Below are 72,089 nucleotides of genomic sequence, written 5' to 3'. Positions count from 1 at the left end.
ATATATTTAGATAATGCTAGGTAATTCCTGGGAAAAGAACTGCTACATTTAATCTGTACTTTTATTAAATAAAAATAGCAGTTTATTTTCTTTACCTTTCCCTATTCCAATAAAGTCATAATTTAAACAGACTTGCCCACCAATTCCAAGTGTTAAAATGTACTAAATTTTGTTAGTAATACTTGAATGAGTAAAAGGATTATATAATTTTAGGTTGTTGAAAATAGAAAGCATTTAGATTATTAAAGGATAAATGAATACAGGCTCAGTCCAATTCTGAATTAAGTGTCCTCAGGTCTGTCAATTTTTGTAAGAACCAGGACACAGGTAGCATTGCCCAGTAGCCAAAATCATACACTGACACTAAATTGAACATACAGTAATAAGACATGTTTGGAACAAATAAGTTAGAAATGTTACTAATAGTAGCCATGGTACACTGAATATTTAACTAGTGTAAGACAGTAATGGCAAGGGGATTTAATTGTATGGTAATAATGGCCATTGTATGATTACTTTGATTTCCATTCTGGCTGCCTTTTAACCGGATCCATTACCAGATAAATCATCCCTCATTTATAGCTTCCAGAACCTGCTAATAATGAAGTGTCCCTAAGTTGTTTAGTGGGAGAAAAGAAGGGCCAAGTAAGATTCCTGATACCATAGTGATGACATGCAGTTTCTTTGTGTCCTCTTGAGGGAATTCAGTATTCTAATCCAGGAAAACTCATTTAAACTTTACACAACTTGTTACGACATGGAGCCTTGAATCTAGGATATATGCAGCCAGTCACAACATAGGGAAAAAAAAAAACCAAATAGACTATACTAAGTGACTTTGGTCCATGAGACTGCCAAGCAACCCCACAGTATTACTAGCTTCATATCCCACTTCCATTAAAGCATCCAAAGTAAATTTTTCGCTTTTTTTTCCTGGAAATGTAGACTAGTAATTTCCATTAGCTAAAACATACCTGCTGAGTCTAGCCTGTTACTGTCTTGCTGAGATTATAATTAGGAGTGAATTTGACAAGAAAAGGCTCATTACTTCTTACAAGAATTAATTTGATTTCAGTATTTCACTCGGAAATTTTAGTGCCTTATTTTGCCTTAGTGAGACAACAGGCTGTTATAACACACACAGTATCTTAACCCTGAATAATACGTTAAGATCAATGTATACTTACCTCTATATCAATCACTTAAATTTAGATACAGAAGGTGCACATCTTCTAAAAACCTTTGGCTTTTGAACAAAGAGAAGTCCATTTTCCTGCCATTAGTAGAACAGTGTATTTGTCTCATTGTAGTCCTCATTTAGAGAATATCTACTGTGGGTCTGCTTCCAGTCTAGTTATAATAAATAACCCTGGATGAGGAGACACTTTTACTAGCTATGGCTATTCGGAAAAGTGTTATAGCGATTATAAAATATCAATGTGTCCAAGTATATGTGTACAAACGAGCAAAGCCTGTGCAGAAGGCTGATCATTTTACACGTGGCATTTTGAACAACCAACCTAATCTCAAGCACCTTCTTCACAGATGCACTTGTACAAATTTACAGACAGATAACTGCAGTAATCAGTAACTTAGGCAGCAACCTTTAAGTTTTGTTTGAGTTGATGTATTAGTACAATACATAGTACAACCCTAGAAAGGTTATTTCCTTTGCTACAAGAAAGTCAGTATTTACATAAAATGAAACCAAACTGTGAGCACTCAATATACTTCCCACAGGGTACACAGGTAGCAGTTACTACTACTGTCATAAGGCAAATAAGTGATCTGGAGGAGCAGCAGGTAAGTCAGAAACTAGAAAAAAGGCCTGTAAAATCATGCAGCCCCTCTCAGTCTCAGAACACAATAAAGAGGACAGGATTGCGTAAATGCTTTGCCCATCTTAATTTAGAATGTCAAACTGCAAAGCTTCGTCTGTTTCCATCAAGAAGTTATTCCAGCCATTTAAAAACTGGCAGAAAAACTTAGACCTTAAAAGTCAGGACTAGCTGACATGTTCACTTTTTTTGACTACATACTTGATGAAGTAGGCAATTTTTGATGACACCTTTACCGCTGGTAAATGTTTTAAATTCTTCTTTTATGCTGGCTGGTATTTATAACAAAATATGGACTTTGCTTTACAGTTTAAGTGAAGCTTGACATTGTCTCCAATTATAAATCAAAACCCAAAGCAATTGTTGGTCATTTCCCCTATAGCCTTTAGGGATTTTGTTTTTCTATTATTTTTTTAAAAAACTAAATTTAAATTGTGCCTCCTGTCATCACCTAGTTGAGTTTTGAATGACATGATAAACAGTATTTCAAGTTCTTAAGTGGAATAACAGAGCATAAGTACACTGAGCAAGGGACCAAGGCCTACTAATAATTTCTGGGTTTAGATCCAGTTTAAGTGTTAGCAGTATATTGTGTCTAATCTTTACTATTAGAGACATTCGATTTTAGCCTAGAAAAAATTTGGCGCATCACAATATTTATGAATAACTAAAGATGAAGTGAGTATAAATTTGTATAACTTCTCAATGTGTGACAAGCTACAGGGTTCACATTTCAGAAATATTTAGCAACTGTTCACAGTTTGCTTCCACCATTCTGAATGTCTTCATTAAAATGATTATGTTACAAATTGTTCCATAGCTTTTACTGGCTTCATAAGAGACATACCATAATGATTGACAAGAACACTGAATGGTGACATAACTAAGCATTTTCAGTGTTTGAAGCCTAAAGTGTTTTTTTTTGTTTGTTTTGGGATTTTTTTTTAAACTAACACAGGATAAGGACTTTCCTGCTGCAGACGCTAAGCACTCTGTAATTGCATGCTTAACATGGATCATACTTTCCGAGACAGATTTTCAGTCTGAAGTCCGCAATGTAGTGTTACTTGTAAGACTTTAACCCAGCAAATAGCAAGCTACATAAAGGAGTTTTACATATTTAAGTACATTTTAGGTGTGCATTCATGTTCTATTATTTGAGATCTTTGGATTCCCACCTCTACTACAAAGGTCAGAAATTATTTTTTATTAAAATCTAAGAATTCTAAATATTAGATACTTAAAGGAGAAAAGTTAGTATTGTGAGCTTCATAGTAAAATGTCAAAAAACCCTGACCGCACAGTTTTCACTGCTTCAGGATACAAACCTGTATATTGGGAGAGTTTAAACATGATTTACAATATTAAGAGGGGAGAATGGGAAATAGGTCCCTTGCATAGGACTTATGAAAGTTTCCAAGTTAGGAGCACAAATCCTGCTGATTTACACTTGAAATCACAGTAGGTTCTTTCTACATGCAAAAATTGAAATCCTTCCGTAAGAGGAGACATTGGTAGAACCATTTCACAGATGGTTGATCAAAGGCAAAACATTTATCTGATTTCATCCATTTTTAGTCTCCTGCTCTTCTAACTAGATTACCCAGCTTCTGCTATAAGTTGTCTATACTATTTTTGGAAGAGGCCTATGGCAGGTTTGAATGACAGGTACTGAGGTGAGAAAGTACAGTGTGTTCACTGCAAACTGGAGATCACCACCTTAAAGTACTTGCTTTTTAAAGAAACTAAAATGTTTGTATAAAGAAAGCAGACAGGAAATCAAGCTTAGACTCACAGTTTGTGTTTTTGCTGTGCATAAACAAATCTTTATAGAACTATGTTTGTTTTTAGTAGCTGTAAAAAATAGTGGTCACTAGTGCAGGAGGGAGTAAGGAGAGAGTAGAGGTAGGCAGAAGTTTTGTATGAAAAAAGCAGTAAGTGTGCTGCTCGTAACAGTGAGTGTGAGAACAGGTAAAAGCAAACACTGGTCCAAGTACAAAGCATGGACTGCAACAACTTACTGCCTGTAGTTATTGTATGAAATTCTTTTAAAAGTCCTAAAGGTAATAGTCCTGGATCATAGAGTGGGCAAAAAATATCCTTAGAACAAACTTCACTGCAACAGATATTTTTGAGGGTGGTTTCATCTGGGGCCCACATATCAGCTACTATATATTACCAATCTTAAGTGATTTTCAGCCTCCAGTAATTACAGCTGCAGCACTCACCAGTTCCTTGTTGAACTTGCTATTTAACAGTATTTTAAATCTATGATTAAGACCATCCATTATGCAGACCACGGTAAGCCTGTAAAGTCATTCCTCTTTTCTCACAAATGAAGGTATCACAACTGAAAGAGCACAGAAAGGGAAAAGGCTTCCAAAGGTTACCATCCTTCTGAACTAATGGGAGAATCAAGTAATGACCAACTTTCAACAATCTGACTTCCAGTGCAATTCATGGTCTATAACCAGAGCTATGCACCTCAACTTACTGCTGAAGTTATAAACAACCAACCCTGTCTAACCTCAGCAATCACTGAGGCTCAAAAATATTCAAAATAGAGACTCAGCTTCTAGGCGTTTTTAATAAAACAGCGCCAACCACCACTGACCTCTTCAGAACATAAGAATTCCTTCCTTCTTGTACCCAGCTTTGAAATTTTGGAACCAAATCACTCTCCACACTTTCCATGTAGAATAAGAATCCCATTTATCTCAGAAGGGACAAATTAAGATGAGCACATACAAACATTTCATAAGGAAGTCTGATCTCCAAAGGTGGCTAATGCAAGGCATTAGCACTACTCTTTCTTTCAAGTATTAAAAACAAAAAAAGTATAGTTTCCACTGGCATTGAAGTAATGCCTAGAACTCACATATGTGCTCATCAGAGGGAGAACTGCATTCCAAAGTGGATAGTAAACTAGTTTATTTGACTATACTTCCAAGGAGACTTAACCTTTACACAGAACAAGTGGATGATGAACAACTTTATTATGCTTGTTGCAAAAGTGACCATTTGCTATGCTAATAAGAAAAATGTTCAGCTGCATGAAAATAACCTTCCCCCTGAGATTATTCCATTAAAGTTTAATGTTTGCTGTATACTTTCTTTTGAATACAGATCATTTGTTCGAAACACTGTGGTCCCATAGAATCATCTGTTTTTTTCTCTTTAATGTCAAGGCCTTGCTAACACTGCACTCCATCCTCATTATCAGGCTTACTGATCAGCCGCTGTTCATAAGCTTTCAACAGTGGGAAATCTAATTCAATTTCTTACTATATTTTCCTTTGCAGAATTGTTCTTTTGTGAAGGGTGAAGTTAAATTTAGATGAATAATGTGTTACTTGCATCTCCTTTTGAACACAGCTCATCAGAAGCTACCTATAAACAGGTTCAAAATACTTCTGAAGTGGGCCTTTCTTGGCTGCCTTGAGCCTAACAGAGGCTGTTGGTTCCAAGTCATCTGACTTGACATTGAATACATGTCCACTCAAAGCAAACTCTCCTTCACAGATCATAACAGAGGGTGAAAATGGGAGAATAGAACTTGAATGGGGGAAGAGAATGGTTCTTTCTCAAACCAAAGATAACCATGGCTATACAAAGCTGGCTCTAGTCATCTTTACACTCTCCCCCTCTACTAGATGCTCTGGGCATATCAGTATCTTCACAGAACTCAAAACAGCCACAGTGTTACCCGTGCTCTCATAAGTCTATTGCCAGGCACTATAATGGTAAAAGTGTTCTCAACACCACCTTGCCCACACAAAAGAGCTGGTCTTACAAAGGATAAGTAATAGCAAAATGGCTTTGTGACTAAATATGCATTTGATACCACCACGGTGCAGGAAATACCTGGTTGAGTAACTTAACACCAACTGTGTACCATAAAATTGCAGATTTGCAAAATTGTTGAGATTTATGCCAAGTGATGACTAATTCTGCAAGACAGTTGATGCACTGAACTGGAACTCAAACTACACTGATTAAAGCTGTTGCTCTGCTATATGCTTTCTGCGTGACCTCAGTGATATTCTGTGCCGTACAGGCTTTTATGCCATGCTCATCCCTCCAACACCCAAGCACCTTCCAGCTCATGCACACCTGCACATTTGCATTAGCAAAAGGGAAAGGTTAAAGGAACAGATCTTGTACCCACACAGGAAGATGTTTGTGATGACAGTCAGTCATTCCTAGAAAATTAAATTGCTCTGGAGAAGTTTTCAATCCCTCATTTGTAAGGTGTAAATTAGCTTCCTGTCTCTTCTCAACTTACCTAGTCATACATATTACAAGGTCTATAAAAGGATCTAGCATTGTGCACTTAGTCTTACAACACTGCACTAGGCATCTGTGAGGAACGCAAATTTATGACACCCCGGCCAGCACACGAACAGCCGTGCTTCGTATACGTGCAAGGTACTTCAGTAAAGCACAACATGTCTAAGCAGGCTGAAATACCTATGCATTACATAGTGGGATTTGTGAGTCTTTGGATCTCAAGAAATTTCTATAACTGTTGAAAGATCTTTCCATAAGTTATCTGGGCTGAGAACTGTACCTTTATGAAGAGCTGCTAAGATAAGGTCCATTTCTCAGCTGCAGCAAATCAGTACTGTAAGAGAAAGCTGTAAATGAAATTATTTAAAGTATCATTGTGGTGTAGGTGGAAACAGACACTGTTTTCATTCTTGCTACACTTTAGATGTGTATCCTGTTTACATACAAAGCTTGCAGGGGAAAAATGTCAGTTGTGCAGACACATTCCCCATGCAAGATTCCCCATCACCTGGTCTTTGACTTACAGCTTATTCAGCAAATTAGCTTTCTCTGTGACTTAACTGTTTTTCAGAACACTACCACCACCCCATCTTTAGAAATAATTAAATTACTAAATGTTATATGCCCAACAGTTTGCTTTGGAAAATGGCGATATGCCTGGTTGGGAGAGGAAAGCTAGAATTTTCCCGTCAAAGATCAGTGTTCAGACCTGATTTAAATTCATGAATAATTCTGGTATAATAAACATTGGGAAATGGAAACACTGTGACTCAAGACATGAGTATAACTAACTCTGCCTTAAAGCACTATGCCTAAAACACAATTTGAATTCTTCCCCAGCCCTACCCACAGTTTTAGCTTGCTTACTACTTTTTCATGAATAAAAATATTTCCCTTAAAACACATTGTAGGCATGGTAAAACTGCTCCCATAAGTTACATTACAGAATTAACAGCTGCCTATTGGGTTTCCTCTCCAGAAAAATAGCAACTATCATCTCATTGTAAGCAATGCAGTCACCCAAAATCTGTGTTCATTTAAAATACAACAATATTATTCTGCACCTCTTCCAGCAAATGCTGTAGTGAAATGAATCCCTATGATTCTATAATCAACCTTTTTCCCCTTCTCACCCAGCCTGCTCTTATATATTCCCCAACTGAGACCGATTCTCTTCCTGTTTGAGAAGTCTCAGATGATTTTTCTTCCTTTTATCAAGCCTTTCAAATTATAAATACCTAAATCCACATGTGAAGTGGATCATGGCCAGCTTGTACCTCAGTGCCTTTTTTACCCTGCTCCTCCCAACAATTTCTTACTACAGTCCTTTACCCTGTGAATTTGGCAGGAGGAATTCAGGATGTGTGTAATATTAACTGCTGGAACCAAAGTATTTTCAAAGTCTACACGGTGTCATTATTTGCTATTTTGCTATTAGCAAAGCAAGTATGCTCCAGCTAAGGCACATAGCTTTGGATCAGGCCATCTGTCTCCTGTCAGTGATCCATAAGCAAAAGACTCAGACCAACATACAGTACTTACAGCAAAGAAGTATTTAAATAGAACTCAAAAAAGATCATGTCCAGCTGAAGATCTGAACCCTCAATGATTGCAGTTAATGCTCTCATCTTTCTTACTGTTTATGATTCTGCAAACATTTGCCTCAGAAGTGCTCTATTTTCCTATCACGGCAACCAGAGACTCTGGACACTGTTCAATAATTTCCTATTACTCCTAAGATGGGGTATAAATTTTCTCATGTTTTCTGAAGAAAATATTTCTTATGTCATTAAGACACATTTCCAACAAATTGCATTTTTCCGAACCTTATGCAGCTTTCTGCTTTGCACGTGGCTTCGGGCTGGAACATCTCATCCCACAGTGGAGCCTATGGGGAGACAAGACAAGCCTGTCATCCCCCTTTTCTGCACCAGTCAGGGGCTGGGGCTTGTCCCTCTTCTCACAGAAGAATCACTGAGTGTCTTCAAAACCAGTAAATATCAGCAGATCATCGGACACATACCTCCATAACAGATCTGGCCCTGAGTTTACCACCTCCAGATCCACCCCTCATAATCCAGTTTCACTTCCGTGTGTACAAACTGCTCCCGGGAACATTTTCCTCAGTAACCCTACATACAGCTGCTGGAGCAGCCAGGGTGTCTTGCTGCCCCCACCCCCTCAAGGCCTATCCTCAGCACACACCTGTCTTCCCCACCAACAGCTCCATGTTGCTTCTGACCACACACACCAGCTCCTCCTCGATATAGACTTAAATGACATTCACCTGACCTCTGACAACAGAGCTTGATTTGGTTCACACCCACAGAAGCACACTATCACTTATATTTATTGAAAATAAACTTCTGCACTTATCAAAAATTTTCTCAATAAATGTTGAGATTTAAGAAACTGGACCTGAAGCCAAGAGTACCTAGAGAGAACTGATCTTTATTAATATAGAAGATTAATATGGAATTAATACATGCTCTCCTGCAAAACAAATGTTATTATATGTGCAGTTGCAGTAAGACAGATGTATTAACAGAGCTCTGCTTAGTCTTTGCACAGAGATGGGAACCTGAGCTCACTTTGTAGAAATGGCTTCTCTTGTTAACCTGTCCCCCCCACTAACAGAGGCAGCCAAAGCATGTTCTGGAATTCTGCTGCCCAACAATTCTCAACATTAGCCAAAAGCATTCTGCAACTGGCAGCTGTTTATTTGACTGAGCAGCACAAGCACTTAGCTGAGCAAGTTGTTTACATGGGATATGTACCATGAAAGATACCCTCTCTTTGCTACTATTTATAGATATTTATCTCCATGAAAACAGTAACAGTTTTACTTTACAAATAGTATCTGAGAAAAGGCCAAGTAAATTCAAGATTCGTACATAGATCCATTTCCAGGAGCCTTAGCACAATATTAGTCTCTTTGGAGAACTTCATGCTGATCAATAATGATTCTGTCCTAGTTGGATTAAGACAAAAAACCCAATCGATTCACCCGACAACCTTTGGAGGGCTGCATCCATTACTGCAGAACACATTAAAGCACAAAGGTAAGTGTTCCTGCAGAAGTACACAAAGTTGAGATGAGGTAGTTTCTGTGTATTGCCGAGATAGAGAGGGGGAAAAATGGTCCTAAAACTGCTCCAAATTATACTTACAGGGCATTTGCTTTGGGGCAGAGGAATAAAGGATGTTTCTGCATCTACGAAATTATATCCCCAAGTTTTAGGAAGGGTTTTACATTTACTCCTTTCACTAGAGGTATCAGTGTCTCATTTTGCAAGAATCATTTAACTTCCTTCTGACCTATAAGCACTCAAATTAGTAAGCAAGAATAAGCCTACCTAGGTAAAGGAGTACCTGGGTCTACGAGGTCATGGTGGGTATCTTGATCACATCTGCTCTTACATGAACTGGTGTTAAGAACAGAAGCAACCACAACAGCATGAAAAGTTCAGTTCCTTATGAAGTTCATCTGTTAATCAAGGGACTGCAGAAAACTTCCATAGCTGATGTACTACATGTAAACTTACATAGCCAGCCTTTAACAGGACATTGCAAACCCTTTGAGTGGTCTGATTAATCAGGCTGGAAAACGCATAAGAAATGCAGTAAAAGTGGTCTTGAAGGTGCAACTGTAGGCATGTCTACAGTCTACAGAAGGGAAGAAGCACCGCCCTTCTCATGGCCACACCACTCAGAAGAAGGAAAACGACAAGCAGAACTAGCTATTACAACTGCACAGCTGTGGCACAGGGGACATGGAGTCCATGCTGGACTGCCAGATAAAATAGCTATAGAGCTGAAGCTGCACCACAAGCATGCAGCTTGTATGCAGCCAGCTGCATAGGATGCATGCTGGATCTCTGTCATCTTGCTCCTGTATGCTGCTTACACATCTTACACAGCAAGGAACAAGATTCATATACCTCCTTACTTACCTTCCCTCTTATCTGCATCACCTCTTGTCTTAACACCATTAAATCAGAGCTAATGTTGGTTAACAGAGAATATCCAACAGTCCTACATGCACTTCAGAACTGCATCAGGGAACATATCCTCAGGTTCGTACTCCAAACTACTAACATTAGGAAGTCATTCATTTCAAGACCATCCTATAAGTAACAGGGCCAACCTAAGAAGAATACTGAGCAGCCCGTGTCTTTAAATGACTATAAATAGAGCAATCCAGATTCATCATCCCCACTATATGTGCTGTATCAAGGCTCTGACCAATGCAGTGAAGACTGGAAAGCAGAAACCTTCACTTGAAAGCAAAAGTTTTACTGGAAAGCAAATATTACTTTATCTGAGGAGACCTGTCTCTACCCATCGACATCTCAATAACAAACATTTTAGCAGGGTCCCGAGCTGAGCTTAAATAGAGTCTCAGACATGGGCAGGGGCTGAGTGGAGGCCCCAGGTGAAGCTGCTCAGGGCTGTTAGTAAGAAGCACATGAAAGAATGCTCAACTTTCTCTAGAAAATAGGATTTTAATTCTGTAAGTTGAAATCCCAAACAAGTAGTGCCCTATCAGCCAGAATAAGATGGTGAAATGGGATGAAACTACAGTAAAAATTAAATGGGTTCCTATTTTTTTCTGGACCACTTTACCTACATTAGAATTTAATGTGCAGTTGAACTAGCAGTGCTGCCAAAGAAACAGGCCCGACTTCCCGGCAGAGCAGAGCCAAAAATTTTTCTTGCTATGCTAACACCTCCTACTCTGCCAGCATAACCACTGCATAGTCATATAGCAAAGGCATTGCAGGGAAGAGCTACAGTCTGAAACTTCACCGTTTCGTCATTATTTTTTTAGATTAGAATAGCTAACAGCCAAATCCCTGATCCTGTTTCCCCCTGTGGTCATGGAAATGCTTATGCTGGCGCAAGCAGGAGCAGCACAAGCACAGACCCAGCGGCTGGAAGGGACCATGCCTTGCAGTTGCAGAATCAGCTAATGCTGTCTTTAATTGTGTGTGAAACTTCAGCACTCACAACTCTTCCTTCTGAGGTTTTGAGTTTTATACCACTGTAGCCGACGAAGGAAGCCCAGATCACATCCCTGCGCTGCTCTGGGCAATGGACGCTCCAGCCCCTAGTTGACAGAATGTGCCCTGTCACCCATCAAGTAGAAAGTTGAGCTCCTACTCGGACACTGCTGTTGCTGTAATCTACATCTTGGATGAGAGACCTGACTAATTAGGACTGGCCCAACTGAATAATTACTTTTGATCTGTGCTGACCTCCTTCATAATGAGCCAGAGGATTAAAAAGATTTGTTTCTGCATCCACTCCTAGTGCTACCCATGTGTACAGATTAAAATGTATGTGAAATGCCTGTTTATGAGGAAAAAAAATCTCTTTTTCTGTACATACTTATTTGAATATAAGGTGACACTGAAAATTTAAAAGCACGGGGTGTGTCAAGAATTCAGCTCCCTGGAAACTCTGAGCTAGTCATAGAGAGGAATATAAATAATGAAACAAACTAACACTAAACCCGAAACTATACCTGAGACTACGCTGGTTAGCAGCAGCTCTATTTTCTTGCTTGACATCTGTGCCTGCAGACCACGCTGGTCTAGATGCATCTAAACTTCTAAATTCAGAAGCCCTCGGGAAACCTGTAGAGGAGGAAATGTTCCACCATTTATAGGATAGTGTCTTCTCTGCCTGCAAGAAAAAACCCTGTGCCACAAACACAAGAATGCTGAGCTTTCTTCCGAGTCCCAGCTTTTTGCTCGGTCTGCTAGGAACACTACAGGGATGAAGTGCCAACAGAACCACTGGGTTGTAACCAAGGAGCTGAGATATCATTATTTTCATCAAAATGGCTCACAAGTAAGATATTTTCTCATCTGGCAAGAAATCATTCTCAAAAACTTTCAGGATTGACAAAACATTTCCCATGAAAGTCTGAAATGAACACATATGTTGTACAAGCTGTTGAAGCTTTTTCTTTTTCTCAGCATTGCAAAATCACTAGTGGTTTTCTTATTGCTCAGCAAGCTGTTTAATATTTAGACAATTTGAAACATACTAGGACCAGAATCCAGTTCTGGGTTTGTGTATGAACAGGATGTTCTGCAACTGCAACATTCACTCCAGATTTTGACTTTGAAATTAAGAGCAATTGTTTTCTTCTTTATTAAGTTGTCAAGCCTTCCTTGTGATGGGTACGGTTATTAAAATGCCGTGCTGTTAACCAGTACAGATCTGAGCTGAGTGCAGTGTAAACGCTGCAAGTTCTGTAGTTAGGTGTGTTTAGGTTAAGATAACTGCTTGTCTAAGCAGAAGGAGGTCACTTACAATCTGAATGTCAGAGCCAAGAAGCTGTCTATTGGTGTAAATAGTTCATTTGATAAAAATTTAAAAATGTCCTGAGTTAAATTAATCTTAATGTATTTAGCTGTCAGAATAGTTGGATAAAATTAAATATTGCTTTTTATAAAACTTTCGTGAGATAAAAATCACATTTTTGTTACTGTTTAGTCGTCTCTGCTGAAAGAGAACAGTTTTACTTTTTTTTTTTAATGTGTACAAAAAAAAAAGGCAAAGCACACAGAAAGCTGTTGCAGCAGTAGTGAGCAGGAGCACCCCAGGGTTCCTGCACCATCTAGGCGTAACAGCTGATTTCCAGCACCCAAGGCGAGCCCTGCAGAGCCACCCTTGTCACAGCTTGCACAAATGCCTTCTTTTGCATTTGCACTCCTGGAAGCTCCTTTCAAAGCCATGGTCTCAACCAAAAAAACCCCAAACCCAATACCAAAAAACCAAAACCAAACCAAACCCACAAAACTCAAAAGCAACTCTGTCTTACATGTATTTTACCCAACTGCAGTGAAAGCATCTCCTCCTTGCAGCTTCAGCTCACTCCAGAAGCACTCTTTGTTATCCGGAGCGTCCTGCAGCTGGTTCCCAGGCCCCCCCTGGCAGTCCCAGCATTGCACCTCCTCACGGCACGAGAGGGTCCATCCTGCATGGAGGCCACTGCGCCGTCAGCATCCAGGTAACAAGCTGTGTGCAACTCTGGACACACTGCATAATTCCAGAGCCATACGTAACCATCAGCAGCTGCTGTTTTGTAGTAAAGAACTTAAATAATCTTAAACACGCCGCAGTAGTTACCTTCAGCACTGTGCAAGAGGCAGTATTAGCCCCCTCACAGACAGCGACTCAAAAGGGCTGAAATAATGGATTTTCCCAGGGAAAGGAGAAACCACACCAAAAAAAAAGCAATCTGGTAAATACTTTAGGGCATACTTCAGCAATAGTCCTGTACCCAGCTTTATTTTCCACCCTTCTGAGTAGTGGCAGGGGTGGGCCATTGTCATCACCTCGCCACTGAGAGCCACTGCTGGGTACTGCCACCTGCACACCACCAGCCATGTCACAGCGCCGGCCATGTCACAGCACCGGCCATGTCACAGCACCAGCCATGTCACAGCACCAGCCATGTTACCACACTGTCGGCCATGTCACAGCACTGGCCATGTCACAGCACCGGCAATGTCACAGCACCGGCCAGGTCACACCGCTGGACATGTACCAGCACTGGCCATTTCACACCGCCGGCCATATCAGAGCGCCGTCCATGTCACAGCACCGTCCATCTCACAGCACCAGCCATGTCACAGCACCGGCCATGTCACAGCACAGGCAGTGTCACAGCGCCAGCAGTGTCATACTGCCGGCCGTGTCACACTGCCTGCCATGTTACAGCACCGGCCATGTCACAGCACCAGCCATCTCACAGCGCCAGCCGTGTCACATTGCCGGCCGTGTCACACCGCCGGCTATGTCACAACGCCAGCCTTGTGCACAGCACAGGCCATGTCACAGCACAGGCCATGTCACAGCGCTGGCCGTGTCACAGTGCCGGCCATGTCTCAGTGCCAGACATGTCACACTGCTGGCCAGGTTACAGCACTGGCCATGTCACACTGCCGGCTATGTCACAGCGCTGGCCATGTCACAGCACTGGCCATGTCACTACCGCTGGCCATGTCACAGTGCCCGTCACGTCACAGCACAGGCCATGTCACAGTAACGGCCATGTCACACTGCTGGCTATGTCTCACTGCTGGCCATGACACAGCACCAGTCATGTCACAGTACTGTACATGACACAGCGCCAGACATGTCACAACGCTGGCCATGTCACAGCACCAGCCATGTTACACTGCCGGCCTTGTCACAGTGCTAGTCATGTCACCGCAACACCGGCCATGTCACAGTGCTACTCATGTCACAGCACCGGCCATGTAACACTGCCGGCTATTTCACACTGCCGGCTATGGCACGCTGCTGGCTTTGTCACACTGCTGGCCATGTCACAGCACCGTCCATCTCACAGTACCGGCCATTTCACACTGCTGGCCATGTCACAGCGCCGGCTATGTCACAACGCCAGCCTTGTCACAGCACAGGCCATGTCACACTGCCAGCCATGTCTCTGCACCAGCCATGTCACACCACCTCCTATGCCAGCTATGTCACAGCACCGTCCATGTCACAGCACCGTCCATGTCACAGCACAGGCAATGTCACAGTGCCGGCCGTGTCACATTGCCGGCCGTGTCACACTGCCCGCCATGTTTACAGCGCCGGCCATGTCACAGCACCGGCCATGTCACAGCGCTGGCCATGTCACAGCACCGGTTAAGTCACAGTGCTAGTCATGTCACAGAACCGGCCATGTCACTGCACTGGCCATGTCACAGCAAAGGCCATGTCTACAATGACAGCTATTTCACAGTGCCGGACATGTCACAGCACCATCATCTCACAGCACTGGCAATGTCACAGCACCGGCAATGTCACAGCGCCGGCTGTATCACACTGCCAGCTGTGTCAGAATGCCGGCCATGTTACAGCGTTGGCCATGTCACAGTGCCGGCCATGTCACAGTGCCAGCCATGTCTCAGTGCCGGACATGTCACACTGCTGGCTAGGTCACAGCACTGGCCATGTCACACAGCCGGCCATGTCACAGCACCGGCCATCACACTGCTGGCCATGACACACCACTTGCCATGTCACAGCAAAGGCCATGTCACAGCAACGGCCGTGTCACAATGCCAGCTATGTCTCAGTGCCAGACATGTCACAGCACCGTCCATCTCTACCGCACCGGCCATGTCACAGCACAGGCAATGTTCACAGCACCGGCTGTGTCACACTGTCGGCCGTTTTTAGACCGCCAACCATAACACAACACCGGCCATGTCACAGCACCGGACATGTCTCAGTGCCGGAGAAGTCACACTGCTGGCCAGGTCACAGCACTGGCTATGTAACAGCACCGACAATGTCACAGCACCGGCCATGTGTACACTGCCGACTATGTCACAGCACCGGCTATGTCACACAGCCAGCCATCTCACAGCGTGGGCCATGTCACAGCACTGGACACGTCACACCGCCAGCCATGTCAAAGTGCCAGTCATGTCACAGTACCGGCCATGTCACAGCACTGGACATGTCACAGTGCTGGCCATGTCACAGCAACAGCCATGTCACAGCAACGGCTGTGTCACAATGCCAGCTATTTCACAGTGCCGGACATGTCACAGCGCCATCCATCTCACAGCACCGGCAATGTCGCAGCACAGGCAATGTCACACCACAGGTCATGTCACAGCACCGGCCATGTCACAGCAATGGCCATGTTACAGTGCCAGCCATGTCACAACATTGGCCACGTCACAGCGTCGGCCATGTAACAGCACCAGCCAGGTGAAAGCACCGCCGGCCATGTCACAGTGCCGTCCATGTCACACCGCTGGCCTTGTCACAGCACAGGCCATGTCATAGCGCCAGCCATGCCACAGTGCCGCCATGTCACAGCACTGGCCATGTCATACTGCTGGCCATGTCACAGTACCGGCCATGTCACAGCACAGGCCATGTCACAGCACCAGCCATGTCACGGCGCCAGCCATTTCACACCATTGGCCATGTCATCACCGCCGGCCATGTCATAGCGCCAGCCATGTCACAGCACTGTCCAGTCCACCCTGTGCCAGCTCTTCAGGGGTAACCAGGCCAGAAGAGGGCCAGGACACAGAAAGTGGACGTCCCTACTGAATTCACACTGGTCCTTTTTTCTCCCTTTCCCATCTTTTACCACTTTGTTCGGGGACTTTTTTGATCAACCCCTTTTGTTTACAGCACTGATAAAAATAATTTGAGCCTGATCACCTCTCCTCATAGTCAGATCTAAATAATAGGCTTTTACCCACCACGACAGCAAAATCTAGCCTTGATTTAACTCTAATTTTCAAAAACCCCAAAATGCTCACCACAGTTGGCATCGGATGGGGTCTGGCTGCAGAGCTGGCGGTTCCCCCAGCCCAGCACGACACAGCTCAGCTCTGCAGCAGAGAGGGCAGGAGGGCCGGGGGCCACCAGGAGCTGGCGCAGGAGCTGTCGGAGCAAAGGGCAGCTCTGCTGTTGGAACGGGGCCCTGGGGAGCCCTGCAGAGCCAAGGGCTTGGCTCCCACCCCTTGGCAGAGGTCATGTCTGGAGCCGGGGCAGGAAACCGGTGGGTTTTGAAAGCACAGGTGGAAAGGGTCTGAGCAATTCCCTGGCACTAAATGGTGTGTTTGAACTTTCTTCATCTTCACATTAAGTAAGTCCAGTGTCTCTGTCAAACTTGCGTATTCAGTTACAAAACCTGTGTTCACTGGTAGAGTTCTGTACCTGGAAGGCGCTGTACTAAATGGAATATCACATCCAAACCCAACAGCCTCTCCAGTTGCTCTTTTGCCTACTTAGTTTCCTTCTGAGTCACAACACGGTCGACATTGTTTGGCAGTTTATGAACTGAGCTGTTGAATTGCTCTGAACAGTTCAAATACCGGGCAGGAGAGTCCTTCCATTTGCAATGCTACTTTTCAAGGTTGCAGCTACTTTTCTGTTAGCAGAGCCTTTCACAGGTCACAGGAACAACTGATTGCTATCACCCAAAGTCACTAAGTTTGTCTCCTTTCCCTTCCCTGTCTTTCCCTTTCCCAGACCTCCGCAAAACATATTTTTTTTCTAGTCTTTCCTCAGTAGACATCATTTCCAAGTCCTGCTAGGTGTTCTCCTCGCATTTTTGTTCATGTCTCTGGACAACATAGACACTTATGCCACTATGGCCCTAACAGAGTGGAACAAAGGTATGCACCTGAACAAACAGTACTCTGCTAGAATATCTCTAACTACTTGCCTTTTTTTTTACAGCACCTGAATAGATAGTTGATGCTCTGTTTTCTGAATAGACTTCAGCTGCACTCTAGTGGCTGCATTCTAGGATTTCAGGCATTTGGAACTGCCTGAACTCCCCATTTCCACCTACTCAACGTAATACAATTCACTAGTAATGGAAAACATGCTTCTTCAAGTATGCCCTTTTTTTTCCCGCCCAGGAAAATTCACTGCTGAAGGTTGAGATCAGAAAGATGAATACAGAAATTTATTTTTGCTGAAATTGGATTGGAAGCCGGTATCTCAGTTTAATTCAAACCATGTATTTCAGATGCAGGTAGGTTGGTTAGCATCTACCTCAACTGCTAGTCCCATCAAATGTCATATATATTACCCAAGTACCAAATCAGTGCAGTGTCAGCAGTTCAGTGTCCATCCCTGTTCCTCAGCACAGCAGGACTAGTGCTGGGTGCTGGGCTGTGAGGTGGTCGCTAGCTGAGGGACGACGACTTGTAGCTCCATTCCTAGAGAAGCGCTTTTTTAAGTTGGCAAAGACCAGGTTTTGATCTTGTATAATGCGAGATGCGCAAATCAAGGCTAACACTTGACTACAAGAATTAAAGAAATAATGGATAAGGATATTTGAGGAGGAGGAAGAGGGCTCGGTGATTATTAAAGACAGCCAGGAATATATAACAATAATGTGATGATTTTTAAGGGAATAAAGATGAAAACATGTTTTCCATGTGTTATAGATAGATTTACAGCTTGGGAATAAGTCACACAATGTTAAAAGGGGAAACACAGGCTGGCAATGATAAGTGTTCCCAGGATAAAAGGAAGAAAGTGCCCGAGTCTTTTAAAAACAAAATTAGGTGGGGCAAAAGCAAAACGTCATAAAGATCCACTTTGCTTTGGGACTGAGATGAACATGAAGACTAAATTCTTATGAGGTTTCACTTTTTTTGCTTGGCTTTAGGAAAACTGCCATGTAAACTGAGTTATTCTATAAAAATAAGCCATTCTGAAAGCTGTTCAAAGGAAGCCCTTGTCTGCACTTTACAAAAGGGTGCTGCAGGACAGAACACCACCAGAAAGAGGTGAGAGAAAATGGAAAATATCGATGCTCTTTGAAGACAGTGGAATGTGGGCAGTGTGAATTTCCTTCCTGCAGTGCCTGAAATGGTTAGACTCTCACATTTCCAAATACCAGTCACCGGACCATTGCCACATCTGAAAGAACTGTACCATTGGCAGCTGTTATTTGAAGACACACATTTCTTATGTGAAGGTTGTGTCACTGCAGGCATCAACTACAAAAGACCTGAATCTTTAAAAAGAGGAAAAAAGGTCTTAATGGAAAAGGTACGCACCTGATAAGAGTTGTAATGTCAGTGTTCCTCAGCATTTGAAAATCTAAGAGCTTAAAATCCATTTCGTGGAAGATTGCCAACTGAATTAGATGAAAAATTATATTACGGATCAGATGTATCTTGTGCTGCCTACTTATTGTGTCTTCATTTCTTGCAATATAAGATTGAACTACTACAATTCAAAGGATGTGATCATTCCCAGCAGACAGTTAGGATTGTCACCTCTTAAATGTATTCAGGTATCAACCAAGTTTCTGCATGTAGCCTGTCAACCTGACGTTCTTCCCCAGGAAGTCTCTGTGGCCCTGCCTGTTGGCTGCACTTCATTTAACCACCCTAATGCTATCCCCGCAGTCATTCTGTCTTCCTCTGTAAAAATCAGATGTGGTTGCTTCCCAGATGTCCTCCTTTTCACTCCTGTCCAAATCTGGCTGGAGATTCTGGCGTGTAGGCTTGTTTGTGCAAGTGTGAACATTCAACTTCTTGTTTCTCCATTTCCTTTCTTTGTGACCATCAGTGTTGAAATTGCCTCTCTGAGCAGAGGACACTGACGGCAACAGGAGCACATGGGAGAAAGTGCTGACTCTGGAGGTAACCACAGTGACTTTGAAGAGAGAAAGAGAAAGAAGAAACAAATGGGAATATATGGGAAAAGTGAACAGAAGAACAATTAAAAGCATGAGGAAATAATGTGGGGTCTTTTTTCCAGGATCAAGATTTTCCTTTTGTGGAATATGGGATTTGCCACATTGCATTTCTGGGCCACAAAGACAGATGATTAAAAACATCTTTCATAACAATTCTCTGCAGTTTAGTTGGGATTGGGGGCCATGACTCATGCGTGGTTATTTGCAAGTTGAACAACATTTTCCATTGACGTGTTCAAATACATGCATAGGTTGGAAATGCAATTTGAAATCATTACACTAATTTAGCAGTATATCTGAAAATACAAATGTAGAAAATACAAAGTGATGTTTCCTCAGCAAGCCTCACTTGGCCACCACATCCTATGTCTTTATCACATCACAGAAGAAATTCTAGTTAAAGACAAAGCTCAAGTATGTGTGCAGCTGGGTTTTGCAAAATGCATGAAATATGCAGGTATCTACAATGTACTCTACAGTGACATAGACAGGATCTAAACAAATAATAATGATTAGATAAATGTGTTAGAATTTCTTAGTTGCTCTCTAGGCTAGGAGATTGAATTCAAAGGTGACTGCTTTTCTCCTATCTCAGCATCAGAATAAATGAATCTATGATTCTTCTGTAACATCATCAGAATAAATTCTGACTAATTAATTTTATATTAGTACAAATAAGGAATAACGCAATTGAAATTAGAGTTGCTACACTGGATTTGGGATAGAAATTACATTAGAAGGTAATGAAACACTATAATAGAATGAACAATTAGAAATTATAGCACAGGCTCTTTCCTGTTTCCGTACTGTAAGAAACTTGTTTCTCTGTTGAAAGACATGGTGTGTGATGGGGTGGCTGAGACGTATGCTGTGTGATCCCCACTCTACCACTGATCATAATGCACCATCAAAACAACTTCTTCTTTGGGGATTCTTTGTCATGAGTTAATTTAGCCCTATTTCATCCCCAAATTTAGATTTGCAATGAAGAGGTGATGGTATTTCTGTGATACTGTCAGTACATGCCTCAGATGATTCATGTAGGCCATTTCAAGTAGGAACCCATCAAACAGCCATATCATGTATTTGATGAATGCTACAGTGTTTAGACCAGCTGTTACAGCAGTTTAGTTTTAAAGAGATTTAATTACTATGCTGCCATCATTTACCAAAATTTCCCCAGAAAAAATAAGGTACTTTAAGCCAGACTGTGAATTCCAAAAGGAAAACTCATATACAATACTACTGAGACTTGTAGATATGATCTCAAATACACACACTTGTATGGAATGCGCTTGCAAATTACAGACCCAAGGTTAGAAGGTCTTCAATGACTAGAAATAGCGCGAGTGATGCATTTAATTAGAAAGATGAGAAACCTTCCAGTGCTTCAGAACTATGCATGCAGTCTTACTAATATAGGAACCTCACAAAATGCCACCCTTTGTGCAGTTAAATGGAGCAGATGTGAACAGTGACCTCAGGCATTCATACCAACACAGCTTTGGAAGGAGATCCACATCAAGAAAAGGGACAATGGACATGGTGGCTTTTTGTAAAAAAATAGGCACATTTGGAATTACTAAATGTAGTCTCACCAAAAGGACCTACTGAGAGGACAGTGCCTGAATTGGCTTTACACGACAGATACAGTCAGTCATGTCCCTGTGGTAATATTATGGCTCTGTGGATTTTTTTTCAGACACAGAAATCCTCATTAGAGGTAGCTGAAAAATGGAGCACGGAAATAATGACAACGTAATAACTTTTCCTCTAAGCTTGTCCGTTTTTTAGTTTCACTGAGAGATTCCTCATTTGAAGGACTGCTGACTGTAATTCCATCCGTAATTCAACCATTACCCCCTTATGCGCAACTCCAGCAACAACCTTTTATTGTTGCACAAATCAAAGAAAGATAATTGACACTCCATGTGTGAGGTAAGTTGAAGAAGTTTCTCTTAAGTGAATGTTTCTTCTTTGGAGGGGGTCTTGCCCAGGCTAGACTTGCACTGAAGCAGTAACCAATGTCCATGCAGATAATATGCCAATATTTTTATAGTGTATGGAGTGTGTAACTATGTAAATGTTTATGTATGCAGTTACAAGCAAATAGGTCCACAGCAGCTCACTTACATGTAGCAGGCAGAATATTTTCAACATTTTACTGTGCTTCCTTGTTTACTTATTTATATTCAGACAAAGGAAGTGGTAAGGCTGACTAGCTGACAACTTTTCTGAGAAGAGACCATTTTGTGTTAGAGGAAGCAGTATCTCTCCTGGAAGTCCTAACAACGTAGTTCTACATTTACAAAAACAGCTCTTAAACAGAAGAAACTGGGCATTAGGCGAGGAATTACTGGATCCAGTGGAGGTGGGCGCGTGCAGGAAATACATGGCTGGTTCATTGACGATACTGCTATGAACGTTCTCTAGCTGCCCGGAGGAGAAAACTTACAATGGATTTGCGAAATGTTCCTTACCGTTCAGACGTGGTTACGTGGAACCCAGATGAATTAGCAGACTATTTTAGGATGGTAAGTTTAACTGTGTTTTGTCAGGAGCAAACTAGTGTAATATTGTTTGTGCTAAATTTACCTATTTTTATATTGGGCAAAGCTTGCTGCAAAACTAAAACCAAAACCTCTGACAATTAAAAAGCTGAGCTAAACTGGCCAGGGAAATCTATAAATGAATCTTGAAAGTGTGTTCTAAATTAGGTACAAGAGAAAGTCATGTCTTTTAGAGAAAGTACTCACTTTACTACAATTGTTGATATAACAAATATTAACAGCTGTAGAGGGCATTAATGTGTGAAGATTACAAGTTTTCTAGGTCTTCTTCAGTGACTTTCAGAAGAGAGCATTTTTTTCAATTGCTCCGTGTTCACAAATGAGTCTCTGAATGTCTTTGCTAATCACATCCATGAGAACGCAGCCAGGAACTTAACAACAGTGGATACATGGACTCCTAAAATTTTTTTAGGCTCAGCTAGAAAGACCTTTCACCTTTTGATTTTACTTCCCTATTCTAAAACTTTGTAGGCAAACCTCATGGGTAAAGATTACTAGCTACCCCTTCTTTCCTGTCACTGTAAACTTTTCTGACTACCTTGTGTGACTAGCTCGGAACTTCTGTTTGTTTTGACATCTTTTCCACTTGTGATGATCTATAAATTTTATTTTACAATGCAAAGGAGTTTCCACACTGAATAAATACTCTGAAGGGCAAAACGGGAATTCACTGCCAAAATATATCCTCTGCACAGCAATGCTGACACCTTTGCAATTGCCCAGGAATGTGTAACTGAGCCAATTTTACTGAGATTTCACTTCTGTGTGTTCTCTGTAAATGGCTCATTTTTCAGTTCACATCAGAGAGAGTGTCTGCTCCATCTCCCTGGCAACTGAACACGTTCCTCCCAAAGTCCAAAACTGTCATCCTGGAATTTAACATTCAGGTCAATCAGAAGATTTGGGAAGATTTGCAAGTAATATCAGCATAGCTGGCTGATTTTCCAGTAAGTTGTCAGACTGGACTTGTAAAACCCGGAACAGTTTGGGCTTCATTTTGAAATCATGCTGTTTGTTGTTTCAATGGCATGTATAACTACAAAAGTTTTATCTGGGTAGTTGATTTTGCAAGTTTGATACGAGGATGAAAAACTAGCTAAAAAAGACAAGCAGATCAAACATGAAGTCTATGTCTACCAGATCTCCAGAGAACTGAAACTACCAACTACCTGCAAACTTCTAATTTTAGGGTGCAGGGGTTAGTGGCACAGCAAAGTGAAACATAGACTCAGAGATGGAACAGATGAGATCTTTATCAACAGGCAACCTCAGACAGATACGAAAAACATTACAACGCTGGGGCACAGTGGTTTGGATCACCGTTTCCAAGAGACTAGGGGAAGCGGCTTCCTGGAAGAGTTGATAATTCTATTAACAGTGACAGAAGGATTAACTGTAGGTTTTATCATAACTGAACGTGCCTGGTTACATTTATTTTTGAGTACTTCCCTTTGACAGATCCAGATACCCCTCCGGATAGAGACAATCCTGGCATTCCACTTTGGGGGAGGTGAATCAAGGCAAAAGCTGCTTAAAGTCATCTAAGAGACCCGTGTAAGACAGTATTGGCAGCCTAAGTCAGCTATCTCTGGGCAACGGCCACAATTGACCAATCTTCTCCCCAGATAAACTCATACAATTTCCCTCACACGTATCATTAAATGGTTGAATATTAGGAATGCTTTATTTGCATCTGCTTAATATATTTTGCCTGTTCGAAGCCATATGTTCGAAGTCAAGATTCAAGTCCAAGAGGGATAAGCAAATTCTTTCCTCCTAAATTGAGCTAATTGTGGGGTAATTTTCAAAGGCCAATCACATTCATATCTCCTTTCACCTGAAGTGATTGGTCATGACCCAGGGCAGTGGTAAGATTTTTGTCAATTCATTGTTAGCTTACACCTTCATATTAGCAAAATTCAGCCAGCATACACATCAGTAATATATGTAACAATGCTATGATATATTACGGAATTAATAAAGTCCTCCATTTCTGTCAAATAAGAATTCTTCATGCTTATCAGTAATAAGATCTAATTTATAATTCTGTGTGTGTTAACATAATTCTGCCTATGTTAATTTAAACCATGTGTTCAAAATAGGGAAGGACCAATAAAGAATCAAACCTTCAAAGAATTTCTAAAGACTTCAATTTTTTTTTTTTTTTTTAGAAAAAGCAAAGATGGTCATATTTCTAATATCCCAAGGTTTATTTTTAATAGCTAAACAGTATTTTTCATTAATTAATTTAAGAAGAGATTAGGCATCAGTCACACTGATACGTTCTACCAAATACAGCAGTTGCTCACCGCCGCATACAGACTTGAGCTGTAATGTCATGATAGGACTCGCTGCATGACAGAGACATCATTTACAGGTTTAAGTCCTTGGTCTGTGCAAGAGTCTTAATCTGTCTCCTAAAATATTTAGCAGAGTTAGGCCTGTTTTTGCATATGAATAAATGAAGGTGGCTCCTAAAAATACTCTCAGTTGTTCAGATGTTTTCAGGATCTGTTCTCATGCAACACCGTTACAAAATTATTCCTTGAGGTGCATAAATAGGATAGAACTAAGAAAGAACATAATGCTCCCTATAAGGTGTTCTCTGCTTTAGGGGAATTATCCCAGCAGCACAGGATCATTTGTCTGCATAACTTTCACTAACTGAAGTTTCAGGCAGACCCACAGCCATTCTGCTCTCTTGAAGGCTCCAAAATGTCACTTTTTCTGCCCACTCTTTGGGTTCCTTCTGATACGGACTTGATCAGCTTGAAACAGAAAGCATGCATTCTAGCCAGATCAAAAATATAAGTTGTGCTCTCATATTATGCTATTACTGTTCAAATTAAAAAACACTTAAGACACCCACTTGAAATATTTAAGAGGCATGTCTTGCTAAATATACCTAACATTTTTTCAATTATTTTTTTTAAGTGCCCCCAACTATCATTGAATTTTTGTCTGGTAGGACTAGGAGCTTTCTTTTCTTATGTATATGATCAACTTTTAAAATGCATATCTTTGTTCTAGATGCTAATGTAAAACATAATATTGTGGAAAAGCTTTTCAAATATTATAGATAATTTCCAGGATTAACAAATGACATTTCCATCCAGAAAAGGAAACTTTTCAATCAGAATAATGAATTCAGCAACCAGGATCAAGGTTCAGTATTCCAAGACAGTAAGGTTTTTGCTGTAATCCCTGTTTTCAGCAACCATTTATCTTCGTCAGTACCAAAACTATCCATTTCCCAAATATTTTTTTGGCCCAGGCAACTGTGAGGTGGTTTTTTAATGTGAGAAATTACATGTTCCCAGATGGATGAAAATCCTCAAGTCCACACAAGAACCTTTGTCTTAAAAATTCATGTTTACAGAACAAAACGAGCCATTTAGACAGGCTCCAGTTTACAAAAGGGTTACTTGAAGCATCTACTGAAAGCTAGCCATGTGTCTAAGTGTCTTAATCCATTCTTGCAATTAAGGGTGCAATAATCATCCTCTTTTCATTGACAGTTAAAGTATAAGGACTGTGAGAAAGTCGTGAGGAAGCACAGCATAAATGGACAAAGGTTTTTGGTAAGTAGAGTTGTACAATTTCTTCCTGTAAAATGCCAATCAAGTGATTGTTTTGACTCCTCCCTACTTTGCATTGGCAGATGCAAAGCACTTAGCTTGCAGATGGTTACTGGGGTACAAATTTAAAAAGCAAATGTCTTTGCTAAAATCAGCCAGAAAGCTTGCTTTAAATATGGAATGCTGGGAACCCAAACATGTTCTTTAATATGCATAATTTTTAGTATTTTTTAAACTGAAGAGGAAGCTATAAAACCACAATTTTGTCTAGAATTCATTTTTTTCTTTATAGGAAGTACTTGTTTTCAAATAGTAACTACAGAAAATTCACATTTATTAAGTGTCCTTTCCTACTAAAGAAGAGAGACCTGGCCAGAATGACTGGCCCTCTATTGTAATCACTATTTCATGCCTCTATAGTTAAAATTGGATTTCTTCTGCAGCAATATATAAAATCAATGACATTTAAGAGAAGCAAAACTAGTAAGCAAGGTCCCTGTGGGTTTAAATCAACATTGCTCCAGGCTTTAGCAACAAATTAACTTTAGAAAAGCTGACAACTTCCATTGACATATCTGCTAGTTCAGGTCTTAAATACATATCCATTAAGATGTGTAATGGCTTTTATTATTATTTCATTTTACTTCTATTTTATTTTATTTCCAAATATTAAGTATTCTATTTTCCCTTAAAGTAACCTTTTTGATCATCTGCATAATCAGCCATCATGGGAAAATCTATGCATACTTCTTCTAAAGCCTTCTTATTTTTTATTTACTTATCCTAATGTATCAATCTTTTTTGACATTTCATTGAAATACAACATAAATTTTTCAAACACCTTTTGTAGGAACAGGATATTACACTTCCCTCATGCTGGGTGGAGTCAGAATCATTCAGATGTGTGTCATAGGATTTATCCTACTAATGCCTGAGGGATTCTCCTTAGCTCAAGCGCTAAGGATCTGTGGCTGGAGTGGGAGTTCTAGCTCTGGAAGCATTATGAAATCCTGAAAGTTAGTGAGGTACAAATAACAAGAGCAATAATTGTGTGATTCCTAAGTGATTTTTGTAATTTTTTATTTCCAGAGTTTTTCTGTAAATGTATAGCTCAGAGTGCAGCATTTATCCAGAAGCATGCCAGTAGATTCAAAGGATGCTTTTCTATTAAGTAAGCAAGCAGTTGCTCATGCCTGTTGAGACAATGTTTTTAAGCTTTTGACCTACTTGTCAATTTTATAATGCAAAAAACGGTTCACCTGTTAAACAGAACAACAAAAAAGACTTTAAGTGGAAAATTCTAGAGTACAGTTGATTCTCTGTATGAATGGCTTTTCTAAGAAATATCTTTTTACATTTTATGTTATTGGAAACTGCCAAATTACATTCGCACAGAAGAAACTGTTAAGACTGAATGTCTGCAGGTTTTATATCTATTGTCAGATCTATATGGTAAACCTGACTGTAAAAGTATTGCTTTCTTATGCATCAGAACGACACCCTAGTTTCAAAGTTACATTTCTGTATCTGCTGGCTACCACAAGGAAACTCCAGTTGAGATGTAGTAGGAATAAAATCAGAGGGATTCCATGTAACTTATCCTAATAAAATTATCTAATATTTAAAATGGCAACATGGCCCTTTTATGAGAGTTTAAACCCATAGTATTTGTCAGGTTTATCACCAGAATAGAATTCCAGAGAGAAGCTTAGAAAGTCTTTAGAAAAAAATATGACGCTTCAGTAAATCCTGCAGGACGTTTCCATAAGGGGAATACATTTTTTCTCTGTTTTACTGCTGTGAGTACTCCCAGAGGCAAAACAGTGCTGGAAAACACAGATAGGATTTGTTCTGTCCTGAGAATCATTGATAGCATTGTGAACCAGTGTGTAATTAGAAACTTATTGTTGGCAGTAAGAAAGAAAGAACCAGACTATCATCCACGTTCCAAAGAGAGTTTGCGAAGCTTGTGATTAGCTAAATGAAACACTTTCTCAAAAGTTTTCATAATGGGTTAATTGGTCCTAAACCTGGAGTTGTGCATGATGGCAGAAGAGAGAGAGCTGAGTTTCTCTGCAGGAGCATCAGTAAGGTTCTCAAGACTCAGGTCAGGTCAGGAGTAATCTGGAATCTAATTGCTATATGCTATGCTATGATTGCAGGGGGGAGAATCACTCTCCCCCCATCCCAGTTTTTAGAAAGATTTTTGTTAGGCTGCCAAGGCTGCTTTTAATTCACGTTTTTCAGCAACATCTTCATTAGAACATGTGATTTGATCTATACTGTGATGTTGCAGATAAGGTCCTTAATGCAAATCTCCAGCAAATGATGCTCTGTTTTAAAATTTATAGTTTCACCCTGAAACTTCACAACCATGCACAACTTTGCCCGACTGGACTATGCAGACATGAAGGAATTCAATACACCTAGCTTCCAAAATAATTTAAATACCATATCTTTTAGCTGTACCAAAAAGATGTGAAGCAAAATAGCATTAAATCAGAATCTATGGGAGGAGATTGCCTTGCCTGCCAGGAACAGCCCTATATAAAGGGTATTTCATTGCACGTTGCCTTAAAAATAGAAGAAAACTTAAAAATCTGGAATTTTTTGGTTTAACGTTTGTTCACCTGCTTTAGCTTAATTATCTCTAACAATCTCAAGGGAGAAAGCTGTTGCAGAAGAGGGTTTTATTTCCAGTTCTTTTGAGAAGCAGAGCAGGGATGGATTTTAAGCTTGCCTGTAAGTCAGTGTGACAATATAACATCAATAAAGAACTGGATTAGCACCCAGATCATAAAAGCAAAAGAGTTGACTTTAACCTTGCACAGAGTCCTATTAATTTGAAATTAATCCTGGAAGAACGGCTCACCTGCTGATTGATGTTGGTTACCCAACTCTCAGCTGGTAAGAGCTGGTTTAAGATTTCCCTTCTCCTTACACATCCTTTTGACAAGATATCATTAAAACATTCTAGCTACAGAAATACTTCTCTTTGAAGTTAGATGCGATTATTTTGTTGAAGTCCTTTGTGTGTAAACAAACATATATGATGCTTATTAACCTCCTAGATAGTTTAATACAATTGGCAGTAATTTGAAGTAAAAACCAACAGCCAGCAAAACAAGAAAAATAGAGAGAGGATTTTTTATGAAAATGAGCCATGGGATGGGCAGGCTCTTATCTTGCATTGCTTCTCTATGCACTCTATATTCCTATCTGTTGAAACTTCATGACACATTTTTGAATGAGTAATCTTCTGTAAGTCACAGGGTATCCATGGACAATTTTGTGATATATGCCATGTGTTTCTTTTTCAGAACATGTCTGAAAATGATATTCAGAAATTTCCCAAACTCAGAGTGCCGTAAGTAAAGCCAAACCAATTTAACATTAAAATTATCTTAGCTGGTCTGCAGTGAAAACTCACAGGAAATACTGGGCAAATGATTTACAAGTGATTAATTAGAGACCTGTTAATTGCAGTGTACTAAGAGAAAAATAAGAACGTTCCAAAATAAAAGGAGTGTTGTCATGACTGCTCAAGCACAATGATGCAATACAAAAAAATTGTCTGGGGGTTGTTCAAAAAACTCATCCATAAATTCTTTGACTGACAGCAGCTACACAAAAGTTAAACTTTTTTGCAAGTATTACCTTCAAAGTATGACTTAATTATTCCCTGCTTAACTGTTATCTTTAACTCAAAGGGAAAAAAAAAAAGTCAGGTATGTACACAACTGTTGAGGAGTTCAAGTTCAAGTGATTTTCATCACGTGCTTTTCCTTTAGGTAGGCGTTAAAGATAAATCAGTCTGGAACATTTGATTCAGTGTTAAATAGCTTTCCTTAGCTACTGTAGATTAGGCCTTGAAAAAGTTTCAAATTTACCAGAATAGCTTTCATAATTTCATAGAAGTTACTAACTGAAGAACAATAATCTCATTAAGTCAATATTGAGTGACAGAGAAATTAGCTTCTAATATTTCATGGTGAAAAATGAAGGATTTTATTTTGCTATGAGTTCTCAGGTACGTATTTAAGCTGGAAGGTGCAGGTTTTTAACCATGATCGCATGAAGCTCTCCGAGGTTTTCTAAACAATGGAGGGGAAAAAGGAGCTTAAGTTGTTCCAACATGGCTGTTTCTTTGTTCCTCGTTTCCCAATTCTGGACTCACTCCCTGTATGCATATCTTGATTTTGCTATGCGAGGTACAGTCTGCTTTGCTATTTTTTGATGCATCAGAGCTTGTGTAAGATGCTTTGGTGAAGCTAAGAATACTGAAATATTCTGAAATACCTGTGTGATCTCCCACTTTCATGTGCTCATGGGTAGGCTGATGGCTAGATCTGAGGGCAGGAGGATACCTCTGTTTGGATCAGATATGCAAGGACTTGAACGTGAAAGCCTTGGATATGACATGTTTCTTAAGGTTATATCTATATTTTCACACAATAAATTTCCTAATAATAGGGATTGGTGGTGTATGATGTATTAGTAAGGAGGCCAACATACTATATTAAAAAAAATGCCCCTGTGGCTCAGCATTTTTTAACTTACTGTCAATTAAAAGCAACATTTAACTGTGGTTACTGAGACTGAGGGCCCAGAGTCACAGCAGATTCTCTGCAAAAAACTCATTTTACCATACCGTAAAATGCATCACTCTTAATTCTCTGATCATTTGTCCCTCCTTCGGCAAAACTGCCTTGTGTTCTCCCAGTTTGAACTCCTGATTTTGAGAATTTTTGGTGATTTCCTTCCAATTCATGAGTCAAAAGTGGTCAGTGGAAGGTCTAATAAACACACACACACACAAGAGATATTAATGTCATAGCTGAATAGTTAAAAGGAAATCTAACAATGTGACATTGCTCCTATCTCCTCATCTAAGTGGTGGACTTGGGAGTCCTGGGTTGCATTCGATGATCTTAAAGATCCAGCCTAAACGATCCTAATCTAATGATCATAGCCTAATGATTCTAATCTATTGATAGCTCAAAAATGTTTTGAAAATTCTGTTTTCACTGTCCACCTACCTCAAAACACCCTAGCAGAAAGCAAACAGCCTTTTCTAGTCAGATATTTTGGGTTTCTCAAAAAGAAGAGAACTTGAAATTAAAGAGCTTTTAGAGAAGAGTGAAGCTCGGTGCACAACTTGAAGAACTGAATAAGTAAATTATTGAATCTGAATTAAAGTTCTGCCAGAAAAGCCCTTGTCCTCAGCTTTCTCCACACAGGGAAGCAATTCACTAGAACATTGTGAATATACATGCAAAAAGGTTGGTGAGATGTGGGGTCCTCCATGTAATGCTGCTGTGTAAAACAAGAGTTTAGAGCTTTAATAGGAAAAAAAGCTGGTTACCATCAAAAAAACCCAACCCAAACAAAACAAAACAACAACAAAAAACCAAAGCAAAACAAAACAAAACAAAAAAAACAACCCAAAACAAAAAAAAACAAATCCAACAGTATAAAATTCATGGGTAGAAGAACGTTCCATTTTTTTTAACATGAATTTCATTACTTCAGAATCTCTACACTGTCATCAAAATGGAAAGTGCTTGCTGTTGACTTCTACTAGAAGACATTCACACCTTACTTTTATATCATAATGTAGACCTCACCTAGTAGGAAGAGTTTTTCTACAAGCTGAAATACACATTAGCATATTGTAGTTATAGTACCTGATACTTAAAAACAGTCCTAAAATCTGGGCATGTTCTGTAAAAATGCTTAATATAAATAGCAAGCATCACACTTACAGCAGTGGCCAGTGGCATGAATAAAAAGTACATATACAGGAGAGATTGTTCTCCAGTAACTTTACAGGGTTGTGCTGACCTACATGTACGGAGAACAGAAGCCAGCACTTGCAGCTATACAAGGCTTGCAAAGCACAGCCTGCATCCATAGCGACCTCCTGAGCCAGGTATGCGGGTTTACAAAATACATACATTTGAGCAACTCTACTGATCAAGCTTTACATATAACAGTGGCATTACTTGGGGATGATTCTGTGACTTTTACAAGAATCTTTGAGTGCCTAAGTATGTAACAGTTGTCATTACAAAGTATGATAGGCCATTTCCTGAAACTAATTAAAAAAACCCACTATTTTCTGTTATTATTAACAGAATTATTATTTTGAAAGTAAATGTCCACCAGTCATGTTATAGTTACACATCTTCACAAATCTTCTTTTGGCTTATTTTTAAATACCAGATAAAAGGATTTAAACATCATGTTGAAAATCAAAATACTTCATAAAACCTTTAAAACTCTCCATTAAAAAAGCTGAACTCTTTACTGAAAACTTTGCTAAAAAGTTTAGATATTTAAGGGCACCAAAGTGTCTGATGTATCCAGACAGTCCCGCAAGTTTTATTCTGGGAACTCTGTGGCGGGCAAAAGGGTTAACGGGCAATGAGCCTGCTCAGGATTCACTGCACTTGCAAATGCACAGGCCACGCGTAGATTTCTTGAGAGATCATGCATGCCGCAGTGGAATGCAGTCGCCAGGTTCCAGACCACCAAGGGTTTTCCCTACATCATCTGTTTACAGTTTTAGTGGAAATCTATGGCCCCGGAGACACTCAGCCATGGCCCCAGCTACCACATTGCCACAGTCCTTTAAGGAGCAGCAACATTTGGGCCAAGTAACCTCTTGGTAGGAACAGCTAACACACATTTTCTCCCCTTTCCCACTGACAAATTAAAACAAGTAAATGTGGCACAACCATCAGCTTTAGAGATTGGGTTATCGTGAATGGAGCTGTCATCCTAAGACAGAGGTAGCATCATGGCTGACCTAACAACTCATTCAGTTATTAAAGCTTAGCACAGTTGCAACCTGGGTTTTTTTCAAACATATACTAAGCTTAACATGTGGCATTTTGGTAACAATATGAAAAACTGTTAAAAAACGTAGTGCTATGGATTTTGTTGAGCTCATACATATTACTCTTGTACTTGCTATCTTATGAAGTAACCATTTAAATTAATATCAATACCACTAGGTTAACATGCACCTGAAGCTTCACAAACAACTCACTGCATCCTGAGAGAGTAAGTGGTACATCAGGGAAACAGGGAAGGGATATGGTATATGTTACACAGAGCAGACACTGGGTATGTGTCTTAAGTGCTAACTAAAACTCAGACCTAACCATGGGGGTGTAATTAACATTTTTTTAAATAAATCTAATGAAACAAAATGCCAATATACAACTGAAGGGACACATGGAGTTTTCTTACTGCTCATTATCACTATTGGAAGTCACAGAAGGTCATAAAGGTTTATGCTTGTGGATAACAAATGTGAGTCTCAAAATATTTTAAAGTGCATTCGACAGACTGTGCCTTACTTAATGTGATCAGAATCAATAAAGAAGAAAAAGCAAAGATCTCATTCAAAATAATGTTGGTGGCTGGTCGATGCCTGAGCTATGATCTAAACACCAAAGTCAGTCTTTGCCACTCTTATTGTTTACTAGCTTGAGAGAAAAGATGTCCAAGTTTTCAGTAAGTCAAGGTACTAACCCAGGCTGTTGATCCTTTCGGCTATCCTCAGTGGCAGGTTGCTGGCAAACCTGAGATTTGAAATTTTCAGTCTTGGTCAGAAATCTTATGGCATATCCTATAGCACTTGTGAAAAACTCCAGTAATAAAAAGAGCATCACTGCACTAAAATACATAATTGCACCCACCAGTTCAAACATAGGAAGTGAGCTGAGTTCTGAATGGGAAGTGTTCAGACCTACTGACATGGCGCAGTCTGAAAGTCGTCCTACTTTCAGGGGAGTCAAAGTGAAAACCTAAAAAAAAAGAAATCTGTGGTACCCTTCTCTTTTAAAAAGGTATGCCTTGGGCAGAGGTGATGGGTGTGCACACATGCTTTCTTAGCTGGGATACTAAAGGTTGTTGAAAGGTTTAGAATATAACTAATACTCACTCAGTTTTGAAGCCAACATATTAGTATTGCATCTGCCTGACAGAGTTCTCAACGGCCAAAACAAAGACTTCATCACTACGCTCTTGACAGTGTTCAATATGCAACTATGCATCTTCCTGGCCCTAGAGGACTTTGCCTTCCATCTCTCTCATCCATCTTAAGTCCTTTATCCCAACAGATGTAGAATGGATTTTACTCGTGACAATGATATCTGCAGTTAAGTGAACAGAAGCCAGTTTGGGAGTACTGCTTTGGGGGTTGGTTGTGTGGTTTTGTTTTTCTTTTTTATCTTCAACTTCCTGCCAGCTTTAAGCTAAGTGTCTGGTGGAGGAGGCAGAAAGAGAAAGAGAAGTCTGAGTAACATTTTCTGCAAGTGCTGTTGCCTTATCCTCTCCTATCATCCACTCCCACAACTCAGAAAGCAGTGTGGTTTGGGTACTTCCTTCCTCGCATGGCTACAGACACAGCAGCTCAGTGCACCAATCTTCTCTGCAATAATGTTAACTGTGAAGTGTTACTATTCTAAACGTTGCTTTCCTCTCATAACCTCTCTGAAGTTTAAAGCATTTCAATAAACTTGAAGCAAAAATTAGACACTGAATTTTAAGCAGCAAATGATCATTTTTTTGACAGCGAGATAAGATGAGCAACTTTTCCCTTTCATTTTTTCCTCAAAACCCATTTGGTGTAAATCCTCGTAGCAGCCAGCCCAGGTTCAGTCCAGAAACTTCCCAAACACTCAGGTCTCATTCATGACTATGGAAGTCTGAACTAAAATAATTATTAGCTCTAAACCCAGTGATCTTCATTATACTTCTTTAGCTGAAAATAAACTCAAGTATTATGAAAGATCCTTCCTCTACCTCTTCTACACAGAGAGTATGCCACACACACAAAAAAAGTTCCGTAATCTACTTCTCAACCAGAGCACTGCTACACACAGTGCACTGGTGACCCCAGAATGTTTCCTGATGTTTCACATGGAACTTATTCACACAGCAGCTTCCTTACCACCTGCAGCAGGACATTTCTTGCGCAGAGCGTTAGTTGCATGGGAAAGAAGAGGAGCGTGAGGAGTCCTGCGCCTACAACTTGGCATTTTTCTTGCTTTATACAATTTGCTTGGGTACTGATGTCGGATTTAGACAGCTGCAAACCTTCTTGAATTATTAACATTTGTGTATGTGCTTACTTCAAAAGGGGCAAGTATGACAATATTTACTTCAAATCAGAAAACTGCAAAGCACTGTCTTCAAACAGAAACACCAAAAAATATTCTTCCTCTGCCTTTCTGTTTTCACATGTGGATCCTTAATTACAGATTACCCATCTTCATCCTTTTCAGACAGCACCATCAAACTGATCTGAAATTGCTTGTTCTCTGATACGTGCTGGCAGCCTGATCTGCCCCCATAGCATTTTCCGTAATAAAATAGAGCAACCCTATGCCTTGAATTTATCTTTTGATCTGAATTATAGTAAAGTAAGTATTAGGAAAGTAGAAAGGGCAAGAGAAGGGATATTCAAAATAAGAGAAAGATTTTTAGCATGGTTGAGGATGAAAAAAAATAATATGATTTTGTAGGCTTTATTTTTTTTAATATTATATTGCTTGAAATTGTGTCTTCCTCAAGTCCCAGCATAGAAAAGCAGTTAGACATTAAAGAGATGCATAAATGAGGTCATTCAGAAAAACCTAGGGGATTATTATCGCTGAGTAGCAGAAAGACATGAAAGAAGCAGCAAAACAAAACAGAGTGGCAACTGCCTGGCCAGAAACAAAGATTATGCAATACTGATACAGAGTTTGATTGACCAGATCTAAGATGTATGGGAAAAAATTCTGCACTAACAAACAAGTTAAGATTTTACAGAATTTAGAACCTGAGATAAACAGACATGTTGAGTTGCTGATTTTTTTCATGCTACTTTTATTTCCACAATTACTGTCTCTGATAGACCTGAATAATATAAACTTGAAGTAAAATGGGAAACTGTTAACCAGGTATATGTAACCAATTTGGTTTGGTTGTCACAGGACTTTCCCGGTAGGACTTTCCTCAAAAAGAAATAATGACAATTAAGAATCAGACCATGACTCATCATAGGTTTTCTTTGAGAAAACCCCTGTTACTTGAAACAAAATAATCAGAGAGGCAAACTTGCTTACTAGCAGAGCAGAATTCTGTTGCTCTCAGTGGACTTAATTCTGTCAGCCTCAGTAACGACTGTCCTGTAAGCTCAGAGTTGTTTCAGGGAGTCAGTCAATATAAAACCTCTCAGTCCTAGATGTCTGTGCTGACTATAGATGCCAGCGATATTAGCAGCATAAAAGCATGCTCCTGACCGAAATTTTACTCAAGATTGTATTTCATTGGTTGTTGCTCACCAAACTACAGAGTGATGACAAACACATCCGCTTGGAAAAATGTCTCTAGACATAAAACTTCATATGTTCCATGACTATTTCTGCCCTGCAAATGTGTCATCCCATGGAACTAAACCTTTTCACCTTCTTTACTGGAAGGATTCTGGGTTAGGTATATATTGATTGCAGAGGGAGGGAAAAAAAAGAATAGACACAGGGTACATTTAATCCCTGCTTTTTCAACCATAAGCTTGGCAGAAGCTGCTTCCTGAAGCATTATCTGCTTTTTCTATGCAAAATAATGCAAATGCAATTGCCACTATCTAAAACAGTGTTCTAGTGTGTGATGTCTACCACACCCAAAGTTTCTAAGGCTTGGTATGTTTAATGTTTATTTTTAAACTTGATCCAACAGTACAGGTTTTTATCTATGTAAAAAACCTTCAGTTTTGAATTGGATGCACTATAGCTCAACTTTGCAATAAGATGATAAATTCAGTATTCTTACCACATTGTAAATAATAATTCTGAATTACCAGATTTAATTTAGTAAATATGAAGGGAAAGCAGCTAAGAAAATGACTGATGAGTTTCAAGGAGTTTTTTAAAACTGTTTTTGCATTTCTTTTAAATAGGATTGTAAGTAAATTAAGTCAAGAAATAAACAGAAATGAAGGGAGGCTATCTTTCTTACCAAAATGGTAAGTAAAACAAATTGGGTTTCTTTTTCAAAGCTTTCAGATATATCTTTTCTGGACTGTTTTCTATTTTATCAATAATACCTGGGTCAGAGGGACAGCCTGGAAATTATATAAAATAAAACTCTATTTTGTTAATGTCATCTGTTAAGAATAGTGAGGCCTGCGCCCACAAACACCCTAGATACTTCTGCCATGTCCAGAGCCAAGTAACATGTAAATCTCATACATTTTTCGACCTGATTAAATTAACCTTTTTGAATGCTATAAAGCCTAGGCAAATACTATTGCATTAATAAATCATCATTAATGCATTTCACAGAGGTATACAGTGTTACACTTTTTAATACTTTATGACTTATTGATTAGAATATTCTTGCAATAGAAAAAGCAAAAATTGCAATAACACTGCATAAGAACAATTTATATTCATATACAATGAAATCTAACTCTAGTCTACATAACATGGTTTTGCATCATCTGACAACACGATTTTACACCTTTCCATTTAACTAGAGTTCACAACTAAAATTGAAAACCGTAACAATATCTATCAACCCTAAAAATATTAATGAACTTCATTTTCAGCAGCATGAATGGAGTTAGTAAAAAAGGTTTTCAGGACTGGGGCCTCGAGTAAATTTATTTACTTAGTCCTCTTGTTTCTAAACACTTGACCTCACTGACTTTAAATTTTTTCAAGACAGTTTAACTTACATTAGGATCCTGTATGTGTAATATGAAGTAGTGTGGTTTTGGCATTTCAGGCAGAGTTAAACTCATCTATATAAATTTCATTTCACTGTTAAAAGCTAACTATTACCTTTATTCACAATAGATTTTAGTATGCTTCAAACATTTAAGAACTGCAAATCAAAGCAATTTATTTTTTTTCACCTTTGTTGTAGGGCTCAAACACAAAAATGTCCTGAAAATCCAGGTAAGTGTGTACTGGCAGATAGTCTCTAACAACAAAAACTGTGTAAAAGTATTAAAACGTTAAGTCAGTCCCTGCAGGTCAGAATAAATGGGGGTTAGGGGTGGGGGAAACCCAAAACAACAAACAGGAAAAGAGGAGAGCACGAAGAAGTTGCAAGAATAGTTACATGAGAACAAGTATGAAACAATATGCTTAAAATAGAAACGATGGTGAAAAAGGGCAAGAGCAGAGACACTTATGTGAACATCCCCAACCTGCCTTTCTTTAACCCAATACATAGTATCAGTGCTTATATATCTCTGTTTCAGCAGCTCTGCCCCCTGCCTCTATTCCTAGCAGCACCATACATCAGAGAGGTAAGCTTCTAGGTGCCTGTCATGTTCTGAAATTTTATTTCAATTATTTTCTTAGTAGGCCACAATTATTTAAAACTTCTGTAAGCTACCATGTTCCCCCAGTCCTACTGAAATTAAAAAATCTTTTGATATGAAAGCTAAAATAGTATTAAACAAAGAGATAAGAAGTCTGTGCTCATTCTGAAAGCATTCTACTTCAAATTATAGTTAAAACTCAAAGTATAGGAGAAACTTGAAGTGACAGTACATATATCATACAAGAATAGCTATATTCTTAGTTTTGAATCAGAATGTTATTTGTAGTGCCTTTCAGGCCTGCCTGCCTGCCTTTGAAAGACTTACCTTGTTCCTCTGACATCATACGGTGGTTCAGAACTCATCTGGGATTTGTCCTGTCCTTTTTGTCAAGTTGTATCTTGATAGTTTAAAGTTGTACTTGCTAAGAAGTCTGTGGTTATGCTTCTTTACACAGGATACAGTCAAGAAGATGATGACTGGTCTTCATTTGTGAGTATCGGGATTAGCAAAACCTACTGGTTGAGTGGACTACCTCTTCTGTAAGGTCTATCATTTCTTGCATTATCTACTTTGAGCAGCATACATGGAGTGATCGATGGCAGGGGGTGTTAGGGTGAGGAGAAAGAGAAGCAGGAACATGAGTGATTGGAGTAGCTGCTTACAAATTTCTTCCCTGAGAAAAAAGTCTCCCCCAGTAATGCAAGGCAGAGGTTCAGAATGGCGGTCCTATGCCACCGGCTCAAGCTCACAGCCTACAATCAGGCCTCTACAGAACCTTAGCTGAATTTTATATACATATTTCAAGCTCTTAAAAGAGGTAAAGGAAAGGTTGCTATGTTATTCAGTGGCAAATTCTTGCCATTTTATTCTCTAGAGCTGATTTGTTGAAGAATGTGATTTTTTGAAGCCAACTAGACTGTAAAAGTTCCTTTTGCCTTTTGGCATAGAAAATGTATTGTTAAATGTGATTAAATGAAGCATACATGGCTAGCTAAATGAATGAGCTGAACGATGCATGGCCCGACTTTATCAAGATCTCTTACATTGACCAATGCCAAAGTTTTTTGTGAAAAATGGAGAGGGATTTTTAAAAACTACTTGTACTAAGTTTGCAGGAGAGTTGCTGCTATTTTAGGAACACAAAAGTTAAAAGTAACTACCTATAGAGCACCTAGGCTCTATGTAAATACAGAATGAGCCTGGAAATTTCAGCCAAGATATCAATGATAAATTGAATATTCTTTTTCTTGTGGGCCTTGACAGACTGCACGGATGTGTGTAATGACTGCTACCGTATTTTCACTGTGATGTTACTGGGTCCTGCAAGTTGTCTGAAGCTGATTTTGTTCTGGTCAGGAGGGCATCAATACCCGTATCAAAGACCTCATTTTTTCTGAAGCATTTTAAAAAAGTTGAGTTGCAGGCTGTAGAGTACATGCCATTAAGGAAGAATGAGTATTAACAGGCATCAGCTGTTGCTCCACTATGTTCCTAGGAAGCACTGACTGGTTTGCTGGTGCCTTGTCTGTTACTTAAAACAAAGGCACAGTGCATTTCAACCAGCTGTGACCTTATCTTGACTTTCCACTGCAGTTACTGTTACGAAATGATATTCATTTTCTTTCGTCAGCTGTTGAGTGCTATATACATTAATAAAATTCTGCCACCTTTCACCATTTTATTTCAACAGTGAATTTTTTCACCCAAACTGGTTGTAAAAACTTTATATTCTCCAGTGAAAAACACAACAGTGAAAGGCCACAAGGAAACTGCACTAAAGTGTTTAGTTCACTGTTACAGCACCCAATTTTGTGTACATTTGCTAGGATGAAGATGATGACTATGAAAGCCCCGATGATGACCAGGAAAAGGAAGAGGCTGACTATGAATCACCAACAGAAGAACCTGAGGAAGCAGAACATGACAGTGATGGCTATGAGCCACCTCCATCCAATAATGATGAAGCACACCACAATGTCATATTTCCTGCCAAGTCACTTACAAACAACACAGATTATATAGGTAATCAGTAAATATTAAGTGTTATTAATGATTTTTAAGTGATATTTTCATACATTATCAGGCACATTTTAGGTGACTGGTTAGGGAATATAGAAGGTTTTTCCTTGAAGTCAACAGTGTAGCTCATGAATAAGATTTAGTGACACAGACTTACAACATGTTGGTGGCTTTGTGACTTTTAAAGCTAGATTTTCTACTTCAGACAAGCCCTGCTGGATTAAAGATTAGTTTCATGGGATGTGTGTGTTATTTGGTCTTTGGTTTGAATCCACATGAAGTTAAACATATCTGTGTACTGTATTACCTCTAGTAGTGCAACCTTGAATAGAGCAAGTTGTCACAAGTGTCAACAACTCCAGTAAAAATCGGGGAAAAAAAACCAAAACAAACTAGCAGCTTTCTCTGCCTGTCATGGTTTTTTTTTAATGTTTGATTCTTTAGCAGCCTGCCATTGGGAGTCAAATACAGGAGTACAAAACAGCCAGTCAGACTGGCTGGCGTTTCACACACTTGCTGCACTGTAGTGAATGACAGTAAATAGCGTGGGCCAACAGACTAGCAGATGGAGTCACCTCATCACCAGAGGGACAGATGAGCCCTAACTCCCAATGCAACATTGATCACAAAACAACTATCCATTATATACTAAAACAATGTCTTTATGATCTATTATTTAAGTATGCAGGTTATTGCAAGGGCTTTTTTTCATAAAGATCGAATGAGAATAAAATAACCAGACTGTGTAGTTGTTTAATTTGGGATTTTGGGGTTGCTTTTTTCCAGACAGACCTCCAACAACAAGATCTTCACATCAGCAGCCTCCAGTGCCACCTCAGCGACCTGGCCCATCCCCAGTACCAGCCTCATTTGGGGGAAGAGGTGCTTCTGTATGTTTGTTTCTTAAAATTTCATAGAATCATGGAATGGTTTGGGTTGGCCAGTACCTTCTTAGAAGTCCAAGTGTAATGCCATTTTTATTCAGACACTGTATGTAGAGGAAGAATTTCAGCCATCAAAATTGATTTGAACTCTGTTAAGGCTGGCCATTATTTCATGGAACAATTAAATTTCATGGGATATATATATTAAATTATTTCACAGTACTTGGCTGTTTCTTACACTAAAAGTTTGTACCCACTTGTGAATGCCTCTCCCATATAAATTAGATATGGAATAGATGCCTCTTCGTTTCTTTAGTGAAATTTGTAAAAAGAAAAAAAGGCTAAGTCTTTCCAAGTGATACTTCTAGCAATTACTCAATTGATTTAAGACCGCTTAAAAGTATAGGGGACTTAAATATTTTCCCCTCTTTTTTTGGTACTGTGAATACTTCAAAACTGAAAGCTACTGGCACTATAGGTTGTCAGAACAGACATACATTAGACCTACCCACGTATACAAGTAAAGGTAATTTTAGGATGTGATAGAGGGACTTTTGGTCTGACAAAGTGTCATAGTTCATATATCTATAAACCACACAGGACTTAGGTGTCATGAGTTCTCAAGACTGCTGTCCTAAATTGCTGCTCTACTTTTTTTGGAATAAGAATGAACATTCAAAGGCATTTATCTGGAGAAATCTAGGTTTAGATGCAAACATCTTTTGCAGCTGCTGACAACACAATGCTGTTTGACCCCAGCTGTCCCAGCCACAAAGGACACTCTTTCCTCTTTCTGTCTCAATCAGCAGCACAGACATGATAAATATTTCTCAGCTTCAAATTTACATCCACTAATTTCAATACCAATTTTCAAAACTAACACCTGCTCCATTGCAGAGGCAAAGACATAACAGGATTGTTGAAGCTCATTTCTTTCCTTTGACAATACTCAGGCCCCCCTCAAACGTAACATCCCACTGGAGTATTCCCTGTGAGATGAAACAAACCAAGGCAATCCTGCACGTAACAAAACCCCCGTGTATGTAGGTCATTCTTCAGGGGTGGTAATGGCTCCTATCCTTCCTGTGCTGAGCAGAAACCTATTTTTTGTGCTGTGCCAAAGACAAAGATTGGCAGATATGGTGGGGTGAGGTTAATACGCGAAAATTAAACCAGAAATGTGAAGACACACTCTAACCACATGTAAAATATTTGTTTTAGCTGCCAGCTTTTCCTCCTCCACCAAGCAACGATTTGAGTAGAGAGAGAAATACCAAGCCTTTGAAACGTAAGTACAGTTGGTTTTCTCTTTGTAAAGCTTCTCCCCCGGGCTATATAGCACCTCACTTTTGCCTACATCTCCTCAGTTCCACTCTCTTTTACTATTTATATGGAAGCCTCACTTGTTCACGGCTATGTGAAATAAAGATATATTTACCTATACTAGTAAATTATCTTACACAGCTTTTGTGTTTAGCCCCAGCTCCTTCTATAGACAGAAGCACAAAACCCCCACTGGATCGCCTTGCTCCACCATTTGAAAGAGAAAGCCCAGTATCAGGTCAGTATTTCCTTACGGTAACATCAATGGAGCTTTTTTAATTATTCAAAATGATCAGTTTGAATATCATTCATGCAAAAGAACAAGGCTCAGTCAAACGTATTGTGATCCAATCACATACGAGGTGATCTGTTTACAAATAAATAATGTGAGCACTACTTACAAAGTGAGAGAAATTATATCTAGAAAGTAGCAGCCCTAGTCAGGACTAGTTGAACAGCAAGACATTATGAGATCCCTCTGCAGTAAAGGTTTTGAGTGAATGAACAAGAAAATATTTAGTAGGTTATAAAGAGGAAATTACTTTTGCATACAAAGCTAATGAAACTCTGCACACACTACTCTATGTGATTTGGTACCTAGATCTAAAAAAACGCTGGGTACTGGAAAAAACAGGAAAAAGTAGCATTTGTTTCAGACCTGAAAACCATATTTTATGAAGACTCTAAAGAGACTACTCTATGATTTTTATTTATTATCCAAATGCTTTCATCTGTTATATAATGGCATAAAAGTATCCAGTAATTCAAAGCTGAACCATAGAAAATATGATTGTAAAACATATCACTCTGAAAATCTTAAAATTTTCCTTTAGTAAGAGATATGGCAGTTTTTCCATCTCTTGCAAAACCAAATTTTTTTCTGGCTTACATCTCAGGAAGCTGAGGGTTTCAATCTGCAAAATTAATTTTCAATGCTATTCAAAACTTGTTTGTTTCATAGAAAGTTTAATTAATTATCTTAACTTTCATTTTTTCTAAATGTAAGCTTTTACTATTTTCAGGGAGGAAGCCAGGCTTTCCTGAAAAGGTAATGTCTTTGGTGCTTATTGAGGTTTTTCACCGATTTTGATACACATTCTCTTTAACCATTCCTTGTTGTTTTACAGCCTCTGACTTCACAGCTAAGGTAAGAGTTTTGCCTCTGGAAATGAGGCTTTTGATGCCAGTATTACCCAGCTATTTCTTAATAAGCAGGGGTTTTGCCTTTATTTCATCATCCTGCTCCTGCTTTAGATCCCTGGGGGAACAGCTTGCAATGATGCCGAAACCTCCTGTCCCACCAAGTGACAGATATGAAAGAGGCAATCCACCTCCTTTACGGAAGCAAACCCCTCTAAAGTAAGTGTTCATTTAATTTAAATTTAATAAAGGATAAATTAAATTTAAGAAAAACATGGATAAGCAACACAGCATAGTATAATTTACTGCTACTGCATGACAGCAGTGTCTGCAGACACGAAAGCTTTGCTTTAGGAATCGGCATGGGATGTGCTTTAAGCTACAGAAAAGTGTGAATGCAGAGAGAGCTCTTTCTCCAGCCACCTCTGAAAGGGCTGTTACACAGGGCATGACTCACTTCCAAGTTGGACAAGGAAATGTATATACGATCCATGCTTTTTTTCACCAGATCAAGTTGCTCTAGGGAACATTCTTTCATGAGTTCTATTACTAATTTGTTTGGGATGTTAGAAAAAGAAAGCTTTACTTCCCTGCCATTGATTTTCACTAGCCTGCAAAACTCCTTCTTAATAGCAAACAGCATTCTTTAGCAGAACTATATCAATCTCTAGCATTTTCTCGATAACTTGAGGGCTGAACAGTGTGACTGATCTCAAAACAAAATAAGAAATTAATTGATATTTGCTAATCAACCAGATAATTTATCAGAGAAACAAAGACTGGAAGGCTTATCATGTGCTCCAGCAATGTTTCTAAGTACTATAAACGAGTTCAAGACTGTTTCATCATTGCAAAAATTTTGGTTTAAGCTCTAATCTTATCATCAATTCATCAGACATTTTCCTTGTTGATAGACTCAAGATGGGCTAAAGACTAGCATAGATTATGGCTGAAATTAGAATCTCCAATATTTTTATGAGGAAAAAATGTTTTGCATTCATTGGGTCTGTATAACTTACTATAGTTTCATGTCTGAAAATATGGCCTAATGCACACAAAGTGAATTAGTAATATTCCAGCTACAAAGTATGTTTTGTTTTCTTTGTTTTATTTCAGGCAAGGTTGGCCACCTCACAAAAAATGTGAAGTAAGTATAGTTTCAAAGCAAATATTTAAAGGTATAGGAATGGTAATAAAATTAAATACCTGTATAAAATAATAATTCTGGAAGACGTAAACTCATTTCTTTTATCAGTTATAAAGAAAACTCATGGCTTTTCCATAGCATGTGTTTCTTGTTAAACAGTTCTTCTATGTCAAGCTCAGTTTATTCCCCAAGTACTTTATCTTAGATAACAGGAAGAATAAGGCCAGAATATTTTTAGGACATGTGAGAAGTGATTTTTCTTTCACTGTGTATTGGAGTTTAGGGTTTCTTTTTCAGCTTAAGCTGACCTAAGAATTTCACTTTCAGAGAACTCTGAGGGCTTACATTTACTGAAGGAATGAGGAAAGTTTACATCCACTGAGAGTTTCTGACTACTTTGGGTCAAGATCCATTATGGGACATCTATGTCACAGTTTATTTGTAAATAATAGCTGCACTTTAATGCAAGAAATTTAAAAATTATGTGGCGTGGCATGAAGATAGAAACCCCAGAATTTTAGATGAAAGCGACTATAGATACCAGATTCGTGGTATATGCAAATCTGTAAAATATTCCTAAGAACTGTGTTGTAATATGTCGCTAATGTTTATTTTCTTTTGGCTCCCCAGGAAGAAGAAGACGGTAAGTATTTCTACAGTGATTTTTAAAACTCTAAGTCTGTCTTAGTTCTAAAAAAAAAAAAAATAATGATCAGAGTTGTTTCTTTAGAGCCATTTCAAAAAGGCAGGTGCTGTCTTGACAGGGTGTAGAATACTTATAAAGCACCTCATGCAGATTTATATATCAAGGCTGCAAAACACAGGAAATCAATAGGTAATAGCTTCCTTCAGTCAGCCAGTTACAAGACAGCAGGATTTCTTATTTTGAAATACATTACATTTTAAAGATTTGTGATATACAAACAGCATCAAATGGGTAGGCATGCAAACTTGGTATCCTCCCAGTTTTCAACAAAGTGTTCAGTCAGACCCTGCTGGGTTGTTATTTACTCTAACAAAAACAGAACTTGTTTCATGTAATAATGGCATTTATAAATTACTTCAGAATCCTGGTTCCTAAAATTAAGTTGGTAAAATAGTACCATAAGAGAAACAGAATATTTGGCCAAGTGTCTACAAATTATCACTGCCTCTAAGACCCCATAAAGAACAGGGCTATTTAAGCTGTGCAGAGCACAGTTAATCTGTTCCCCTCTTACCAGTAATTCAGGTCTGAGAACACTGCAGAAAGAAATTGTTCTTTTTTATTTTATACTGTTGTTTATGATGACATGGGAGAAATCTCAGAAAGGAATTAAGTTCAAAAAGGTAACCTCAAATCCACTACTTTGAAGCAACATAACAGAAAACACATGGTTTTGTACCACCTTCAGCTCTAATACAATTAAGGTATCTGAATTGTGGCTTATCCAAAACAGGAGTCAGAAAATGTAAATGTTGCTCAAGCCTGTTCCAGTTTATTTTAAATTTTAATATTTAATTTTAAGTTCTCAGCTAACTATATGAGTTTACAAACCATAACTAACATATCAAGGACTTTTTATAGAATAGTTCACTCCATTATGTTTATCTAATTAAACAGCAGTAATGTGACAGCATTTCTTCATTCTACCTCACTTAAGAATGTCTCAGTAAGTTTTAAGATGCCTTCTCTTTCTCTCCACAGCTGCACCCCAAAGACCAGTGCCACAGATATCTTTGCCCCCATACAGCTCCAATACATTCCCATGCAAATCTGTCAAGCCTCTGCCTAAGCCAGGATCCAACAGCATGCCTGGTGCAGAAAGGTTTGTCTCACTCATTGTGCCATTCCTTTGGAATCTCAACCTCTTTGCAGTTTAGCAAATAATAGTATGCACATGGCTACAGGGTTTTCAGGCTAACACAAGATAACTACTTGTAGTAGTCCATAATTTTTCAAGCTATACCCTTGCCCCACTATATGCTAATATGTATTACTCCTACTATCCAGGAGAATCCTTCATATAATTGAAGCTCTATACTCAGTGAAGCAGATAGTGTACATCAGGCAACCAAGAAAAAATGTAAATATCTCAGTTTTACGTCAAAGAAGTATTTTAGGGCCTACATGGTACAATGCTTCCATTTTGAGACATCTTTCCCATTACCTGCACGATCCATAAGAATGATATACCCTTTAAGGAAGGGATTATCTTCTGCAACGCTATGCAGGATGAAGGTCAAAGAGTTTCTTCTTTAAAAGGATTCTGCACACTCTAGGAGCCTAAGTGCTAGAGCTGTGACTAATTGCTTCAAAACTTAAACAACCCCACAACCTTAGTCCTCTAAATTTAAATATAAAATAATTTCACCACCCTTCTACTAATTTTTACTCTAATGGTTAATAACTCCTACTTAAAATTGCGAACTTTACTTCAACTATTATTTTTTTCTAGCTTCAACTTCCAAATATTAGATTGTTATGTCTTCGTTTGCTGGATGGAAGAGCCCTTAATCAAAATTTTATTTCTGATGTAGTGTGCAACAGACTTAGCCTTTCATGAGTTAGAGCGGGCTCCTTCAGTCTAAATCTGAAGTTCATTTTCTAATCTCTGTATTTTTTTAATGGGTCTCTGATAAATTCCTCCCACTTACCATCATCCTCTGGAACTGCTGACACCCAGCAGAACAAATATTGCAGTAGCAATAGCAAGGTCATATGCAAATATGAACTATTCCTATGATGAACACTTCTGCTTATATTCAAACAGCATTGCCAAATTTTGCTCTAGCAGAGGCCCTCGTTTGGCTGATTCTCTCTCATGAATCAAGCTGTGATAGGGTGTTTTGTTCTGCAAACAAAATTAACATATTCATCCCAGAGCTCTTTGTACAGTCCATTTAAGCAGAAGAGAAATATGAACTGTAAAGGAAAATCATGCAGGCAGTTTGTTCTCAATTAGGTACAGAAATTAAAAAAAAATAAAAATCAAAGATTGGGAATCTTCAGTTTGAGTAATTTTGGATGTGGGTTTTGAGATCAGGCCATAAAAGAAAATGATAGATTTCTAACAAAAAAAAAAAAACAAACCATAAAAGAAAAAAAAAACACTGGAGAGAAAGCATAGGCACTTGGAAGTGTTATGCACGGAAGCTGTGGGTACGAGCTCTGTGCCACTGTCAGCTCATAGCTCACACAGAGTGGCTGAGATGGGGAGGGACCTCTGGACATCATCTGGTCCCAGCCCCCTGCTCAAGCACGGTCACCTAGCACAGGCTGCCCAGCACCGTGTCGAGACAGCTTTTCAATATCTCCAAGAACAGAGACTCCACCACCCTTCATGGTAACCTGCTCCTGTGCTCAGCTGCCCTCACAGTAAAAAAGCATCCCCTGATGTTCAGAGGGACCCCTCTGTGTTTCGGTTTGTGCCCACTGCCTCTGGCCCTGTCAGTGGGCATCGCAGCAAAGAGCCTGGCCCTCTGGAGCTTCAGGTATTGATACAGTCCCTTCTGAGCCTTCTTTTTCCTGGGCTACACAGTCCCAGCTCCCTCATCCTTTACTCATGTGAGATGTTCCAGTTCCTTATCACGTTAGTAGTCTTTTACTGGACTGTCTCCAGTAGCTCCATATCCACAGTTGCAACATTAATAATGAGAAACTGCATGGTCATCAACAATGTTATAGAAGCCACAAGAAAAATGACTCTTCAAGTGGAACTCCACAGAAAGAAACGTTTAGCAAGGTGTTGCCTGTGCTTCCTGCTTTAGGGAAATAAAGTCATCATTCCCATGAAAGCTCAACAAGCTGAATGAGTTTTCTGAATTGATCCTGATACAGAAGAATTGGGGGCCCATTAGTGATTGCCTTTACCTTATTCCCAGATACTGAGCTGCAAGTAAACTTAATGGTGGATCTGCTTACAAAAAAGAAAGAAAGAAAACAAAACAAAAAAAAAAGAAAAGAGAAGGCTATCCTCATCCTGCATAGGTCTCAAGAGCCTCTCATATTCTGCAAAACAGGCACAAAGTCCAGATCAGTTCTTCAGAGCCAAGAAATCTTGTATAGCAGTCTTGCATTTATACTGACTACTATTTTTTTTTTAACAGTGCTAGAAACCTGCCTTCAAGTGGCTCACTACCACCACGCTTACATATAGGTTTGTATCTTGCATTCCTGCATTTTTTATACAAAAAATGATTGAAGGTTAAAAGGTGGTTTCAGTGCAGTTAATATAATATTTTTTTTTCCTATGGATGCTAGAAAATTATCAAGTTCCTGAAAGGCAGCTTGTGTAACTTAGTCTGAATGTAAGATTTTTTTTCCCCATAAAGTTTGGGCTTACTGCCTAGTTAAACCATTATCAAAACTTCATGTAATCATCTTTTTCAATATAACTAACACTACTGAGAGCTCAGCAACATCAGCTGCAAGTCACTGCGGTATACTAATATTCTCAAAAAAGAGAGAAAACACTTTCCATGTGAAATATGCTGCATATTTATCCTGTAATAACAAGTAAAAAATAAAGGAAGCTTAGAAATCAACTGCTTTTCAAATATTTTTTTTATATGGTGACAGCTGCCAATGTTTTACAGTGAAATTTTTTACTTTCTACATGCTAAGAAGTTAAGGGATGCAGTTAACATCACTTCTAACTGTCTAAAGGAACCGGATATGCTCTCAACTGAGTAACTATGGTACAGAAGCTAAAAAGATGTAACCTCTTTTTCAAGTTCATCCGATTTTTAGGAAAACTGAACTGCAAAAGTTCAGTTAAAGTCCCTGTGCACGAGGGGTGAGTTTATGTGAAGAACTTGGTTCTCATATAGTCGCCTAAATCTGATTTCAAATCAATTCAAAATGTCTCAGTATCAGAGTGATATAAATTCTTCATGCCTCATAAACTCAAGATTGTAGACTATATGACTCCACAGATGAAATTATTTTCCTAATTTTAACATTTTTTCTACTTTTATATCTTTGAAGGCAACAACAGCAGATCTCCTTCAAGAGGCACAGGTGATGTAAGACCTCCGTTGCCAATTCCCAGCAGACACACTGTTCACCAAATAAATATGGAGGGCGAAGAGGTACAAAACAAACATTAATCATAACTGTTAAACCCAGCAAATTTTCTGATTTTGAGGGAAAACATTTTTCAAAGTTGTTTTTTCTAATTAGTAGTCACTGTCATGATGTTAGTAAGCACTTTCAGACTTTCAGTTTCTTTCTCTGTGTCAAACTTTAGTGCCCTATTTTGTCTTCACCAAGAAAAAAAAAATAGCAAAACCCCAGTAGAACAAAATAAGAAAAATACTTGTTTGCTGGATTATGTGGTTTGCATAACTGCCTTCAAGTAGCATTACATATTCAGTTCTCCTTCCACAAAACCTTGGTGAGTAAAGAATTCACACCCTTTATGTGCATTTTGGTTTCATACTTCTTTACAGCAAGTTTAGAGCAAACCACTCCTGGTGATAACACTCCTGGGCAACCATACATGGCATATTCACAGGGTCTGCATTATTGTCTCAGAGGTAGTCAAAAAAGGAAAAACAAAATGAAATCATTAAAAAAAAACCAATCACAACCAGAGAAACAAAGGATGCTAGTGTCCCATGCAGACAAAAGAGAAAATGTCACTTAAAATCTATTTTTTACTTATTTACGAAAAGTATTTGGAAATATCTGTTTTCCTAGCTTACCTGAAGGCATAATATAGCTAGGTCTGTAATATTTTAAAATTCATCAAAGTAAGAAGATTATTATAAAATTATGTAGTGGAACTTATTATATATATACTAGTATGATCCCTGGTGCTCATACCTTCAGAGATTCTGCACATAAACACAAATATCCCTCACATTCAAATTTCTCTCTACTTATTTGTATGTTGCTAACATGACAAGCTGATTCATTGGCAGCTGACTTTCTCACAAAACCCCACAGGACTCCCTAAATGATGAATGGTACGTTGCTTACGTTAGCCGGACAGAAGCAGAAGCAGCTCTTCGAAAAATAAACAAGGTACTCTTTAAATTGTTGTTTTTTATTTAAATTTAATTTTAATTTTAAATGTTAAAAAAAAGTTTAAAAAAAAATTAAATTTAAATTCTCACTACCTCCTAGCTAGATGTCCTTGCAGTCATACGGGAAGAGTGAAGGCACCCATGTAGATGTTTAGAGTGGAAGATTCGTCTTGAATAGCTTTACCTGGATAAAAACTCCACACCTAGTTTAAACCAGCCACAAAGGCTGTTGTTTTTCATAGTCCAAGATAACAAACTACGTGTCTCCAGAAAGCAGTTTCACCTCACCTCTCGAAGGAGGATTACTTGTTTTCTGGAACTAGTTCTTAGTCACCATTGAGGAATTTTTTGCACACTCCAAGTTTTAGATAGCTTGAATTAGATGAATCCCACCCTCTTCTAGGCCATACTTACCAGCAAAATGAAGTACAGATTCAAACAGATGAAACCCACGCTTACCTGTGCACGTGGAGATAAACCAGGCTGTATTCCAGCACGGTGGAAACGTGTTTACTCTGTGGTGTGTCACAGCACATGTCATGAGCTGAGGATGACGCGTACAGCATTGCAGTGACTTGTACTAAGGTCCAGCTTATGAGACCACATTCAATGCCTTTAAGAAAGGGTGTTTCAATGAAAGACTTGTTAAAACAGATCTGAAATTAAGAAAAGCAGAGAGAGAGAGAATATTACTGCCTTTACCAAAATTACACAGACACTATCATTATTTGAGACTGTCTGTGAATAGATCACATAAGAACCTTGATTGGCACTTACCAGAAATGAACTTCTCTTCTGGCTGAAATGATGTAAGATTTTGCCTTTGACATTTTATTTCCTCCTTTAATGGAATCTCTCCCTCACAGAACACCATTCCTCCCTTCCCTAAAAATCGGCGTTTGTATCAGACCAGAAAGTTTTAAGTAGCAAACTGAAAGATAAAACATTTGAGAAATGACCTAAACTCTTTAACAGTGCAGCTTCTTTTACCAGGAGGAAAGAGATTTCAGAAAGAAAAAAAACCCCAACACTTAAAAGCATGAGTGCTCTAGTTAAGGTTGTTACGCTGACCAAATCCAGAAGTGATGTATATTTCTCATCTTTTGTTTTTTCATCAGGATGGAACATTCTTGGTAAGAGACAGTTCAAGAAAAACTGCTACTCATCCATATGTACTAATGGTGTTGTACAGAGATAAAGTATACAACATCCAGATTCGTTACCAGGAGCAAAACCACGTATATTTGTTAGGAACCGGCTTAAAAGGAAAAGAGGTACTATGTTTGTTTTTTCACAGTACTCCCCTTCATCTTAAGGTATTTCCTGCCTCATTCCTAAGTGTCAGGCTGCTTAACCTGGCAGCTGGTTTACTCCAATGAATTCTGCTTATTGTCCCGGAGCTATTCCTGATAGAATACGTTACTGCTGAAAGTAAAATCAGATTCACCTGTTTGTGCTCAAGGAATGAGGGATAGCCTTAGAATACAGCTATTAGAAATCCAGATACCTGGTTAGAGAATGTTTATTTACCACTAATATATCAGATAAAAGAAATACACAGGTGGGAGCAAATCTGTATCTGCCAAATTTACCGCTTTGCTCCTGGACTGCTGATTTACTTACATCCCGCACTACTGCATTGGATTCACTGGCACCAGACTGACGGGTCAGCACATGTATTGCAGTTCTGATCGAGTCAGAACTCTCTGAATTGATCAGCCAACATTTTGAATGTTCAAATGCAATCATCATGTCAGGCAGAATGACAACATCATGTATTAAACAGGCCAAGAGTGCATTAATTAATTATACAAAGTTGCAGTAGGTTGTACACACACTAGATTAAGTTACTGAGCTACAGGTTATGGCAGGAACAAAACCAGCTTATCAGACAGTATCTAGTGGACCTTATAAGACTGCTAAATATTTAGAGTTTAAAAAAAACCTTCTTGTTTTATTATTTACTAACACCACCAGTGGTTTTTGCCATAGCCTTATCATTTTTTCCATTCCACAGGATTTTTCTTCTGTAGCAGATATCATTGATTACTTCCAAAGAACACCTCTTCTTCTGATCGATGGAAAAGACAGAGGTTCAAGAAATCAATGCATGTTAAAATACGCTGCAGGACATATTTAAATCAGACCTTAAAGAAGATCACATACAATATTGAAGCCTACTGAAGTTTGTAAACTTCAGGATATTTCTTTTTTCAGCAAACTAAAATCATGAAGTCGTCAAAAATCTTTCTAATTTTAAGGAAAAAGGACAATGTTTTTTTTAAATTATGCCTTATATGCAGTACTCTAAAATTTGATTTTCCTACATGTTTATTACTGTCCACTAAGCATACAGTACAGGAGAATTTTTTCTTCCGAGATAGCTGTACATTCTTGAAATTATTTCCACATGAAATTAGAGGACCCAGAAATAAATACCAATTTATTTCTTTCAAGTATCTACTTTCCAAGGAGGAAAAAAAAAGTAAGCCATTTTTCACATCTGAACTGCAGCAGCAGTTATATAATTTAAAGTGATACAGAATAGACCCAAACCTTGTCAAAGATGAGTAGCAGACAAAAGACAATAAAAGCCAGACTTTTTTTTCCCCACAATCTACTTCCCAATAACTCTAACTATGGCCTCCTCTATGAAAAGATGAGGACTCCACCCTGGATCCTAAAGACACCTAGGTTTCAGCAACACCGAAAAAAAGCCCCAGTGTTTTATATGTAGCAGCCTGTCAAGATTTGGGTCTATGTTATTCAGCCATGAAACTGTGTTCACAGTTTTCTAGAAAAAAAAAACCAACATCCTGCAAACATCATGTTCTCTCTGTCATACCGCTGATGGCATGTCTTAGCCCACAAATTGGAATTCTGTATCTCCTAACCTCACTCTTGGAATTCTGTATCTCCTAACCTCACTCCGAAACAAGCTCTTCCCCCTTAACAAAGAGCTCGAGCTGCTTTAGCTTTGTCCTTCTGACTCCAAATTAAGCAACTACTTTTTTTATAGGAGGCACATCAACAAGATTATCATCATGCGATTCTTAATTGGCAGAACACACCCAAATCTCTTAAAGCAGACAGAGACAAGCAGGCAAAGCTTAGTTCCTCTTATACAACTGCCTTCTGTTTTTACTGTATTTTTTAAAGAAAAACATCAGAGTTCTCAGTTCTAAAATACATTGCAACAGAGGATCACTGAAGCATACTGTATCAAGAGTTTTCCCCTCTCCTTTGTTAATTGGGATTTATCAACTCTTTGCCTCGGTTTTCCAGTAACCTTTGATTTCTGATGAGACCTTGGTTTGATAATTATGTTAGGCTGTGCCGCACTTTTTCTCCTTTAAAGCCATTTGTGTGTATATCACTTGAAACACTTAAACCAAAATTCAAGGCAGAAAACTATCTTCCGTGTAATCTGTACAGCTTCTCAGATAAATTAACCAGATTTCATAAACAGTTTTACTTTAAATATATGTTTTGTAAATGTTATCTTCCTTTCTAATATATTTAGCTAGGTGCTGGAGTTTAAAGTTAGTGCATTTCATTTCCATGCAACCATGACTCAAAAATAAAAATAAAAATAAAATAAAAAAAAAGTTTTAAAAATACTTCAGGAGACAAAACCTGTTTCTAGTCCATTTTTTTTTCAAAACTCACTACTAACCTTCTGAAAGTCAGTTATAATGCATGTTTTTAAAAACATGTTAAAACTAAGAATACCATCCCTGATATTACCACTGATTATGTGAGCTGGAGGTTGTAATTCTATTCCAATGCACTGCCTTGAAATGTCTGACAACCCAGCCATACCTCGCCTGGAATTGTGTTATATTTGTTTTAAATCATCTCCTTAGAGAAAGAGAAACAAAATATAAACCAGCATAACAAATTATAATACTGCATGGGTTTTTTTTCTGCAGAGTAAATCTTGATTTAATTATTCAGATAAGCATATATTGTATGAATAAAACCACACCTAAATAGTCAAACATGTCCATAAGTAAAGTACGATCGAGTGTTAATTGCAATGAACTACACAAAAATACTGGCTACTCAAATTTAGAGCCAAGAAGATTTCAGGGCAGAGTATTAGACCACTCTTTCTTTTGTAGCTAGGTGCTTTAGAAAGTTACCACCAAAACCAGAATGAAAGTACTTTCAGTTTTCCAGAAGTAATCTGCTCTTTGGCCCCCGTCCTCAGCATCATTTTTAGAATGAGGAAGGCAGATCAAATGAGACAAGTTGCAGTTCCTCCTTTACTGACTGTTTCTTAACCCATTTTCCACAGCACAACTGAGATAAGAGAGCAATGACTTGACTTGAAGTAATTTAAAACCTTTTGTTACTGTTCCAATACATCTTTGTTTAAGGGAAGACAACCACATGTGAAAAATGTCATGGCCAGTTTCCTGACCTTTCTAGCGAATTATATCAGTCTTCCCAGCCCTACTGGGCTTAATTTGGGAAATCTGGGTTAAAAAAAAAAAGTTCTCAAAACCAGTAAACTAGCATTTTTCCACTCCACATTTTCAATTTAAAACAAAAATAGCCTAACTGAAGGAAACTGTACTATTATTTTACAGTTCAGACTGAAGCAGTATTAATAGATGATGCATGAAGATTGATGTTATTACTTAATCTGTCAAACTCCAATTTTTGTCTTCAGCTTCTCTTAAATCTTTGGCTTTCTTAGGATGGTTGAAATTCAAAATAAGGTCACAAAGCAGTAGCTGGCTTTCCACTGAAAGACAAAGGGCAGTGTATCATCATGGGATTTATGGAATAGTAGATGCTAAGTGAAAGGCAATTTATACACAGCACTTTTTGAAGTGTTCACCTACCAACTCTGAAAAATTTGGAGGGTTGCCTTGTTTTGTTTATTTCAAGATGGTTAAATAAAGCTTGGTATTAGCATACTGGTAATATTTCTATTAGGAGACTGTTGTTCCTGCAGAGGAATGCCTTTGACTATCTAACCGTTTTTTTCCATGGCTAACTAACATGTTTCATTTCTATGTACCTACTGTTTCATGAATTTTTCAAAACAAAAAAAGCAACTGTATTGTTTCATTAAATCAAAACCCAGCTGCATGACATAGAAAACCAAATAATTCACAACTGCACACTTTTTAAAATGATGCCTTAAACAGCTTCTTGTTTAACTGGATGATGAACTCAGAAGTACCATTTAGTTTCCTCATCTCATTGGACATTTTCTCAACATTTTTAATCGCAGCTTCGAGGTTAAACTGCTGATCAGCAACATCATTTTTGAACACCTGTATGAAACAGAAACAAACCATAACTGGCAGTGTACATATGATTCACAAACTCATTAACTTAGCTAATCATAATCTTTATGATTTTTTTCTTTGATTTTCTAAAATAATATTTTAACTAACACTTCCCCCATTTTATAATTATCCACTTTGATATAGCAAATTGCAGATACTGAAGGCAACTACTAAACACTCAGACTTTATTTTTTGTTTTCTGTTCATTTTCTTTTCTTACAAACAACTGCAATGAAATCAATCATATCTAAGATTTCTTCTCCTCACCAGCATTTTTTCATTTTTGCTTCCAACCTTACTTTTCCTATAGAATCTAAATAAAAATTAATAATCAAGCAATATTTAGTAAACCACAAGATGGAGCTACTGTGACACTAACATGAGTAAAAGAAATTAATGTCACTGTCAGCACTGAATATTAATGAATCTGTTAATACCTGCCCAGGAACATTTGTGTCTGTACAGGTAATTATCTTATAAACAACATCTTTTGGCTTATTTTGGAGATCATATTCCTTCCCTTTCACTTTTAACTAAAAAAAAACTATAAAAATCTGGCGACAAATAAGACTAACTGTTTGAAATTAAGTATAATTTGAATTTTGAATTTTATACTACAATCTTTTTGGGCATGTTTTTTTCCTTAAGAAAAATATTAGAAGAAATGGCACATATCATGTTTCTGGCCTAGTTATAAGCTCTCTATCATTCAAAAATTCCAAAAATAATATCTGGAAAAACTCTGGGTGATATTCATAAATAATGCTCACTTTGTAGAACACCTTAGCACATTGAGAAATAAGAAAAAAAAACCCTGAACGTACATTTAACATAGATTTTTTGTCCAAGTCTCCCTTCCCTTCACACAGTGGCTTTGCACTGAGGTCATCAGTCAACGCCAAAGATCCTAAAAGGACAAACTCCAAATTATTGTGGAGTAACATATATTTTATATATATATCTTGCTCAATCAAATATATAATAACATTTGATAAATATGATAACTAGACTATGTTGTCATTAGTGCTATTTGAAAATAGAGTCTAAGGGGTCGAATAGTTGTAATTCTCCTTGAGGTAGAATAAAATCTTGAATTTTACTTATTTTACTTTCTTTTAGAGTCTGTTTCACAAATGTTTTAGGCATTTAATTTAATTTTAGGCATATAATATTATTATAATAATATTATAATAAGGATATTTATAACTGTGATGAAGAATTCGTCAAACAAAATTCTACATTTTTTTAGATTAAAAACTTCATAAAAAGTCATTGCAATCAGTTTCTATCATCAATTTATGCAAGGAGCATGTAAAGCAGACACAAAAAAAGTCAAGTGTTGGATGTCTGCTGGTCAGTCACAGAGCTGAAATTAAATACTTGATGCCTGGGCTCGCTCTTCCGCCATTTTCTCTGATCTCTCTCCTCACAGATTCAGACACCCTCAGCACGTTTACATGTATAACGTCACTGGAAAGCTGTTTCAGTGCTGAAAAGGGAGGGGGGGAAAAAGGGTTTATTTCATGCTGGTACTGTATGTGTTCAGCAAGGGTGCAATGAAATGAAGCAGACCCTGCCCTTAGCTGGAGGGGCAGCCAAACCAAGTCCCTCATAGCCCCGGGGAGGGGAACGCAGCCTGTGGGCTGGCGGGGTGAGGCCCCTCCCTGGCAAGGCCCAGCTCTGATGGCCACGGGCCACTAGGAAGCAGGCCATGAGGGCGCCCCTCAAGGCCCAAGGATTTCCCCACGAGTCACTGGAGGCTGCCCTGAGCACGCAGGAGTGCACATGGGATATCTCGCAGCAAGGCCTGCCAAGGACTGAAAGAAAGCCCTGGCAGCCAGTTTGGCCAGGCCACGCTGCCCTGCTCTTGGTGGTGCTCCATGGGCAGGTACACTCTCCGAGAGTCAGACCCACCGGCACCAGCCCCCTCATGGCGTGCGGGCATATGAAGCCTCACACCTCCCTGGACACTGGCGCCCAAGGCCCTGCTGCCCGCTGTGGCCTGCAGCGGTGGCCCCTCTGCTCTCAAAGGCCACGCGGCAGCAGGGCCATGCCTCCCGGCTGCCCCCTTCCCCTGCACACACTGCAGCCGCTAGCAGCAAGACCCGCAGAACACCAGGGACTGCAGGGCGCCTTTGCCCCTTTGCCATGAAGGCAGGCAGGGCTCTCCCTGAGGAAAGTGCGGTCCGGCTGAGCCCTGGCACCTCACAGGCACTGGTGAGGCCTGTGGGCAGGCAGCAGCACAGCCCTTCCCACCAGAGGTGAAAAGCCCACCACTACCACAGCCTGGTTGTGCCATAGCTTCATCTCAGCAGGCAACAGGACGAGCTGGTCACTCCAGCTTGGCCCTGGGCAGCCCCGATGGCTGGGGCATGGCCAAGGGCTTGGCTGCCCTGGCTGGGGGCAGGCAGCAGCCCATGGGGGCAGGAGAAAGTGTGTGCCCCCAGCACGGGCAGCCCCAGTGCTTGGCTGCCCTCTGCCTTGCTCACCAAGGAAAGCCCCGTGATGCGCTCCTCTTCCAGCACGTGGAATGTCAGTAGGCTGCAAGGGGCCTGTATGAGTTGTGATTTTAGCAGTGGGAGGTATGAAGTAACCACAAATGTTGCAAAAGCTGAAGACGTGGACAAGAGAGGACTGAGGTGTCCATGGGGGAGTGGTGAACGGGATTTCCTCTCATCCTCTGAAGCCCTGTCTGTCAAGTGTTCACTGCACATTGCAGCAACCAATTTATAAGCAGTCAGTTCCTTTTTGTCATCAATTTAAATTCTCATGGAGTAAGAGTAATTTATGATGAGCAAAAATCAAATACTACACCTAAATTCAAGGAAGATGAGAAAGGCACTTTGCTATGCAGATTTATCACTTTAGACTACACAACACTGAACGCTGCCCTTAGACACATGTATCTGACCTCAGTTGAACTCAACAAAAACTGCTAAGTAATGACCGGGAGTTGGGAACTGTTCATTTCTTCCCCAGTGTGTGCCCCGTAGTACTTAAAGCCACGGACACCAAGCAAGGGAATGGCTGTCAGAACTTTAATTTACTGCAACCATTTTTCCTGCTGCTCAGTGTTCAGCTGTAATGTGAGCACCACTGAGGAGGGTTACCGTACCTCAGAGCAGAGTGGAATTACTTGCATGTGCAGTAGAGAGCAGATGGACAGAGAAGTCAGCTGCCTGCCATTGCCATTTACTTACTCTTCTATTCTCTTTTTCAGGGGTATGCTTTCACAAAACTTCTTCTTAAAAATGCAACGTTCTAAATGTGTTGTTTTCTGACTGTGGGTGAAGCTAAATTGCAACTCAGAATAGCATTTTCTGTTAAGGCACAATTGAACTGTGACTCAAAGAGTAAACATGAGACACTTAGATTTGGAGCTTTCTGAAGATGAGAAATGCAGGGCAGGAAACACTTCACATGTTCACTAATTCCTGTACTACATAACCTTTCTGTTTATAAGGTCTTACATGGACCCCAGTGCAAACAAGTTAGCTGTGCCCTTTCTGTGTGTGTCTAAGGAAAAAGTTCTCTGTGGTTTGCAGAAACTGGTGATCTTCCTGGCAGAATACTGGAGTACATGTGCATAGAAAGAAAATATACAACAAGGTGGTTTTATATAGCTCCTATATGTAAAGAAATATATAAAATTGTATAAAAAACATAGATACAAAAAAGTAAAACAGTAGCCTAGTGAGTTCCTGAAAACATCTGTGTTAGCATAAGCAGAAGTCATTATCCTCAGTAACCTGTAAAGGTGATTTCTTAAATGGCTGCCAGGAATGGGGTTGGCAGGGGAAGCTATAATGAAGATAAACAGGCACCTGCGTTACTGCAGAGACTGCTAGTTAAAACAGGCATAGTATCCTGCTATGGTACTAGAGAAGGGGAAAGATATAGCTGACCTCAACAGCAGTGAAATACCAAGTAATGGAGAGGTTTTCAAGACAGGGGAGGCAGTTCCACATTGACCTCTGCTCAAATATTTAAGTTTACTTTCTACATTTGGGTTTGGGTTTTTTACCACATCCTATAAATAACTGCTCACATTGTACTTAAATTCTTCTGTGAAGTAACTGTAGAAGGAAAAACAGAATATTGTGATGACCAGAAAAATTAGATACAAAATATGAACAGAGCCCCCAGAACTAACTGGACAAACCAAACTGGTTCTTAACAGCAAAGCCTTCCTAAAAACAACCTTCCATAATTGTTGATTGTACGAGGCATTTTCTTCTAAGAATTAAAAAAGAGACTAAGAGATGTTTAATTTCTGCAATAAAAATTACCTGGAACTGACATACTTTCTGGATTTCTTAATAAGGTAATATTTCAAAATGAAAATTTGAAATTAATAATTTAAATTATTAAGTTACACCTCTACGTGAGGAGTGCCCTTAAAAATTTCATATCAATGTGTCAGTTTATGAGCTGCAGTTGCAGCTTCCCCTGAAATAAACCTACAGGTTCATGTGCAAAGATATGTGCGGCTGAAGATGATTGTAACTCTTTTTAATCATGGGCTGATCTGGCTGTGTATGCTAGTTTAACACACGAAACAACTGTCTCCCTGGAGTCTTTCCGCAAATACATTTAGTTACGGAAGCTGAAGCCATTCAGCCACATTTATGAATCTCAGATAAAGACAGAATTACTACCAAACCAGTTCTCTAAGGAGGAAAAAAAAAAAAGATTGGGAAGGCTAGAAATATATTTCAGGTCATGAATTTAGGATTATGACATGAATCAGCAAGCACTGCAGGCAACTAAAACAGTGCAGTTCACTTTACAGAACTACCTTCCTCACCTCTGCAGTAAAATTACTTTGAATATAATTTCAGGCAAAAATAAAACAATTACATACACAACCACTTAACAGGAGGATTTTCAAAATAAAGGGTATCCAAATTTACTTTCCTGTATATTCACAGATGAAGTAAAGAGAGACCGTGATCTGCCTGTGGCAGGGGTGCTGAAACTAGATGATCTTTAAGGTCCCTTCCAACCCAAACGGTTCTATGATTCTATGATCTCATATTGTATCTCATGGGTACAAAAATATTTAAAATAAATTGTTCTAATGGGAAGTAGAAAAAAAATTATTCACTTCAAAGACAGTATTTTAGTGAGTGGATTAATAAACATTAATAGACTCTGTCTTTTAAGGAAATCATATTTACAAACACTGCAATACCTAGGAGATAAGATGCAAGGAAATAAACTTTTATCAAAATATAACCATTTGCTGTTACTTTGAAAGCTTTAGCTTTCATAAAAATTTCCTAGTGGATCTACTAGGAGTCTTTGAAGTTTCAATGCATGTTATTAAACTTTCACGTGAAAAGCTCTAACAAAAGAGGAACTGCTTTTTTACCATTGCCTGAGTATAAAAAATGTTAATCCAGACTGCAAGAAAAGTCAAATAGAAACCAAACCAACACACACAAAAAATCAGACAACCTCAACTTATGACAGTTATTTTCTGAAGAAACAATGCATTTAGTAAGCTTGAGAGCACACATAGGATTTTCACCCATGAAAACTGGTAAATGCTGAAGGTCAAAAAAAGCCTGACCAGATCATGGTTCAAAACAGTAAAGCAAAAGCCAGACTTTGTCTTGAAACGTTTACAATCCCATTAGTTGAGGCAAAATGTGACAGCTAGAAAAGACTGCTAAGCAAATTGTCTCACCTTAATATATGCTCAAGAAGCAGGAGGAGTAAACCCCAAGTTAAAATATATATTTGTTACATAGTATATTGGGTTGTGAAATGCTTTTGCTTCCCGATTTTTCACCCAGAAAACTTCAAGAAATTATGTTACACATAACAGACTTTTCTGAGAATGTTGTAATAATACTTGATTAAGAAAACACTAAACCCACTAGTGTTCCTACAGAATGAAAATCATTACCACATTTCACAACAGCAATGTAATTAAGTCTGTGTGGCTCTAAGAAACTGATTATATTAAATGCATACATTAAAAAAAAAAAAAGGAGCTGTTGAGACCATGTAAAATCCTGCACATAATTTAGTAAGTGCTTGCTTGCACACTGAAGTTTGCTGATTGCTGTACACATACCGTTATCAGATTTAGGGTCACATACCACCGCCTTCCATTTTAGATACTAATTTCCATTTCAGAGGACTCTACACAGCAACAGATTATAGAAGGTAATACATGAGGATGCCTAACTAAGCATCTTTTTTAATACTTTCCCTACAGTGGCCAAAGAACTAAGAAAATAGAGAGTGGCATCTGAGAGGAAGATGGATGTCACTATATAGAGCCCTGTTTCGTTCTGTTGCTTGATCAGTAAACACTCTTCTGGTCAGCGCTATGTTTTTCAAGCTCAGAGCACCTCAGGTTTTAACATCTCCTATGTTCTTGTAGTCTGTTTGTTTCCATGGGCAGTTTAAATTCTAATATTAAATCCACAGGGTGCTTCCTGTTGCTCTGAAATAGTTTTCTGAAAAAAGATTTTTAAACAATAAGCAGCATCAGCACACATTATGCTTTGTAGATACTTCAGAAGGGCTCCTCTTAGTGACCTGGAAAGTTATTTTTTGTTGTAAAAGTTTTTAAACTATAGCTTTTAAGTAGTTCTTCAATGTAGTATGCCAATGAGATGCTAAAGATATGCATATTCATTGATTGAACACAAATGCATGTATAATGCTAATACAGATGGAATTGTCTGTTGAAACTGCTTAGTTGGTATGGATAACTTTTAAGTTAAAATAAGTAAAATTTAAGTAAATTTAAGTAAAAAAAAATAAGTAAAAATTAAGTAAAAATAAAGGTATATTTCCTGCAGCTATTTCATATACAACATCTTTGTTGTTCAGTTTTTTACTAAAGTCAGGTGATTAGGTGGTGAAATTTTGAAGAGATAAATGGTAAGTGCCAATTAGGTTTTGGTGGTATAGTTTGGGCAGTTAATCATAAACATTATGCTTAACAAAACTTTGGGATATTCACAAATATTTTTGCTTTCTTATGGTCCATATATTATGGAAAGGGAGAACTACTGAGGAAAGCAGAAGTCCTGCTGGGCTTGCAAAGTCTGAGCCGATGGAATTCGGAAGCACAACTTGTCTTGCAGGGCTTTTCAAAGTGAAACTCAGCTACATCCAGGAGTTGGGCAGAAGATTTTCAAGAAGCATTGAGGAATTCCTCATGCTTTTTTGGATTTCACAACATAAGTGATTTCTGATATTATGATATTTGTTCCCTATTCATAATAAAACCACTGAAACAACACAGAACTTCATAGCAACTGTGAACCTTTACTCATTAGCATGCAGCTACCTGGAGCTATACAAATCTATCTGCTTCCAGTTCTTATACAGAGTCACATACACTTCTCTGCATCCTTTCACATGCCAAATGCCATTCAGTAAGATTTTTCTCATCTGCATGGGGAAAGTAAGTTTATAAAGCAAGGAAATGTGAAACTGTTTAAAGACCCTATGAAACCAGTGATTCCAGACTGCCTTTTTGAAAATGCTGAGCCCTTTGAGATGGCACTGCTTAGTAGCTTAATTTTTACAGATAACTTACCACGCTTCTGTTTTATCTTCCTAGATTTTAATAGCAATAAGAGTGTACTGCCTGAAATACTGCAGAGAGAAATAGGGGCATATTCTGATATCAGTAAATCAGATTTATAACTTGCTACACTACAAATTATCCCTTCTTCACTTAAATTCATTTAATACTATAAACTAATGGTTAGAGATACAATGTAGATATTGCAGCTTCTATTAGCTGTTTCTATTCTAAGTATCTACATTATTTTTCATTTGTCAGCTTGCATAAATTGTTACAATGAAATACCCTATAAGCATTAGAGGTACAGAAATGAGAATTAAAAAGACTAAAAGAATACCAATCTGCTCAGGGAAATTCTATTATTATTTTGAAATTACAGGCTTGATCACTCTTATTGCATTATCAGAAGATTTCTTTTTTAATAACTTGTGAAATGGCCAGTGGGAGGCAAACAAAAGATCCTGAAACACCCTGTCTCAGCAGATCAGCTGGAGCATTTCCCTGTAACTAAGGTTTTTCATAAATTGGCTGTCTGGAATAAAAAGTTATGACTTTTGCAAAGATTTTCATACTGTATAAATACAACCATGTCACAAATTCCACAAAATTTAGTAAGTTACAATCTCTGAAAACTGGAACGGTAGAACTATGGAAGAAAAAAAAAAAAAAAGAAAAAAAAAAGAAGCCACTAGAGGCCCTCCTTCCCACAATTAAAAAGCATTTTGAAAAGTAAATGTGCTTGGATGAAAAGGTTGGTGATTTAGACCAAATGTGAAAATGACAATAGATGTCAGATAATTCATGCCACTGCCTTAGTTGCGTGTTGTATGAGCTTCCCACTCAGTGACACTGTAATCCTAGGGGGAACGGATGTAGCAAGAGGATGGAGGACACAAAAGCTACTCACAGTAGGCTCGCTCTGTACTGTCGGAGCGATTACTAGGTCGCATGACACACATAAATGTGCTTTGCTGTGTTTTTTCTGTGTTTACAGTGTGCATATATATATATATATATACAAAATATTTGTCATCTGAACTCAGGAAACAGCATCAAGTTTAGAGGACTGCAGGACTGCAGACTAACAAACTGTAGGTTGCAGGTCTTTAACTCTGGCTTTTGCTTTTATCTTGTGGAAAATCTCACATTTATATATCCTGGCTGTGGCTGTGTCTGCACAGCAATCGCATATTTACCTGGGTGAGCTGCCATATTGTACCTGCAGACATGGGTGAAGTTGCATTATCTTCTGAATCACATAAGTCAACTGAAATACTAGCACTTTGTTCAGATTCTTTTATCAGAAGAGAAAATGTGCAAAATCAGTTATTTCAACTAGACTTTAAAGGTCTTTTGAATATGAACAAGACTGCTCTGAAATAACTATGGCATAAGTTAACAAGTTATTAGCCTCACTCATCCTGTGGCAACTACTTAGCATCAAAGCTAAGACCTCATCTCCCTCCCCATATTTGCATATCCTGGCTCAGTTTTCTCACAGTTTGACAATGGCCATATTGTGTTAAATGAATTAGGGCAGTTACAAACGCATTAGCTTGAAAACAAATATGCAAAACAGAGTAAAAATAGAACTTACTAACACAAATAAAAGAAAATATTTATGTTTAAAATACTTTCATTGAGAGAGAGAGGAACTGGATAGGGTAAGAAGTGGAGAAGGAACTGTAACATACCTGTACAAATGCAGTAGATACAACCCTCAACATTTTTCTGACCTGGTATCTGAACCTGTAAGCTGAATCACAGGCTCTGGGGGTGGTACCCGCATGCACATCACTTGGCAGAGGAAAAGAAGAGCGAGCAACGGCCTCTGTCTCTCTCGCATTTAGTACCTAGGAACATTGAGCAAGAGAAACTGCTGCTGCATGATTAACGTTACTGAGCTGCAGATGCCAACTGAATGAGCTTCACACATGATGTACAAGGCCTAGTGGGTCTAGATGGGGGAAAAGATGAAATATTTAGTTTTATCTGCTGGATGTATCATGAGCAATGAAGTATGCACCATTATTGCTTAGTTTTACAAGGACGTCAATGTGAAAACATATCAACATGTCAACATGTTGAAATAAGACACAAAAGAGACCTTTAGCAGTCTAATCAAGCTTCAGCTCTGCCCAAAGCATAAACGGACACATTAACACCTCAGAAGGCTGTCTGGCTCACAGGACAATTATGTTATGACAATACCATCCTCCCAATATTTCAGACTCCACTGATGAGCATTAATAGGCAGATACTCTTTAACAAATGATTCTACATGTCAAAGTTAAGATTTCTCTTGAGATTCCTACACAAGATGAAATGTAAAGTGAACAACCACTGACAGAAGAGGGCCTGGGGGGGGCTGGTGGCCAGCTGGGCATGAGCCAGCAGCGTGCCCAGGTGGCCAAGGAGGCCAGCAGCACCCTGGCTCGTAGCCGGGACAGCGTGGCCAGCAGGGCCAGGGCAGTGCCCGTCCCCCTGTGCTCGGCACTGGTGAGGCCGCCCCGCAAACCCTGGGTTCGGGTTTGGGCCCCTCACGGCCAGAGTGACATGGAGGGGCTGGAGTGTGTCCAGAGCCGGGCACGGGGCTGGGGAAGGGGCTGGGGCACAAGTGCTGGGAGGGGCGGCGGGGGGAACTGGGGGGGTTTAGTCTGGAGAAGGCTCCGGGGGGACCTTATCGCTCCCCACAGCTGCCTGACAGGGGCTGTAGGCAGGGGGGTCGGTCTCTGCGCCCAGGTAACAAGTGACAGGACAAGAGGAAACGGCCTCAAGTTGCACCAGGGGAGGTTTAGGTTGGAGATTAGGAAAAAATTCTTCACCAAAAGGGTGGTCAGGCACTGGAACAGGCTGCCCAGGGAGGTGGGGAATCACCATCCCTGGAGGTGTTTAAAACACATATGTGTGGCACTTAGGGACAGGGTTTAGTGGTGGCCTCCGCAGTGTTAGGTTAACGGTCGGACTCAATGATCTTCAAGGTCTTGTCCAACCAAAACAATTCTGTTTCCAAAAATGGGAAATGAGGTTCTTCTCCCATTGCTTCACCCCACTTGCTTTATAGCTAAAAATTCAATTAAAAATAATGCTAAACTTATGCTTCTTTTCAGGGTTTGTCTTGTCCAGATTAATTTTATATAAATACAATTGCTTTCATTTTTTCTCTGTTAAATAGAATTTTAAATATATGATCAAATTGTATAAAGAAAAGAAATAAGAACACAAAACTCCTCCAAAAGACAAAAATGAGCATTTGGAAGGCTATTCCAGAAACTAGTCTGAGAATTGATAATTTCTCCTGTAAACTCTAAATGGTTGAAATCTCTTATGACATTGCTAGATTTCTTTGGAACCGCAGAGAAACTGTTCTATGACAAATCAGGTACACTTAAATGCAGCAAAATTTCTATAGTTATACATAATACCCATTTGTGTGCATTCTGATCTATAAGCACTGACATTTAACCACAGAAATGTTTCACAATCTTTTTGATTATGCTCATTTCCCAAGAAATTTGCTACATTATTATTACACTCAAATAGCATCACAGCACAAAGAAATGGTCAGTGTTTCCAGTTCCCACAAATAATGCAAGAGCTGGGTTTAGCTGTAAATAAAGGAAGTCAGGTTCTAACATTTGCAAATTGCATGAACAAGAAATAAGATCCTACATATATTTAGCAAAGTGGAATTTGGAATAAAGCTGCCAAGAGATATCAACAGCTGACAATATACTTGTCCTATGAATCCAGGCATCCTTTCAGAGCCCTCGCCTCTTTCTTCCCCTGCATGTGATAGACCTGCATGTCATTCCAGGAGGGTAAGAAACAGATTCCAGTCATCATCGGTACAAGTTATGGCATGTGTCATGGTTTAAAACCAGCATGCTCGCCATCCCAACTGCCTCCCGGCTGTCTGTAACCACGTCAGCTCTGTGGCGACTCTGTCAGACAATATTTTCTGCTGGAGTCTACTGGAGTCACCACACAGCTAACATCAATAAAAGGTTCAAGAAAAGCTTTTTCTTGGGTTTCAGCAAATCCAGAATGAATTAATACCTACACACTGTACCTTCTACCCTCATCACAGATACTGTAAAATCCAGAATGTCTAGATCCTCTGCGGTATTGCATATTATATGAATGCCTGCAATCCAATTATCCTACTCCAGAGCAGGCAGATGCTTTAGTTATCCCTCAGCAGGACACAAGTCCATTTCCTGAACCTTCATAAAGTTACATTGCCAAGGGAGAAAGCCTTACAATGCACACAGTTACAGGTATGACTTCTGAAAGCATGATATAATATTTAAATAAAAGGGTTAGTTTAACTTTTGAGAATTTACAGGCATTCACACATAATGTTACCTAACAGGTATTGCACCAATTTCCTAATCCATTCACATTATTCCTCCACACAGTCTGCAGAAGGAATGAAAATAAAGCAGGATTATTTCTTTACAGTTAATATTGGTTAATATTATGGATTAAATCACTAATAAAAATATAATCCCTTAATATGAATTCTGGGACATGTAACTCACTATTAATTTCCTTCTAAAGTTAAATAAGATATACTGAAATTAAGTAAAACAGATATGGTAAGACTATTGTGACATTAATTGCCGATTTTTGCAAAATATTTCAGCTTTTTTGTTGCTGGTAATTTTAAGAGCTAACTCTAAATAAGTAGCCTATGAAATTGTAAATTTCTTCACCTGTGTAAATATTTAATTTTTTGGAGCAAACTTATCTCAGTATTTGATTCACATAATCCCTCCTGTTATATTCATGAGAGATTTTCTTGTGAATTTATAATCTTGCAATGGAGATTATAAAAAAGATGAGCAGCTACAAAATAAATGGTTCACTGCTGGCCAGGCTCCTTGTTCACAGTTATAATGAATCTGCAGGTTTTTGCTATAGAACTGCAGATGTTACTGTGCCTCAGATGAGATTTTCTAGGTCCCTAACAGTGCCATCAGGCCTTTTTATTCATTTTACCAGTTTTGTGTCTAGTCTCATTTTAGGTTTCCTGAGCAATTCTTTCATGAGCGTATTCTGCAATGTGCTCTGCTCTGCATGCTCGATATGCTGCATCTGAAAGCATTGCTGAAATGTGCTTCTGAGAAACTCCGTGCTACCTTTGCCCACAACCGGTTACTGGTAGGCAGGCTATGTAAAATGGGACATGTATTTAGCAGTACATAAAACAAAAGCACATTTAGTGAAAGCAGGTTTGCTTTGAAAACATCACAGTAGATTGAAAATAATTACGGCACATTACAAATGCTGTAAAAGAATCAGCCATGTCTTTTTTTCAGGTAATCACGACAGCTGATCAGGAATTTTTTTATAAACTTTCTTTGGTCAGTTAAAAAGCAAAGACTTAGATATAAACTGTTCATAAAACTGCATCAACACATGTGAATCTAAATTTCAAAAGCCAATCTCAACTTGCTATCTTTAATATAAATATTTTCATTATTCTGACATAAACACTTTTTCCCATTTTTTTCTGTCATGATCTTTCAAGTCATTATTTTTTTGGTTGAGATTTTGAGTTTTGTCCCAATTAGACCAGATAATTTTTTTTTTTTTTACAAACTTGAGAAATTAAGCTGGTGTCATTAATTTCCTTTATTTGTTGTGACAGCCCTTCACTGTGACACTGCAACATTCATTTCCTGCCCGGCAACTTTCCCCCCTTCAGAAGGCAAGACTACAGTGCCAGGCGGTGTGTTAGCATTTTTGTTTTCTAAACAGAACTGCACAAAGACTACAGATAGTGACTGAATATGACTTAACAGATTCTTGCTCTGCTAACTTTTGTCTGCTTCTGGTCTCAGGGAGAGAAGAGAGTAAGCACAGAGAAGATTCATATAAACACCCTTTCCAGAAGGAGCAGGAGATGTAGCAGTCAAGCAAACATCGCACAGCACTGAAGTAATTAACATCATCTTGTGCCACAGGATAATTAATGCTTTTAAGAATGACCAAAGCCCAGCTATACTTCTAACAAACCTATCTCATTCTTGCACAGGTGAGAGAGGCTAAAAAAGCCAGTGGTTGAAATAGGAAATGGTCCAAGAACCCACAAAATATCTCTTGACTTGAAAAGTTACGGAAACCAGCTGCTATCCTGACCCAGAGCAGGACACAGGCTCCAGCCTAGGTCAAAAAGAAAGACCTAGAGGGACCCAAAGACACTGTCTCAGAATCCAGGCTCTGCTAAAGAGCAGAAGAACTGGAACTAAATCCATGAAAGCACAAAAATGGTGTTCCAACAGAAGTACAAGATTTTTCTTTTTAGCTTTGTGTTAGTGAAGATTTGAATAAACAAGAAGTTTGGCCTTTAAGGGTTAAAGCACTGGGTCATTTCAGCAACTGAACAGTTAAAATCTGTGTGTGTGTCTCTAAAATAAAAGAAGTAGGAAGATAAGTATCACAGCCTAAAAGGGCTCTGCTTAGATAATTACATTAGTCTGAACATATCCTTCAGTAATTTACATAGCAGGTTTTATGCTTTATCATATGATCACAAGCTGTGGTTGTAGCTACCTTGGCAGGGCTGATACCAGCAAGTGATCACTGAACTTTAGGATCATTTCAGAGTCACTGCTCTGTACTCATCACTTTTTTATCTCCTTTTACTAGCCACATGGTCTTCTGGCTCCCCCCTATTACTTAAGGGGAGCAAATGGCCTCCACTGAAAGAAAGGAGAGCATTTATTTTCTGGAGAAAAATGACGACAATTTACTGCCTAAGCTTTTTATAACACCTAGGTTATATTCCTTCAGTGACTGCTTTTTATAGCTGTTTCCTTTAACAAGAACTTTCAATGTAAATGTTTAAGAAAAGTATAAGAAACAGTGCAGGGGAATTTAGAAGCGTAAAATTCCACGCTGACTTATTTCAATCATCATCTCTCATCAGAGCGATGTGCATTGTGTACCTATAACAAAACCTATAAATATATATATATATAATATATATAAAATAACCTTTAGTGAAGCAAAAACTCATCAGTTCTCTGATATTCAGTGCTTTATTAACCACTTGTTGGTTTTACTCTCAAGAAGTCCATCTTCTAACCATTATACATTTGGGTTTAATAACTGTACCAGTGGAAAAAAAAGACTAAAAGTGCCATAAAAATATTCACAAATACAAGTATGTAGTCCAAAGTAAGGAGGTCGATTTACTCCACAAAGATCAGAGAATCACAGAATGACTGGGGTTGGAAAGGTCCTCTGAAGATCATCTAGTCCAACCCCCTGCTGAAGTAGTGGTGGTCACCCATCCTCATGACACTTGCTTTTAAGATATTTAGATGCATTGATAAGATCCCTCTCAGTCTTCTCCAGGCTAAAGAGGCCCAGCTCCTTCAGCCTGCCCTCACAAGGGAGATGCTCCAGTCCCCTCATCATCTTTGTAGCCCTCAGCTGGACCCAAGATGATTCATGTAAGGTTGGTTTATTGCTTCCTTCGTAAGAGTTCCTCTGACACAAAGGTCTATCAGCAGGTGAACGTTACTGCAATAGCACAGTAGCATGTCCTTGGTCACTTTTCAAAAAAACTGCAAGAAGCAACTTGCATGCTAATGTTACCAAGCATTCATTAACACTTTGATCACATTAGCAAGGATTTGTTGGCAACTGCTATGCAATAAAATATATATCTGTTAGGTCTCTTAAATGCTTTGAATATAGTCTACTGTGCCTAATCAGACTGGCATTGCCCACTGTTGGAAAGTAGTGTGTGATTTACCACTTTGTTCAGGCAGTCTCATCTGATTAAATCCCTTTTTCCTTGCTGCTGGGAAGCAGAATTGGCAGCAATGAAGCATCTTTAATATTCTGTGTAGTGCAGCTCTACAGCTCTTGGAATACATAAGTTCAAATCTTGGTTTACAAAGCTCCCTAAATTTGATTTTACTTGGCTGCAAATAAGCAACCTGAAAATGAGCAAATAAAATATCACAGCTGATGCAGAAAAAATTTAAACTTCCACCTACCAGTGTACTTCAGTCTAAGGTGAAGCTTAGTTGTGAGTAAGAGCACAAGTCACTGATGCATTCACACCTCGTTTCTCTGCAGAGCTAGCAAGTCTGCCGCTAATAAGCTAGTAAGTACAGGATATAGTAGTGGACAAGTGACAAACAGTTACTTCAAATAAAACTGTACACCTGTCAGCTGGCTAAAAATTTTTGACAGTGCAAGCAGCTCATGAAGTGAACAGTAACCTAGTTAATACACCTAGTAACAACCCATTTAATTGTTTTCAGAAGGAATCAATCTGAATAACTGCAGTAGTAGTGGTAACCTGCCAGTAAAATGTTACTGGGTATTTGAAGTCAAAGAAAGGCTGAGCTATATTGGAAATAACTGAATAATAAAATGTATTTGAGGGGAAAAATCCATATTTAACTGTGATATGGATTGAATATGGGCAGCAGAACAAGTGAGTCTTAAGGTCATATTTCAAATGATCTTGCTGGGTTTGAAAAATAAAGAGTTTTCATTGTGTTTGTGGGTGTACATAAAATATGATGCACATTACTCAGGAATACATGTGCCAAGACATATGATGTATTAACAATTAGCAATTCTATTGTTCCTATTCATTTGTCTAAGCCTTAATGGTGTGACCAGTAAATGGAAGCACTTTGGACTGAACTGTTTACATGTTAATTTGACAGCACCTGAAACTATTCCTTCTAATACTACGGTGTGGATAGCTGTGCAAGCAATGAGATTTTGGGCCAGAAACAGTAAGTATGACAGTCTGGCTCACTGTGACACATACAGGAAAGAAAAGGGGTGAATTTGATTTCTGGATCTAAACTTTTCCAAGGATTT

General features: G+C 38.9%; 1 protein-coding gene and 1 long non-coding RNA gene across 4 annotated transcripts; one reads left to right on the top strand and one right to left on the bottom strand.

The window, feature by feature from the left end:
* Window positions 1-21,591: 21,591 nt before the first annotated feature.
* LCP2 (lymphocyte cytosolic protein 2) lies at window positions 21,592-53,171 on the top strand. 3 transcript variants are annotated; one of them, XM_037397849.1, is made up of 22 exons: window positions 21,592-21,890; window positions 25,445-25,507; window positions 28,825-28,871; window positions 36,462-36,527; window positions 37,433-37,464; window positions 37,776-37,820; window positions 38,293-38,327; window positions 39,665-39,860; window positions 40,644-40,747; window positions 41,963-42,029; window positions 42,219-42,302; window positions 43,087-43,112; window positions 43,192-43,211; window positions 43,319-43,423; window positions 44,321-44,351; window positions 44,982-44,994; window positions 46,039-46,159; window positions 48,441-48,490; window positions 49,321-49,424; window positions 50,284-50,361; window positions 51,482-51,637; window positions 52,381-53,171. In XM_037397849.1, the coding sequence occupies exons 1-22, from the start codon at window positions 21,813-21,815 to the stop codon at window positions 52,501-52,503; spliced, it is 1,644 nt and encodes a 547-aa protein (XP_037253746.1). In that variant the 5' UTR covers window positions 21,592-21,812; the 3' UTR covers window positions 52,504-53,171. The 3 variants fall into 3 exon arrangements, with proteins under 3 accessions (XP_037253746.1, XP_037253745.1, XP_037253747.1); XM_037397848.1 differs by having other exon boundaries at window positions 37,773-37,820; XM_037397850.1 differs by lacking the exon at window positions 37,776-37,820.
* Window positions 52,973-65,031, bottom strand: LOC119152482. The gene is made up of 2 exons (XR_005105791.1): window positions 64,922-65,031; window positions 52,973-56,576 (listed from the first exon to the last, which is right to left on the bottom strand). It is a non-coding gene; the product is annotated as an uncharacterized LOC119152482 (long non-coding RNA).
* Between the last annotated feature and the right edge of the window lie 7,058 nt (window positions 65,032-72,089).

Source organism: Falco rusticolus, chromosome 8, assembly GCF_015220075.1.
Source record: "Falco rusticolus isolate bFalRus1 chromosome 8, bFalRus1.pri, whole genome shotgun sequence".
In the NCBI taxonomy this organism is placed as follows: Eukaryota; Metazoa; Chordata; class Aves; order Falconiformes; family Falconidae; genus Falco; species Falco rusticolus.
The sequence above is the reverse complement of the archived record's forward strand: the minus strand, read 5'-3'. Positions and strand labels throughout refer to the sequence as shown.

What these genes read in the sequence shown, in the direction of transcription:
- LCP2 (XM_037397848.1), top strand. Translation starts at nt 21,813, where the DNA reads ATGGATTTGCGAAATGTTCCTTACCGTTCAGACGTGGTTACGTGGAAC. An exon ending in AAAATGTCCTGAAAATCCAG is followed by an intron (nt 37,465 to 37,772) that starts GTAAGTGTGTAC and finishes TCTCTGTTTCAG; the next exon opens with CAGCTCTGCCCCCTGCCTCT. An exon ending in ATGATGACTGGTCTTCATTT is followed by an intron (nt 38,328 to 39,664) that starts GTGAGTATCGGG and finishes TACATTTGCTAG; the next exon opens with GATGAAGATGATGACTATGA.